The 72,089-nt window shown below is 41.5% G+C and overlaps 1 protein-coding gene across 3 annotated transcripts; it reads right to left on the reverse strand.

Moving 5' to 3' along the window:
• Positions 1-16,195: 16,195 nt before the first annotated feature.
• LOC148036966 (uncharacterized) lies at positions 16,196-57,546 on the reverse strand. 3 transcript variants are annotated; one of them, XR_015690542.1, is made up of 3 exons: positions 54,542-57,546; positions 53,793-54,059; positions 16,196-16,733 (listed from the first exon to the last, which is right to left on the reverse strand). XR_015690542.1 is itself a non-coding variant. In XM_087675919.1 (2 exons), exon 1 carries the CDS (start codon positions 56,984-56,986, stop codon positions 54,566-54,568), a length of 2,421 nt encoding a protein of 806 aa, XP_087532045.1. In that variant the 5' UTR covers positions 56,987-57,545; the 3' UTR covers positions 16,196-16,733; positions 54,542-54,565. The 3 variants fall into 3 exon arrangements, 1 of the variants encoding a protein (XP_087532045.1); XR_015690543.1 differs by having other exon boundaries at positions 53,698-54,059; XM_087675919.1 differs by lacking the exon at positions 53,793-54,059 and having other exon boundaries at positions 54,542-57,545.
• Positions 57,547-72,089: the final 14,543 nt, after the last annotated feature.

A 72,089-nucleotide genomic window follows, 5' to 3' on the forward strand; every position in this document is an offset into this window, starting at 1 on the left:
GACAAACGGATGGGCAAAAATAAATCTTTACATCAATAGGAGGGGAATACATTATTCAAGTAGTTAGAAAGCTTATATTATTCTTGGAAAGGGTTCTTCTGCCACAATCTAGGCATGGCATTATTGTGATACATCCATCGCAATAGTAATTAGGATTCTGAGAATAGATATCCAGAAATCTATATTTTAGGGGAAGATCAAGTAATCCATCTTTCTTATAGTTGCGTCAACTAGAGCATCCTACAACCATGACTCAATCAGCCAATATAACCCTTGTAACCTCCTCATAGATGTACTGATTTAATTTGACATGTCGCCCTCTAGTGAATATGTTTGAGTTTACTCTAGCCTCATAGAATAGATAAATATTGGCAATCTTAAGGTCTTCTATCCACCTTAACCTCTTTAAAGTATTCTGGAGGTAAGCAAGACGGTTTGTGTCAATATAACAATACCCTCTGATTAACATCCATAGTCTTTTGTAATACAACTGCAAAGGATTGTATATCTCATCTAATATTCGTATCATCTGGTTTCTCCAGCTGAAACTAGAGGAGTGCATTGCTGACATAAACATAACTTGGAAAATCAAGAATCGTTTCCAAGGTTCGTCTTTCTGCCAGAAATCAAGAACATATATTAACAAGAGAAGATTTTCACAACTTAAAGAAAATATATTTTATGTTGTAAGTATAACTATTTTTTATTTGCTTATGTCATATCTTATATTAACGTGTGCTCTGATACCAATTGTAATGTGTCCCCTCAAGTTTTTCTTGGCAGTATGTTCTTAGTAGCCCATCAAGAGATATCCTAAGAAGCCCCGTTCGGGATTTCTATGAAAACCCTCAGAGCTTGCTAACTAGGCTCACTCAGGTCTACCCCACAGTGGAAGTTCGGGTCATTCCAATTACTAAGGATTGATTAGTATTAGCAGCTTGAGATTCCATTCCCTATAGGAATTGCTAACTGAAATGGACTTACATTGTGCTGGGTTTAAAGTGAATGAGAGAAGACACTTTAAATCCCTTCTGCTCAGGGTTTTAAAGTGATGCAAGTCAAGTTTTCTGATTTCTAATGAACCATCATGTGCAGTTTTTATTCCTTCTTAGGAAAGCTCTCGGTTTAGCGATACCACCCAGCCATAGGTCTGGATCCATCACGGGTCCATCCTCCCGCTTCCCTCGAGAGAGTATTTTTAGTTACCTAATTACCTACCACTTTAGGTTCAACATATCAAAATAGCTTCTTTGAATTATCTCCTGATACAAATTCATTACATCCCTTTAATTCATGACACAAAAATAGAGTAAAGCAATTTCTTCTTAATAGTTCCTTTTAGAAAAATGGCTTTTACAATGTTTTCTATTCAAAGTATTATTCTCTCCAAGTTGTATTCCCCAACTAGTATTGGAACTTCCAGGACACTGTCTGGAAACCGAAGGACAGTTGGCAATTCATAAGAGCCTAAGGAGTTTATGACTAGAGCCCCCTAGTATCCTTACCCCCTCCTATCGACTAGAGTTCCCTTTAACAACAAGATCTTTCGCGTCATGATTGATCTATACTCACTAACGCAAAACAAAAAGTAAAACCCCTTGGAATAGGTTTTATTCATGCTAGCCTTGGGGAGGTCTAACACCATTAAGAACACTGCCTCAATCGGTGCTCTGTGCTCATTGGAATTCTACCGCAGTCGGTGATCTATACTCAGTCATCCATCTTTTAGCCTGATGATTTTAGAAAAGATCAGTACCTAGCTCGCAATCACAAACATCTTATTTCGAGTGCATTATACATAAACTTTTAACAAGTTTATTTGTAAGACAAATATTTTCTTTCCAAAAATTAATAGCATCAAGACAAATTAGCATAAGTGGCAAAATTAGCGTAAGTGGCAATACCTTCTAATAGTCTTCCTGGACTCCCCTTCCCTGGGGACTAGTTTGGACTAAATATGAACAAGAATTTCATACTTGAGAATAACTCCCTCTGAGTTTCATTGCCCACGATAAAAGAAATCTTGGTCAGTTTATAATGAAATGTATTTTCTTGACAATTTCATCACAAGGTCTTTTATATATATTGAAAAATTGTGTCCGTGATTATCCATCAGAGGTTTTGTTAGATCAATACAAATCAAAAATATTAAATCTTTTAGGGTCACAGTACCTTCCTTGTACTCGCTTATTCTAGATCAAAAAGCCTGAATTCACCTCAATCGCTCCCTCTTCTCAAGTCGACAAGAGGCTTGGATTGAAGCAAGATCATCCGAGAGCCACGTGAATCAATCATGGCATACCCTCCATAAAGAGCTCTTCTTCTTTTTAGCCACAACCCTTGTCCTTCAATTTAGCTAAAAATACAAGGCATGGGAAGCTGTTGGGGGCACTCCAAGCAAGGGAGGAGAGGCTCTTCTCAAAAGTATAGAGTGAGAGGAAGTGGGGCAAGAGAAACATGAGAATGGAAACCCTCGTCATGAAGATAAGAAGGATATTCCGCGCACTCTTGGAATCAAATTCTCCATCCCTTCTATCATATTTCTCTGTGGAATCAAGACTCTTCTCAATTTTTCTAAATTCTTGGTGATCGCCATCCCCCATCAATCGAAATTCCATCAGGCTAATTACCCCCAAGCTCCTTTGCCAAAAATCCCATTTTCAATCTTGCAATTAAAGACCATGGCCCTGAAGAAGAAAGCTACGAAGGTCACGAAGGCAAGAACTGCCAATAATGATGCGGACACAATCACTACAAATGAAATTACAAGTATTAGGGTTACAAACAAAGCTATGAATACCATCAACCAAGCACCCATCATGGATTCCCATGTACTATATTTTATAATTAAGGTAGCTAGTAGGTTACCATCCCATGAATGAGTAATAAAAGCTACATTCAAAAAATAAGGTTTGATTCAATTCCTGCATATAATCTTTTAAAAGAATTCTTAATTGCGAACTCCAAAGGGTAACTTGGATATGTACAAGATGAACCTAAGTGAGTACAAGCTATTGTGTCCCTAAAAGATTTAATATTTTTTATTTGTATTGATCGAATGAAACCTCTAATGGGTAATCACAAACGCTAATCCTTAGTATATAAGAGACCTTGAGATGAAATTGCCAAAGAATACTGTTCGTAATTAAACTAACCAAGAGTTTCTTTTATTGCGAGCAAGGACCCACAAAACTCCAAAGGGGTTATTCTCAAGAATAAAATTCTCTTTTAGATTAAGTCCAACTAGATCTCGAGGAAGGGAAAATCTGAGAAGACTATTGGAAGGTATTGCCACCTGCACTAATTTTTCCTTGATGTTATTATTTTTGGGAAGAAAAGACTTGTCTTGGAAATAAATTTGTTAAAAGTAATGCATTCAAAATAAGGTGTTTGTGATTGTAAGTTAGGTACTGATCTTTCCTAAAATCACCAGGCTAAAAGATGGGTGATTGAGTACAGATCATTGATTGAGGTAATATTTTGACAAGCACAGAACGCTGACAATAAAAATCCATTGACAAATGTGAAGGAGCCTAAGGGAAATGAAATGGCAACAAAAAAATGCTCCTTCCTTGAGCCTAAGGGGAAAGAAAAGGCAATAGAAGGAGAGAGTGAAAGGTATACCTAGGATGATGAGGCCAAAAAGACACAAGTTGATAGGGGAAAGGAGGAAGAGAATATGCTCAAAAACCTTTTAGACTTGGATAAAGAGAATTTAAAGAGACCAAACCTTATACCATGGTAAGTGGTTATTAATGTTGGAGTGCTAAACAATTGACAATACCTAACAATATCCCCAAAAGATAGAATGCTCCTTCCTAGGAAATATAAGGAGATCAATTGCACCACCATTCTAGTACTCCTAAGGTACTCTCAAGGGATCTATGTGGTTTAAATTGTATTTTGCACACATTTTGAGGATTATGCAGTTCCTTAGCTTTTAAAAAATATTTATGCACATCATTGCTAAATTTTATACTTAATAGCCAATACTTTTTTAAAATTTCATTTTCCTTTGTCCTCACAATTCCTTGATTACAAAGACCAATTGGACATAATGACATGAATAGTAGAAATCTATGTTTCTGTACCTGAATACTCTTTTGTATGCAAGAAATTTCATAAAAATATTCATTCTATGGAAAATATTTTGTATGAAAACTTCTTTTGTATGAAAGAAATTTTCCACTAATCATCTTCTTAATCAAATATGGTAATCTCCAAAAAAAAATTATGTATCTTTGTATTATATTTCTTTTTTTTAGGGGTCATACTGTAACGGTCTTGTATTTTCTTAGTTATACAAATCTTGTATTTGAATTAATGCAATGTAGCACATTGGTCCCTCACTCTTCCTCTCTCACTCTCATACCCTCTCCACACAAGCAAGAAGAGAAGCAAGAGGGAAGAAGAGAGCTCTCTCAAGAATGCACACTACAAGAATAAGCTTATCCATTCACTTTTTGGCTTTTATAGATAGGGGGATTAGGCACCCTACCCCTCTGTTTTTCCCAAAACTAGGCCTCCTTTGATTCATGCATGCTTTTTTTGTTTACTTGATCTTTCTTAGTCTAAATAGAACTAAAGCTCCATGGCTACAACACCTCATGTCCCATACAATTGACTATCCTAACTCAAAAAAAAATTACAATTTGCACAAGAAAGAGCATTACTCTCTTTAAATTATAATGTCCTCAAAAAATTTACATGTGCCCAAAAAACACAAAACTTGACCTAAAAATAATATTGGCACGAATCAAAATTTAATGTACTCTTGCTTCTAATGTTCGCAATTTTGTTTTCTCTAGACTTCCCGGATTTCTAAATTCTTATTTTTTTGGCTTCTTGAATTTTTAACCTATTCCCCACCTTCAAAAGAGAATGCATTGCCCCTCCAAGTTGAGAAGTTGAGTGACAGTCCCATGGCACTCTACAGCCTGGTTGGTAATGTTTGTGCTTAGGCCAAATCATAGAGGAGTATCAAGAGGAGTGGTAAAGGGAAGTGATGTTGCAGTTTGGCTTATCTTTGTTGGTAAGGGAACAAGGACTAGTCTTCATGGCATATATCATAGGCTGAGGGAAGGAAGGAAGTAGACTTGCAAGGGGCCATTGAATCTTCTTCTTATCTTCATTTCATGAACCTACAACCAAGAAATGTGCACTCCCTACTAGGGGATGTAATGACCTTATTGTGTTTTGAGGGTTTGTGCAAGTGTGAATGCAACCAAGAGATGGGTTGAACTCCAAGTAGACTTGGAGTATTGTGAGAGTGTTGTCCCACATGTGAGGACCTAATTGGTAAAAATGGAGATTGTGTGCCACGTAAGATGATAAATCTCTCAGGTGACTCTAGGGTGTCCTGCCTTGATGAGCTTAGAGACTTCGTTGTGCAGGAAAGGGAAACAAATCTTGTTGATCGAAGCCACAATGCACACCCAACATGAGGTCCTTAGGTAATCTCATTGTGGATGCATTTATTTTATATTAGAGTTCCTACTCTCCTTTCTTCTTTTTTCTTTTCTTTTCTTCTTCATTCTCCTTTTCTTGTTCAATTCTTCTTAGTTATTTTCCACTTTCTTATGTTGTTAGAGGGGGTGGCTTCAATGACTTTTCAATGCATGCTTTTCCATCATCTAACTTTTAAGGCTAGCCTTGTTGTAAGTGGCATTGTTAGAAGGAAGGGATGGCTGCAATTTTTGAACCTGCTAACATTCATGTCCTCCAGCAACTCAAGGTAGTCGACTAGTAGCATTGTTGCTCAAAGGAGTAGCCTTACCATACCATACCTATCAATGCATGCATTCACATCAAAAAAGAGCACATGCATGCTCTCTTTCTCTACTACTTTCCTTCGATTTAACAATGTGAGGAGCAGTCATTGCCCTCTTTCTCTACTACTTTCCTTTGGTTTAACAATGTGAGGTACAATTGTGAGTAGTTACATGTAGTGACAAAAGATGGATCGAGGAAATCTTCCATATTTTCCAAGGTTGTAATCAATCCCATGCCTCCTTGGGTAGGGTATATAGGTGGGATCTCCTTTTTCAAGGGGTATGGTGTTGTAAAATGCAACCCATGCCCATTTTGGTTGAGACTCATAGACTCATACTATCCTAGGCATTTCAAACCCTCTATTATATCAGTAAGTTATTAGCTCCTACTACCATAATCTAGGATCTAGGATCTTGGGCATACTGCTCCAACCACTTTTTTTCCTAGCCATATGTCCGTTTTGATTATTTCTTGCATGGTATCAAGAGGGAGTATCTTCTTGAGTCCCTTTGAAAAATAAAAGACAAATTAGATAGGTGAATCTTGGGACTCCCATTGTTCCAATGCAAAGACCTCACTAACTCAATTGATAAGGTTGGGTTTTTGCCTTTCTAGAAAAAGCACATCTCGCACTCATTAGAGTGAAACAACAAACTTTCTCTTAATTATTTTCACTCTTTCTTTTATTTCTTGCTTAGCTTTATCGAACATTTCAAGGAGTCTAGTTGATTAGTGTGTTCCAACTCTTTATCACATTAACTCATTTCCTAGCTATGTTTGAGTCCTCTCCTAATGAGTTTTAGCTTTCTTTTAAGACTCTCAACCACATCCTCTTTACTTTGTTCTAATATTTCAAGAAGGGTGTTGGAAAAACTTTTTGGCTAAGTTTGCATCATCTCTTCCACTACTCTAGCCCCTTTCTTTACCAAGTTTTGCTCACATTTTGATTGAGTCAATTTCGTGTCCAAGTTGACGAGCATGGGATTTGCATTCTTCTCTTCCTAGTGATCCATGTTTTCTTTTGCCTATTTTAATCCCTTGTTCTGCCACTTTGTTAGGACTTTGAAGATTGATCACTACTCCTTTCATGCTTGACTCAACTCTGCCCTTTTTCACATTTCATAAGTCATTTAATTTTAGAGTAGCTCATAGTTGTGTGATATCCTTGCTACTTCATAAGTCAATTTTACAAATTTTCTATTTCACTACTTCACATCATCTTTGACTTTCCTTGCTTCTTCTAGCTCCATATTTAGTTGCTCTTGCCAGCTATGTCAGTGCAATCAGCTCCCTTCTAGTTCGGCTTTATTCCTGATGGCATTTGCATGTTTTCTTTTTAACTACACTCTTAATTTCTCTCTTCCTTTTGCATTGTTCTTGTGGCTCCTCCTACTTTCCTCCTATGCCCTCTCTAGCCTTAATCACTGCCAATTCCTTCTTCAAGTTGAAAGTTCCTCTAATTTCTTTATGTTGGTATGTTGCATGGAATTCTTTTCCCCTCTCAAGTGCTACTAGTGTAGCTATTTGATATTAGAAGAGAAAAAATTGACCTTAGATACATCTGTGTCATAAAGCAAGAATATGTCAAAAAAACTGCTCTATTCTAATGCAAATAGAGATAGAGCCCATGGTGGTGGCCATTATGGGCAAAATTAGGGGCAATCTCATGACTTACAAACACAATCATATATAGGTGGTAGATGCCAATCTCGAGGTAGGGGAAGTCATAGAGTGATAAGTCTAGCACATAGAGTTGAATTGACCCTTAAGCCCAATCTATTTGTCTAGCCTCTACCTAATGTAGCTTGCCTACACATATCCCTAGATTGGGCTAAGATTGTACCTAACTACAAAGACAAAGACTAACACTAAAAGGACTTGACCAATGATTTTCCTGCTTTAGTGTTCGATTGAGCATCAACCCATGATTGAACATAAATGAGCCCATGGTTCCATGTAGTTCACCTAAAATGATTGTAACCCTCCATCAATTGCACCTATTGTAAACCTCAAACAACAAAAGTAGACTCTTAACCACTCAAAGACCCCAACAATAACAACCTACAAACACATTTAGTGTTTGCACAAGAAAATGACCAACTTCACATTGGCACTTGAAAGCTAAAATTTGGTTGGGCACAAGAAGCACCCTTTCACAATCACTCATTAGTCTTTCATTAAGCCTAAAAAGTTAGAACATTCATTATTGCTGCTTTGAGAAGTGGTAGAGTAAAAGACTATAAAACCTAAAAGTGCAAATAGAAATATCACAAGATATAGAAATCAAACCTCAAAGGACCTTGAGATTGAACCATAGCTTCAAATGGGATCAACTCAAACATAAGAAACTTAAGGAATCATAAATCCACAAAAAAGGACCAAACCTAGTGATTGATTAGGTTAACTAAGAGCCAAGAAAAACCAATGCATGTGATTGTGTAGTGGACTAGAAATTCCAATACATGTGATTGTATAGTGGACTAGAGATTTCAATCCCTAAAGGAAGAAAATGTCCTAGTCTTGGATATACCCTAGAAGAGATAAAAGTAAAAAACACTTGCATCCCCTTGTTGATAAGGAGGATCATCAAGCTTGTGAACCTAGAGATCAACCAATGAAAAACCAACATGATGGAGGCAAACATATATACAAGAAGTTTCGAGGGCTCAACATGAATCTCTATAAAAATTCCAAGCTACAATTTATTTTGACCTAAGAAAAATGAACAAAAATCCATAAAATAAAGGATGTAGACTTTTAAATATCAAGGAAAAAACACCCTCAAAAAGCTAGTGGAAATAGAGATATAGAGAGAAATTGATGACATCAAGAGGCTATTCTTATACTCCAGTTTTTCAAGGCCATCTAATGACTCATTATCAAACTTGGTACAAAGATGGTTGCTTGATACTCTAGCATGCTTTAGGTCATATCTTAAATGTTTAATACCCTACTAATGGGATAGGGCATACAATTGGGACTAAAGAGCAATCCAAAATCCCTCTAATCACCAAAGAAGTGGAAAACTATGGAGTAGAGGATGACTTCTACAACCTTATAGAGTAGTTCGAATAAGTGTGTGAGGCAAACAAACTCACAATAGAATCAAAGAAGAGCACAAGATTTTGGCCTATGCCTAGGTAAGAAGGGGTGGATATTGTTTACATGCCTAGAGGCCTCAAAGCAAACAATTATCTCAATTATTGAGACCTCTTTATCATGCACATTGTGGAGGTAAGATATGGGGACAACCTCATAGTAAGGTTAATGAATGTAGAATAGTAGGATGGAGAGAACATGAGAGACCCTATCTCTAAGTTAAGAATTATGCATGTAAAAGAATAGCAATTATAAAAAAAGCTTATGCTAAGGTGGTAACCAACACTTTCATCATGGATATCTAATATGAATGGATAAACAAGGCCATGGACAATGCAATCTTGGATAGATCTAATAATGGCATATTAGGTGAAACCATCAAGATAGACTATCTTCATAGGGAGAGGAGTAAAGATAAGAGGGGGGAAGACCTCAAGATCCCTAGCCCAACAAGAATGGTATAGAGCTCAACACAACTCAAGACATCTTGGTTTCCTTCAAACAACAAAAATAAGAGCTCTTCAAACTCATGGAAACTATGAACTAGCAAGGGATATACAGACACAACATCTAGAGTATACATTGTGGTGGAGATAATCTACCATTAGAGTGTCATGTATGTGCATGAGCTACTTTAGCCACTTTGGTCATAAGGCAACTTACTACAAAGCCCCAAGAAGACATCACTATCTTGATCCATATGGCAATGTTGGATTTCAGTAGTTGCCAAATAGAGGGTCTTACTATTAGTTACCTCAACAATTGGCCTTACCTAGTGTTGAACAAAGAGCAGTGATGCAAAGACAAAAAAACAATTCTTTAGGGATATCAAGACATCCAAACACAATCATAATTTTCCCTCCAAGCAATGCTCTAGTGCACTTCATGGAAGAACCAATGGAAGAGTATTCATACATGAATCCCTATCATATTCGATAAAGAGGTGAATGCAATCCTTATGGATTGTCACTCGATACTAGTGATGATGTTAGTTTATGGAAGAGGGTGAGGCATGATCCAAGCTCGCAAGATTGTCAAGTGCTAGAACTGTAGTCAACCGAGGTATATGTTGACAAAGTGTCCATAGAAACAAGAACCTCTCAAGGGCAATAGAGCTTATCAAAGACGTGTCAAGTGTGGCATAATCCACATGTACCAAGATTGCCTGAAGTGGAAATCAAGCACAAGTAAAGAGAGTCTCCCTTTAGTACCACCAAGTCTCTTTGGAATTGAGATGATAAATGACAAAGATACCATCTTGATCATAGTGAATTCTATTAGAAGAGCTTAGAGTAAGAAAAGAGGAGTCAATATACTTGGCCCGCCATCTATTGCTAAACTAGATTAGTGAATGGAAAAAATAGCTTTAAAAAGCACAGGAGCCTAGCAAGAGCCAAGAAATATATTCATCCCTCATAAAAAGAATGCAAAGGAGATCTTGAAAGCATTGGTATGCTCCATTGCAAGGAGATAATTACACCTATGGAGATGAATATGAAATTATCCATTCAAGGTGCCACACCACCAATAGACATCAAGAGCTACATGTGGCAATCTCATCTATTTGTGTAACATCATTCCAAAGATCAGTTTTGTTTGGAGGATATTCTCCATCAGAATGATCAAAAAGCTATGATGTAGATGTTCACATACTTGAAGGGAAGTCTTTACTATGCATTACTTATTGTTCATGCACTTCTTTGGTTTGACATCATGACTCAGATTGGGTAGGAAATAATCATTCCAAGGTATTAGCTTTTGGTTATTGTTTCTCTTTAGGTTTAGGAATGTTTCCTTGTTTAGCAAGAAGCAACGAATGGTGCATTGTCTACTATTGAGCTTGAATACAAAAAGTAGTAGCTTGTTTTGATGCATTTTCCATTGCAAAAAATCTAGCATTCCTTGTGCATATAGAGATTAAATATCGTTATGTGTATGACTTGGGATAGTGTAGCTAATTTATCATCCAATAGAAAAGAATGGAGTAGATGTATTTTCCAAGGTATTGATGAAGGATTTTCTTCAAGTCGATGCTTAGAGGCTTGCTATTAGGCAAAGAAGTAGTTCAGCTTTATAGCTTGACATTAATCACTTCACCTAGAATTTGTCTAGATTACCATCTAAGCTTCATTATGGAACCACACAAATGGACAAAGTGAGTATTGTAACACTTATTTGCAAATAAAGAGATCTCAATCCTTCTCTAATATGTTGCAAACTCTCTATTATTTGCGTAGATTCTATTTGTGCATAGTGTAATTTTACAAACCTAATAATTGCAAACTATGAATCTTGAACCTACACAATATTGCAAGTTGTTGCCCTCCAAACATGGTAAAAGTTATTCAACAACCATCATAGAATATTTCTGCATATTGAAAGAGAAAAAAAACTCAACACTTGAGAATATCGAGGACATTGTCAACACATTATAAATACACCATAGTTGAGCACTTAATGGGCACACAACAACTAGCTTGCATGGCTTCTCAATGCCTATGGCTAGTGCAATAAAAGAAGTTTCCTTCATTAATGCAATATTTTAGAAAAAAGAATTGTATTTCTTAATCAAAACAAACCTTGCATCACTTGAACCCAAAGACATTGACATTTTATTTCAAAAAGAAAATATAAAATATTCCTCTCTTACAAAAAGCTCCATGAAATTGTGCCCTACTTAATGTATGTACACATGAATGCAAATAAAATAGGAAAAACTAAAATAAGTGTGCATTTTTAAGGTGTGTGCATATTGCATGGCCAATACATTTCAATAGTTAAAAACAACCAAAAACATGATAAATCACTAAATCTTCATTTTCATGGGAGTGTGAATATATGTTATCTCATGACTTGCTAGGAGGTGGATGAATGGCATATATTCATAATAAAAAGAATGTTGTTAAGCTCACAAAAACAACAAGGGTGAGTTCCAACTTGCATAACCATACTACCAATGAAATATTGACCTACAAACTAACTATGTGCATCTAACATACCATTCTAACATTATGAATTCGAACATAGTATTTTAATCACGCTTGTAGAGCTATCATCAAAAAAGTGGATGAGTCTGTAGCTCATGCTCTGACCTACAAATTGAATACTTGTGCAAATGCATAGCTAACACAAACACATTAGAAAATTGAATAACCAGCACAAATGCATAGCTAGCTTAAAAATCATGATGTATTCATCATCTATTATGTGATTTATCCAAAGAACATATCATATTGATACTTACATAGATAGCCTTTAAGCATGCACAATCAATACAAATTCAAACAACACATAGTAATAATGTATACATAAGTATATTACAATTTGAATCATGGGCGAGAAGATCAAATATCCAACACATTTTAAAAGCTAGAAATTTTGCATCATGATTCAATGTGCAAATTGAATAGCTAACTTACATATTATGATACACAAGTACATATGACTAGATAAAAGTCCACTTTTAAAATGTGGGGAAGCTAGGATAGAAAATACTTTCACACAAATGACATTAGCTTAGGGTCCTTCACACCACTAGAAAAAAAACATTGCCATGTTCGTTGACTTGCCACGTGCCCTCATATAGTAGTAGAAAACTAGATGTCTTTCCTACTATTGACAACAAACATAATATGTTTGCCTATAGTTTCTCCAACTGGTCCGTCCTTATCAAAAGATAAGCAAAATAGCACATTGTCAATGCACTACAAGAACTTGCATCATTTAATTGATAAATATCACTAGTTGAAAAAAACATTTATATGTGGACACTAGAATCTTGCATCGTATGACACTTATTCAACTTTTTCTATTTGGAGAGATCAATGGCATTGACCCGTTTAACCCAACATCTATCATAAGTAACAACCTACAATATAAGAATCTATCAGCTTACAAAGATAATATTGCAATAAGAGAATAAAGATTTTGCATCTTCTCATCAATTCTAAACAAGATTAAAGTGGCTAAGCAATCTTTACCAAGTTTAGAAGATAGAGAGATGTATGTGCCCCACCATCAACTTCAAATATTGTTTACCTCTTCCACACAAATGCACAAATTGGCAAACAAATTTATGCATCATATAAACAATGCCAAGGGATCTAGACAACTGTCGTCATTGCTATTACCACAAAGACAACATTCCATACAAAAAAGGTCTACCTAATAACCCAAATCTCACTACAAGCTTACACCAAAAACTTTGACTAAAGAATACATATGAGCAATGGCTTATAATTAATATAGAGGGATACTTCAAATGTTCTAGAAGATTCACCTTAGTATGGATCAAGTTCCATTTTTAAGCCATTGGCACGAAAGCAAGGAACAACCATAAAATGTATTGTAGATCTCCCATAAAATATATCTTGTATTTTTCAAACCCAAATATACTTTTCATTACAGCTTGGTGTAGCACAAAGGACATATGAAGCACAAGGAACCACAATGAAAGCTATTGTATTTAGCCTAGAAAATATTAAAATGTATGATTTGGTATGCATTAATTGTTCTCAAGTAAGAATCCCCTCCCCCCCAAATCATGTTTTTCTTAGCCCTTGAATAATGTCAAATAAAGCTAGATTCTAAAGTGATATATGAACCAATATTGCTGCAAAAACAAGTAACTTGCCCACTTAACAACCATATTATGCCACTATCTTAAGAAAATATCATTTTAGTTTCCCTAAATATTTCAAGTTTGTGAGTATACAGAGAGGACCTTCTAGCAAATAACTCCTTGATACAAGCTCCAAGCATAGTACATAAGAAACTCTAACAACAAGCAATGCCCAAGGTCAACTACAAACTCACCTTCAAGCAACTTGAAACTTATAGTTGCAACACATCATATAAGTTCTTGATACCTTAAAACAGCCAAACTCATCATTTCTTATGCTAAGCAATATTTAAACAAAATAAGTTGCAACAACATCGTTACCACAATTATTAATGCACATGATGTGAAACCCAATGTACACATCCCACCATGACATTCATCTTGATTAGACCACATAAACATATAATCGAATGCACCACCACATAAACACCACATTGCCCTTGGTCAAATAACTCTATCTTGCCATTGTGATTAAAACACCTTATTAAGAGTTATGACAACAATGTGTGAATACAAAGAAGTAGATTTCACCACTTATTTAGTTTTATTCATAAGACGCAATATGTTTGCCTCCTTGGTAGCATAGGGAAGGCAATAACTTCATTTGCTTTGTATTTTGCCATACACTTTATTGTAAATATACAAATCTTATTTTCTTCCAAAAAGTACATTCAACCAACAACTTACACCTTTGGTGGGTTGTTGCATCCCAAAAAAGTAATATGTTTTATTGCAAGAACATTTGAGTAAAGAATAATCACAAAAGATGAGCAACCTAAAGTTGTGCAATGGCCTCTAATTAGGAACTAATATAGAGAGAGCTATTCCTCCACTAGTATCCAACTCCAACTCATGAATAAGCTTCAAGGATTGTGTTGGTTAGAGAGAAGTATTTTTGTTGCCATAATTGTCAATAATGTGTTCAAAATCTATTAACTCTACTTTTGATCATCCAAGCAAGGTGGTGTCTATCCAAGTGATTATATTCATGGAACCCCAATAATCTAGTAAAAATTTGATTGTGCATTTGTCTCTTATCATGGGATGTTTGCTAATGTCTCCTTATTGTTTGCTTGGAGGTGCATCAACCCAATTATGCTCTTCACACTTAAATGGTTTGCCTCCTATTAGGCTCATACCAATTGATAAAGACCAAATCATCAAAAGAAGAGAAGGCAAGCAATGAAGTGACTAGCAATGAGGAACAAGCATTCAAATTATATGGAACATTCAACAGTTAAAATAGCACATTCAAGCACCTCCTAGACTATGGCTTACTACACATTGCATAAGCCGACATTCCTTTTGATTTACAACTCATGCACAACAATGGTCCTAACTTTACCTATACATTATAATCAAATCTTTTGAGTTGATGGAATGACTATTCATGATTTGGTCAAGCTGGAGATACTTGAACACGAATGCGATTTAGCTAAAGTAAACAAATGCTTGATTGAATGACTAGTTGTGATTTGGTAAATACATTAATGAATATGAGAGAGAGAGAGAGAGAGAGAGAGTCATATTAACATTTTCTTAGACAACACAAAGGTGTATATGACAAAGAGACACAAATCAAATCCACTTCCAACAACCATTGGTATAAAAAGAAACTTATGCTTGTCATATTAACATCCATTTAGACGTCTCAAAGGCATATAGGACAAATAGACACAAATCAAAGTTCATAGTCACAATCCACTTCAAGGAACAATTGGTATATAAAAAGAAACCATGCTAAGGCATCGTTACCACAAAAAAGAAAACCAACTACTAAAACTATCAAAGTTACTGATACATAATGACCCAAAAGTAACTTAGTGCTTAGACTTTTTGAACTCCTCTACAATGACTTTGACACCCCAATAAACTACCCATTTGCCCTCCTTTCTAACTGCCTTCATGTTCACGATTTTATCTGGTCATGCTTTGAGTTGTGTTGGTGTAAGTTCACTATGATCCACAATTTGCTTCCCTTGAAAGTTTTTTTATTGCTTTACAAAGAGCTTAGCTCTTGCAATCATGTGCACAGATAGGCATGAGATCTTGAAAAGGAGATCTCTTGCAATCTGTGCTTTGCACAGACCCTATCAATTGCAATCATGTGCTTGGATAGGCATGAGTTCTTCAAAAGGAGATGGTCAAGATAGTTTTCTATGCCAAGGTAGAGGTAATGGTAGAGAGTAATACAAGACAACACTTCTAGGAATGTTGCTGAAACTGTTGACAACTCTCAACTCTTGCTGCACAAAGCAAGTGTCTCGTGAGCCCACTCCACTACCTTTATTTACTCTTTTCAACTTAAAACACTAGTCAAGTCTTTATATGCCATCTCCTAACTATTTGGTCAACTGGCTAGAAACTCTACCAATGCTGAGCATGCATCAAGCCTTTTCATTTGGGGGGCCTTACCATTGGGCTCTTGAAGCAAGGTGGGTACTAAGAGGTGAGCATTCAAATCCTCAACTCCAAATTCTGGCAACAAGTCTCTCAGCTCTGAAGCGTATACTCAGTCACACTCTACTTTGATAGAAGACAATTGACAAACAATTAATCAAAAGCCTGCAATTTCCAACTAGTAAATCATGTGCTTGACAACCCATTCAAAAAGACTGCAGAAAAGCACTGTTCTCTTCCAGGAGCAGATTTGCCAGTAGGTTAACTTCATATCTTTGATAGAATCAACAAATAAAAAGAATAGATCTCAATCAATCAGTTCTGATTGAAAGTGGCTGAAAATCACAAAGACTGTTTTGGTCGAAGTATACAAAAATGACATGAATACAAATCAAATAGACTTAAAACATTTGCCCTTCCATGACTATGTGAGATGATGTATCCAAAGCTGCTCAATTTTTGAGCTGCTCTTACAAACCAGGAAGCCGAATTCCAAATATGAAGTTAGAACTCATGTTTGATCCCAAGATACCAACTACGGAGCTAAATAATGGATTTCCAAATCCATCTTATGGACTTACGAATCCATATATATTTTCAGATCCATCAGTAATGAAACACTTGCAGAAGGAAGAGATTTCTGAAATTCCTGAAGACCTACAGTTCTCGTATTAACAGATGGAGAACACAAATTTTTCTCGGCATGCCGGCTATAGACAGCAGGAACGTACAACCACACACACTGTTCGTAACTTCTCCAAAGACTTCCATCGCTTCTTCAATTACATACCCTTTCTGAAGATCCATTCCATGCTCGATGCTGCTCAAGATGTTTGCTTACCTGCAAAAGACAGGTCAAGGTTATGATGTCTTATGCTGTGATGAAGTGTATAGCTTTTATTTTAAAAAAGCACTAGGAAATATGTAAAATATGGCATATGACTCCAAAAATAAACCCAGAGAAATAAGCATCCTCTGATGCCATATGAACACAAAAAGAATGCCTATAATACAAAGCCACAAACAACGAAGTCCAAGGGCACATAGCCCTTGCTGACACAGCATAGCACCATTGAAGATGACCACAAAGGCCCACTCAATAAGTATTTGATGCTTAAGGGAAGAATCATTGTCACTTCGTCTCTAATGCTTAAGTACAAGGAGTCACTGATTGCAAAAACAGCATTTGACAACATGTGACACATGATATGAATCGTGATTACTGCATGTAAAATCATGGGTGCCCAAAAAATGAAATTCGAATGCAAGTCCATTTTACTAGCCTCCAGCTGGCATGGCAGCACACAATGCAAGTGCTCTAGCTGGCCACTAAGCCTACTCACAGCAATTAGATGTATAATAACTTATAAGTGAGGGATTGTGCTCATTTACACATCATTTACACACTAATACACAACTGCAAACTGCAGAAGACAACTTGGCAAGACAAGACACACAACATATGATTTGTCAATTAAAAACACTGCTAGTGAACAGAGACAATAGAATAAGAACAGAAAATCAATACAAACAAGCTCCTAAGCATGCTTAAAGTACCAAGACAAGGCAAATGCATGCTTTACAGCAGTGGATGAACATCATATATCTCATGCTATGGTGCAAACACACTTCAGTAATTTGTAGTACAGTCCTCGCTTGCAATAGGTGTGGTCCCAACTGAAAGTGTATTCTTACCTTGTTGGGAACCGCATTAAAGACACAGTAAATCTGATCAAACAAAATGGTGACATCACGCACACTCTTTTATGGGAGATGAGTGGCGATGGCGGTTGCATGTGACAGTGCAAGCTTCAAGCTTCTTGTTGGGGAAGTTTGATCTGTGTGCACATGCATGTGTGTGTGTGTGATGCTAGGTGTGAGATTATATTGGCATCTATTAGACACCCAAAGTTACCTATGAGTCCAAAATGATGAATACAACTGATCCAGAGTATCTCCTATGTCCTAGAGAAAATGTAGTAGCCTGGTTCACGCTACTGTAACAATTGCCTTTACATATCCAGAAAGCAACAATATACTTTCTTTGTTTGCGCTGTTAGCACTCTGTGTATTTCATGGTGTCATCTCCTGGTTATGAGCTCCCTTAAGAGTCTGATAGAGAGGGCGGATCTCTAACATTGCTCGCATCTGCGCATTTTCATGCCCGGCATTCACAGTCACTTCCAGCTCTGTTTGTGGTCATTTTCTAAACAGGTTTTAGGTGCTTTTGCAGTTCTGCCATCTGGCAGCATGAACGGACCTTTTCAGCCATTTTTTGGCTACTGGTGAGACCAGCTCCAGGTAAGCCATGCTGGCAGCAAGATGGCCAGATTTTCTCCCTGCCCATTTAGAGGCAGCCACCATCAGTCACCATCATCATCACCAGCTAACAGACACTTCCATTCTCTTTCTCATCACCTGCATTCTCCCTCATCTCTGCCACATTCCAGCACCCACTAGCAGTGTGCAAGGGATGACTAGCAACCTTGTATTCGGCCTCAGATCAGTTCAGTTTTGTTCCTTCTTTCACTGTGTTGTCTTTGTTTCTCTCTTCCCTTCTCTCTTCGTGCTCATGATCTGCTGATGTTCGCTCTCACATGGAATCATCACCAAACGAGATGAACCAGAGATGTCCCATAGAGGAGACTTCAGCGAATTACTGTGGTTGACATCAGATTGCAGCACTTTCTGCCTTGTGTGGACACCCTACTGCTGGCCATCTCAAAACACAGCATTTGTGGTGATCATGTCACCTTCTCTGGCCCTGACGACCCTACTACAGCAGGCTGCATCTCTTTGCTCAGCCTTGCAGCAGGTGGCAGGCCCCTCAACCTCCCAGAGCCCCTCTACATCAAGACACAGCAATGTTTTGTGTTTTCTGCAGGTTTTTGAAGGACATCAATGGCAAACCAGTATGATTGGCGAGAGCTAGTGGAACATCAATATGACAAAGACTGTGAGGACCACAGAAGCAACTACCATGATCATGAGGATCAGTTACAACCACCCAAATCAAGAGAATTGACAAAAAGACTGACAATTGGGTACATCAAGGAGACTGCCGTGAAGACCAAAAAGATCGTGAAGTGGACCATGGTGCAGTACTGGCCTCCTTACCACCCACCAGTCCTCCATGTTTTGCTTCCCCCTTCTACCCTCTGCAGCACTGAGGGTCCTTGTCTTGCTACCATGGCGGCCTCCATACAGGAACTTGTTCTACTACAGCACCTTCCCAAGAAGGAGAAACTATGCCTTGCGGTCATGCAAGGTGGACTACGTCCTTGACACCTTTGACTTATAACCTTATTCACCTTTTGTGCGCTGACTGCTCTCAATGGCTGGTACAATATGCATTTTGCTGATCTGAACCCTACACACGTGTTTTCGTCTTTTCAGCTTTAGTGAGGGTCTCATGGGTAGCATGGAAACTATTATCCGGCATCGCTCTAAGGAGGCATCGCTCTGAGGAGGAGCTGGGGATCATCAACCTAGAGTACCAAAGTCGGGCCCTCCTAGGCAATGGTGATTCTGGGCTCACGCCAAGGGGCAGACATGGAAGGTCCTTCTAAAAGTGGGCCTTCAAGAGTGCACGCCACAGCTCAACAGAGTGTGGAGGCCATCCTTGAGACGGATCTTCACGTCAACACAAATCGCCCCACCCAAATCCTCCTCCTTGTTCAATCTACTACAAGTATGATAGGGCCTGTATAAGGCCCTAATTCAGAGACCTCCAGTTTGCTAGGAGGAGATAGACTGCCAACAGGTGGTTTGGAACCCCCAGGTTCACGGTTGTGACAAGATCCATATCAACCAGCACCCTCATGTCCAGTGGACCAAATGGCACACCTTGCCAGTACTGTCAGAGTATGGAGGGAGGTTTACAAGCTGGCTGACCAGGCAATCTCAGCAAGCATCTCGCTGCCAGCATGGAGTCGAGATCAAGAGGAGGGAGATTGAAGTAGCAATCCCTCAGGACTGGTTGGAACCCCCTCCCCCCCCCCCCGTTCGAGAGCTGATGCTGCCTGATGAGCTGTGGACAGCTAGGTTCTCACAAGTAGGCATCCCCTTACACGTTGCCACGTAGAATGGGCAGTGCCCAATACCAACAGAAGGCTAGCCCTTGAAAAGAGGTCAACAAGAGGAGGAGCTAGTAGCTATACCCTAGAGGAGGATCCATGTCATCAGACTCCAAGGGAAGACTGGGACGCTAGACCCTACATACCTTGAAGTGAGTTTGGGGAATGGCACCTATGATTTGGAAGAACCAGCCCATTGATGAAGTGGAGTGGAACTCCAAAGAGTAGCTTTGGCAAGCCACTGTGGTTGCCAAGAAGTCCCAGGGTTTCTTGGCCTACACAACATGGATTGGCAGGCATGTCTTGATGCAAGAGGTCATGGATGGCACACCCTCATGTAGTAGACATTGGGCAGAAAACAGCATTGCCGAGGCTATCCAATGAACCTTTTGGTGGTGCTTGTGGGATAGCTATAGGCCGCAGAGGATATCTTATTTCCTATGGCTACCAGGACATGGAGGCTTGGCAATTGGGAGTTGGCTGGTTCAGATGCAGTAAGATGGAGCTTGCAAAGTGCTGTCCACTGCAGCACTAGAAACCCCAAAGCATTGCCTTTGGTCTTGCGAGGCAACACAACTGGTGTGGAGAGGAGCATGCCACATTCTTCATCATATGGTGCCTAGCTTGGGTTTTGTTTCCTGGGGGGGGCCATCTCCTAGCAAGCTGTTAGCCAAGGCTGCCACCTATGTATCATGCAAAGATGCATGATACCATTCTTCTTATCGAGGCAGGTGTCTATGTTGTGGTTGGTTTGGAGGCACTACCCATCCGGCAGGTACTAGCAACGACAGTTGAGCGGTCAAAGGTATGGGAAATTATTGGGAGCCTCACATTCGGCAAGTCTGAAAGGCATGCTAACATGTCTACATATGAGATTTTGGTAGAGCTCTAGACCTCAATCTCCACTCCCTCCATAGCCAATAAAATTAGGTGCACAATGACTGGAGCTCGTGAGGAGCTTTGACACCACTTCTTACGTACCTAGGGTGGTCATGATCTGTTCTTCACAATGCAAGCAGGCAACCCCAAGTAACGTTATTATCCTCCTTCATGGCTTCTATCCTCCATTCTCCCTAGACGACCTTGAGAGGCTTGTATATATGATCCTAGCATGAACTTGTATCAGCTCCAGCTAGGCTATTGAGCACAAGTGCTTCCTTGTAAAGTCTTTTGAGTGATATAACTAGCCACTTTTGTGTTGGAAAAAAAGTGAGAGTCTCATGTGTCAACGGTTTTGAGTCTTCACTACAATCACTTCATTGTTGCCCTCTTTGTTTTCTTCTCATTGCTTGTGTGATGAGTTGTTAAACTCTTGTTTGATTGGGCTATTTGACCACAAAGTACCTCGAGTATCTCTCTCTAACTCCCATCTCCATTCACTCTCATGGCACCTCTATATTCTCCTAATAATGATAAGCTTAAAGGGCCTAACTACTCTACTTGGAGCGCCATTATGAATTGCTTAATTTGTGCAAAAACAGTTTGGTATGTCATCTCAGGATCAATCATCTCCACTTCCATTTAGTTGGAATGAGGATGACTATAAGGCGGCAATTCTTGATTGGGACTCTGATGATGCCATCAATGTATCTCCCAAAAGTTCTATTGCTGGTTGCCTCCTATTGGACTTCTCTGGAGGTGTGCCCAAAGCTTTGCCAGATGGACGAGGCTCCATCCATGCAGGCTATCACTCTCTACAAACATCTTCTAATCCTCAAGTTTGAGCTGATAGACTTTATCCGATCATTTATTCTTGGAGCTGTACCCAAAATAGACAAATCATATTATGACTAGTAAAAGTACACAACCCACTAACAAGCTTACATAAATTGTCAATATCCACTAACACCCTCTATCAAATCATGGGTGATTTGGTACAATACAATATACGATGATAATGACTCGTCGTAGTACATACAACAATGACCATCAAAATGGACCATGGATACCCAAGTAGTGGGTTATCAAGCCACCCCATGGTGCCTTAGAGAATGTGATGTCAAAGTCAATAATACCAACTCCTGCACACAGAAAGGCGTGATAATAACTCTCTATGCTTGTCAACAATGCTTCTACAATAGCATACATGACCATGGATACTCCACCTTCGGCCAAACTACCAAAGTGTCTCCTCAAGTGAGCTCAAAGTAGGAGCAAAGCCTGTGAAATCGGACACAACGAAAGAAGTAAGAAGGGAAATGATCGAAAGTGTAAGGGCGGCCCCAAAAGGTAAGTCAAAGGTAGAAGCACATTCTTAAATGCAAGGCGCCCCTAAAACTTTTTGTAAAAGAGCACCAGGCTCCCTCCTCTATAACTTGTAAAGGTAGATAGGCGGTAGAAAGGAAGCTAAGAAGATAGGAGGACAATGGGAAAGAGGGCTTAGGCCACGGCTAGCCATGTAAAAAAGGGGATAAGGGGATGACTGCCCAAAAGGGATTTAGGGTTATATATAAAAGCCAAAAAATGAATGGAGAAGCTCATTCTTTGGTGTGTGGCAAAAGTGGACTCATCTTCTCTCCTTTTCTTCTCCTTGCTTGCTTGTGTGCTTGAGGGAGGGAGTGTGAATGAGTGAGGGAGTGAGTGTGTGAGGGTGAGGAATCTTGGAGGTGAAGCTCTCAATCATCTCCTCTCTTCTTCTTCTCTTCCCTTCTTTTCTCTCGTCTCACGTCTGGCTATGGAGGATGGAGCTTGAAGGAGAAGGCTTGAGGATGCTTGAGCTCGCATCACGAATCATGGAGCTGCCGGAGTGCTTGAGGGAGGAGGCAACTCATTTGGGCATCAAGGTAAGCTGACTACACCCCGGTAGGATCGAAGGCGCGTCGGCTAGGTGAGAGATAGCCATAGGTGCTCACTTGAAATGCTTGAAGGAAAAAGCGATCCGTGGGTCTTGGCGATCGCTCTACACCCTAGTTACATCTTACATGTGCAACATTTACTTAACCATGTGATTAAAAATTAATGCACATGTAAAGTGAGGTTTCAAAAATACATGTCCTCATGACAGCAGGTAAATACTTAACCATCGAATTTAGAACTTTTGTTTTAAACTTTAAAGTTTATATTTTACAATTTAGACTTCAGTATTTACAATCTTATGTGCATTGTGTAGGTGAATGTTGATATGTTTAAGTTGATGGGTGACACTCTTCCAAGTGTACATAAGGAGATGGATGAGGAGGAGGAGATGATCTTTGGGGAGCTCTATAGAGAGCTTATAGCAACAAGTACTTGTGACACTCACAATCAACATGCTTGTGGGTGAGAAGTTCGAGTAGGTGGTAGCAGAGGTATGGCTATTCTGCACCCTCTGACATCAAGGAGGGGTGGTTTGAGTGGCTTGCATACATATGTAAGGCGGGACTCTAGTAACTTTCATCTCATGCCTCATGATGACATTCCCCCTCGCCTACACAGTCGACGCGTAAGGAGTCATCATTTTGATACCTCATCAATGAGGATGAGTATGAGAATATCTCATCATTTGATACTGAGGATTTATCTTCAGACTCTCTTGATGAGCACTCAGATGGTTCTAATGATGATGATGATGATGGTTATGCCTCATCATAGATTCATAGGCCTCTCTCTTTTTTGTATCCGCTATCATTGTATCCACATGCAACTATGATCCATATCCATGTATGTACTAGACTTTAGTTCTATCGCATGTTGCACGCAACGCATATAAGCATGAGGGCTACCCTCATGTATTCATCGTATTTTGTAATGAAATGGCTATTTTCACTTTAAGCATGTGTTCTATTATTTAATGATTTATGTCTTTTTAAAAAATCAAGTTGATTTTTATCGTACTAATATCATATCGTACCTTATAAAATGATAAGGTACCATTTAGTACCATATTTTATCATACTGTACCATATTACACCTTTCATATCTGACAACTATGGGAAAGATCTAGCAACATTGTGGAAGAGGGTGAAGAAGAAGTAGGATATGAACTCTTTGGATGAGTTGGCATCTTCATCCTCATCTAACTCCAATTCAAACCCTTTGGCAAGGTGAAGACCAAGGCACAGAAGGGCTGATCTTTTGCAGTCAAGGGGAAGGCCATTGCGGCCCCCTTTGCTACCTTCTAGTTTTAGTGATGCAGTCATCCCTTACGACTCTCTAGTGCCAAAGAGGAAGTGTGAGAGGATGGTAGTGGTGGAGCAATTGACCCCCATGCATATGTTCATGCGGGTGCAAAGGACCCAGAGAAGAGTTTCTCTTTCTCATCGATGAAGTTTAGCAAGTTTTAAAATCTTAAAGCTCAAAATGATATTCAAGTTCATGATGGGATGTTTCTTGACAAAGAGGCCCCGACTTGCGCTTTTCCACTTTTTCACTTTCTTCTTGTGCTGAGGTTAACATTACCCCCCCTCCTAGTTTAGTGCCAGTCCCATGGCACTGATGGGTAGTAGTTGAAAGGTGGGATGGGTATAGCCAGATGGCTATTTTGAGTTTGTATACAAGCCCTTAAGAGGGATAGTGTTGGATGGAACAGCCCTTGAAATTGAAGATGTAGTTGGGACAGGTCCCTCCCTGAAGTTGACCTTGAGTGGATTTGTCCCTTGAAATTGAATATCGTGTTGGACGAATCATTCTTGGGAAATAGCAGGTGGGCTAGATGGACGTATCCATCCTTGAAATTGAATATGGTGTTGGACGGATCCTTCCTACCCTTCTAGGTGTAGCTTTTTCAGATTCCCTTCAAGCTGCTTGATTCCTTCACTTATGTCCGTTTAGACTTTACCACTTGCACAAGAGGAAACCTACCACTCTTATAAAATGAATAACATTGCGCCTCGCGCTTTCCTTGCGAGAGTTCTCAAAAGTTCTCCCTCATCCTTGAGAGAGCCTTACTAGAATATCCGGTGCTTTCCCACATTCTTTCTGAGCACCTTGCTAGAATATCTAGTGCTCTCCGTCATTTCTTCTGAGCTTGCTTTCTCTTCCACTTTCCTGCCTAGGCAAAATGAGCTTCTTCATTCACTTTTTGACAGGGACTTCCTTGGTTTTCCTCGACGTCATGTGGGCTCCATGGTGATATATCATGGAACATTATCCCCCTCCTAGACAATTGCAAGTTTCGTGACACTGGCAGTTTTGAGTTGATGAAGATTCGGTGATTGAAAAGGAGAGTCGTGCAAGTCGATGATGATAGGGTCTCGTGGGGATTGGTTTTAGGAGAAGGTTGATTAACCGATTGAAATGGTGGGGGTCAAGAATGTATTGCATGGATGATGGGGCCTCCGAAGTTGATGGGTTGCAACTTTTGTTTATACCTGAAAAGAAAATAAGGTGCACTCCCTGGGGGCGTGTCTACCTTACCGTGTGGTGCATTGTGCTCACACTAGTGGAACTAGGAGTTGGGTCAAACCAAGCCAGTTGTCCCACACTTGAGGACCAAGTTTGCGCAAGGGGAGGTGCAGTGAGTGCGGCTTAGGAAGACAGGTCTAACCATAGGCAAGTGTGACCTCCCTAGATATGTCCTTTCTTTAATGTGCCCTAAGCGTGTGAGTGGGGGATCAAAAGGAGCTAGGGGGTTAGGGACGGAGCCGGCCGACTAAAGCCACCAAACGCACCTAACTTAAGAACCCCTAGATGTAGTGCTTGTAGTCTATGTGAAGTGAGGTGGTACAATTGCTTGTTTGTGATGTGCTTTTTTTTTTGCCTTTGACCTTCGAGGAATAGTACAAAATAGAGGATCTATTCCTCGAGCTCTTGAGTGTGAGATGGGGAGGTAGGGGGCTTCAATGATTTACTAAGGAAACTCCTACTTAGCATGTACCTTTTTTGGCCTATCCTAACATGGAGAGGGGGGGTGGGACAAAAATGGATGGCTACAATTGGTAAAATGGCTGTCATTCATGTCCTCAAGGAGGGCCATGTAAAATGGTTGTCGTTCGTGTCCTCAAGGAGGGCCATGCAAAATGATGGGAGCAGAGCAGTACACAGCATTAGCTCCGAGTCATGGTGTAGCTATCTATTCTCCTATTAATGTCAAAAAAGAGCAGCGGGAGATGGCACTCTACTAGTGCAGGGGGTTGCCTGAGGAGTGTCCTAAGTAATCTAATATAGTTACATGTTACAAAGGCGAGGTCTGGGCAGGAGAAGAATTCTATCAAGAAGTGAGCCATGGAGTCCCATAGATCCTGTTCTGAGAAAGCGAATGCTTCCTGCTTTGTGGCATTGATGTTGTAGATCTTCGGAAAGTCGTATCGACCATGGATATCAGGGTCAAAATATACTCCTACCCTTGGAGGATATGGTAGATAGGTCAGATCATTTCGCTCAAAGAGCAAGGAGCTACAAAAGGACATCCATGCATCCACATTGCCATTTCACACTCTTCTCCATTTAGGTTGGGATTCATAGCCTTTCACCGTGTGGGGTATCTCCTCTCTAGAGATTCCATCTCCCAAGCCATTGGATTCTTTTCCCTTTCAGCGAGCCATCAGTCACCAAGCCTTCTCCCCATGGCGATTACTTCCGTTACCGCTTCGGTGAATAGCACTTTGCTCAAGGCCGTGAGTATCGCAAGGTGAAATCAAAGTCTTGGCAGCGATTCTCCCACTACTCCCAAACTAATAGCTCTGTGTTCCAATTCGTGGGTGAGCAATCTTTCTTTGGTGGGATGGGAGGCTCGAGAATTGCAGTCGGTTGCACTTTTGCCCTTTTGCATGCTTGGTCAAGCATTCTATCCCTCTTCTTTTTAGCCTCTGATTTCCTTTTTGTTGTGGCATCTTACTCTTGAGGGGATTCTGGCTATGGTGAGGGAGATGGTGGAACCCACTCCTCATCTCATTGTGCCCCGTCATGACTTGATCCTACCACTGCTTCCTGTAGGTGTTCTTCTTGGAGTCCCAATGCGTCAACCTCCTGCGGCGTCAAGCCCGCTCTCAACAAAGTTTCTCGCTAATCATACCAAGTCACATTGGGGCTTGTGTCTTGGACTTGGAAGTACAGCCCTTGTTTTATCGCCTTGAGAGCTATTTCCAGTTTTCTTTTAAGCGCATCAACTGCCTCCTTCTCTTCAATGAAAGGTGAGAAGGATCGAAGCTTGCACGCGAGCTATGGCGGGAGAGCAAGAGCAAGAAAGAGAGAGACAAGAAATGGGAACTCCAACAGTCACAATGTGTGACCGGGCCTTCCTTTATTCAAACTGTCACTAAAAGAATAAAGAATAAAGTGACGTGACGGGCGCCCGCCACCTGCAATGTGCAGTGGCGGGTACTGTCAGTGTAGTAATACACGGGGCGGCACGGCGGAGGCGCCTTTACCCCCAACAACCTCCCACTTAAAGGCGAATCTGCCCTAGTGAAAGAGAAAAGAAAAAAAGAAAAGACAGTACAAATGTACATAGGTACAAGGGATGAGGAAAGGCGACATCTCATCCAACGCCCATCAACCTCCTGAGGAAGGCAAAGCGCTCAGTAGTGAGGCTCTTCGTGAGCAAATCTGCAGGATTCTCGTCAATGGAGATCTTGACAAGGTCAACAGACCTGTCCTCCACGACACCACGTATGAAGTGATACCTCACCTCAATGTGTTTCGTCTTCGCATGGAAGACCGGATTCTTAGCCAACTGAATGGCACTCATAGAATCCGAATGCAGTGTAGGTGTAGCATCAATCCCAAGGTCAGCACCTAGACGGCCTAACCATATGGCCTCCTTGCAAGCCTCAGTGGCTGCAACATACTCGGCCTCAGTGGTAGACAAAGCCGTACACTTCTGAACCCTGGACATCCAAGAGATAGCCCCTCCAGCATAGGTGAATACATAGCCAGAAGTGGACTTCCTACTATCTGCATGTCCTGCATAATCGGAGTCAGTGTACCCCACGACCCCTGTATCCTGGCTGCCATAGCAAATACACATATCTGCTGTGCCCTTCAGGTACCTCATGATACCCTTCACGGCATCCCAATGTCTGCTACCAGGTGTAGCCATATAGCGTGCCACAACACCAACTGCATGTGCAATATCTGGACGAGTGGCTATCATGGCATACATCAAACTGCCCACGGCTGATGCATAAGGGATCTTGGCCATCTCGGCCCTCTGCTCATCTGTCTGCGGACAATCGGCCTGTGATACCTTCACATAAGAAGGTAATGGACAGCCAATAGGCTTTACGTCCTGCATGCGGAAGCGCTCAAGGACTTTATGAATGTACTCCCGCTGTGAGAGATACAAAAGTCCCTGATGCCTATCGCGCTTAATGCGCATCCCAAGTATATGTGAGGCATGTCCCAAATCCTTCATCTCAAAGCTCTTCTTTAGCTGAGATTTAAGAGCATCTAGCTCATCATGAGCTTTCCCTACTATCAGCATATCATCAACATAGAGTACCAAGATAAGCAAACTGCCATCACGGGCTTTCTTCGTGTAAAGACACGGATCCATAGCACTCCTGCTGTAGCCCTGTGACTGCATAAAGGCATCAAACTTATGATACCATTCCCTAGGTGCCTGCTTCAAGCCATACAAGCTCTTCTTCAACTTGCACACTAGGTGCTCCCTGCCAGGTTCTGCAAAGCCCTTAGGCTGATCCATATAGATCTCATCATGCAAGTCCCCATGTAGAAAAGCCGTCTTGACATCCATCTGATATAGATCTAAGTCAAGCTGTGCAACCAAAGCCAAGACTAAGCGCAGGGTGGTCATCTTAACCACAGGAGAGAAGACCTCATCAAAGTCCACACCATGTTACTGCTTAAAACCTTTTGCTACCAATCTAGCCTTGTATGCCGGCTTGGGGTGTCCAGGGGTACTTTTCAGCTTGTACACCCACTTGCATGGCAAAGCCTTCTTGCCCTTAGGCAAGGCAACCAAATCCCAAGTCTCATTCTTATGCAGGGAGTCTATCTCAGACTGCATAGCCCTCTCCCAGGAGTGACTGTCACCCCTGCGCATAGCCTCATCATAAGTGAAAGGCTCTCCTGCATCTGTAACCAAAACATAATGCATAGAGGGCTGAAATTTGTCAGGTGGACGTCTGTCTCTAGCAGACCGTCTCACCGCAGGCTCTGCTGCCTGTCTAACTGCCTGTCCAACATCCTGGCCCTGTGGAGGAACTGCTGCAGGCTGTACTACTGGCTGTGCTGGAGCTTTAGGCTCCTCCTGAAAGATCACTCTGCGGATCTCAACCACCTTCTCAGGCTGCCTGTGCATCTTGTCTTCATGGAAGACGACATCATGGCTGCGTACTATTTTCCGCGCCTGCGGATCCCATAGGCGATAGCCCATCTCTCCTGACTCACCATAGCCAAGGAATATGCATTTAATGCTCTTTGGATCCAATTTACTCCTCTTGTCCTTGGGCACATGGCAGAATGCCTCACATCCAAAGACACGGAGATGCACATAAGAGGGTGGCTTACCAGCCCAAACTTCCTCTGCAACCTAGAAATCCAATCCACTGGAAGGCGATCGGTTTATGACATGCACTGCCGTACTAACTGCCTCAGCCCAAAAACTCTGTGGTAGGCCTGCATGGCTAAGCATAGAGCGGACACGCTCCTGAATAGTTCTGTTCATGCGCTCAGCCAAACCATTCTGGGCGGGGGTGTAAGGGGTGGTCAACTGACGCTTAATACCCCTGTCATCACAAAACTGCTCAAAAGCACGTGAGACATATTCTCCCCCATTGTCAGTCCTAAGGCATTTCAGCCTATACCCAGTCTGGTTCTCAACAAGAGCAAGCCAACGCTGAAAGACTGCCAAGACATCGGACTTTTGCTTTATGGGATAAGCCCACACTTTCCTAGAAAAATCATCAATGAAGGTAACAAAGTACTTCGCGCCACCCATAGACATGCAAGGCATAGGCCCACAAACATCGGAATGCACCAATGCTAAGGGCTCACTCATGCGTGGCCTACCCGATTTCTTATGCGTAGACCTATTCTGCTTACCATAAAGACAATGATCACACGAGTCAAAATGTGCATAGTCCAAAGGCGGAAGATACTGCAAACCAAATAACATTTTCATTCCCTTCAAAGACATATGCCCCAAACGGGCATGCCAAAGTGATACATGTGGGATAGAACCCACTGCCAAAACATGGTCAACTGAGGACCCAGATACAACAAGAGGATAGAGGCTGCCAGACTTGGCGCCTCTAGCAAGCACAAGTCTGCCACGAGTAATTTTCCAGGCAGAATCCCCAAAACATACATGAAATCCTGCATCATCCAACTGTCCTGCAGACATAAGACTGCGCGTAAGCGCAGGTACATGACGTACATCCCTAAGCAAAAATGAACTGCCAGTGGAAAACTGCAACTGAATATCACCCATGCCCACAATGTCAAGAGACCTGTCGTCTCCAAGTCTGACTGAACCAGATATAGTGCGGTAAGAGTGGAACCACTCACGATAAGGCGTCACATGGAAGGACGCACCTGAATCCAATAACCAGCACTGTGCATACATACTAGGTGTCTCAGTCAAGTGTGAAGCATCAGAAGAACTAGCTGCAAGTATAAACTCATCACCACCATCGGACTCTTCAGTCTGCGTGACATTAATTTCCTCAATCTTGACGTTGGACTTCGCAGGTACTATGCTGCGATCAGAGGACTTCTCCTGCACTTTATCTTTCCCCTTATCCTTGCGCTTCTCATTGCGCAACTCATGACACTGTGGTCTAATATGGCCCTTTTTCCCACAATGATGACAAGTGACATTTGCATTGCGTCCACGCGACTTACTACGCGACTTGCCACCACGAGATTTAGACCGACCCTTCTGCGAGTCACGGCCTCGGCCATTACCACGGTCATACCTATCATTCCTGCCTCTAACTGTCAAAGCATGACTACCACGAGAGGCATCCAAGTTTTTGCGATTCACCTCTTCCTGAAGAAGAGCACTCTCAACATCTGCCAATTTTAGAGTAGCACTAGAGGCACAAAGAACAGTGCGGAATACATCCCATGTCTCATTCAGAGTTCCAAGCAAGAAAAGAGGAGTTACTTCCTCTCCAAAGGTGATATCCTGCGAAGTCAGGTTCTTCAGTATAGCATGGAACTGGCTCAAGTGAGCAGACATAGTCGCATTATCCTTCATGCGCAGATCCATAAGCTGCTTCAACCAGTACATCTGACTCGCCGGACTTTTCTTATCATAAAGATTCTTGATCTTATTCCATAGATCCCATGCACTCTGTGCTTCCTCAAATACATTATAATGTACCTGTTCAGTGAGAGACAATACAATCGTGGACTTGCATAGCTCATCAAGTTCAAGCCAGTCGTCATTGTCCATAGTTTCAGGCTGCTCCCCACTCAACCGAAGTGGCTTAATCTGAGATTTCTGCACCAAAACCTGCCATATTTGACTCTTCCAGTAAGAGTAGTTGGTACCATCCAACTTTGTAATGTTAAAGATGGCACTATCATGCGAAGATGACGCCATTATGCAGGCTGGAAATGCCCAAACAGTCCAAAACTGCTTGTTGTTTTACTGCAGAAACTGCCCAAAAATGACCAAAACGGGGTCCAAAGGGCGAGCAAAGTGTGCCAAAAGTGACTGCCCACTTAGTACTAGGTGCGGTACACCAAATCAGGATATTTCAGCATGAAAAGTACACCTCAGTCCACCAATAACTACTTGCTGTAATAAATTGCAGGTATGCAGTCTAGAGAGCAAACTGTCCCAAAATAGGATCCAATGTCAAGCAAACAATGCTAGGTCCAAAGCCGGCATGAAACGGACATAAGCAAGGCCAATGACAGTGAAAAGAACATGAGCTCAACACCAAGCATGTCAAAATAACATCTGCCAGTGAAAGGCACACCCCCAGACACTCTAGGCAAAGTGTTCCTGTAACTGCCAAAACCTGACACAAATAGGTATCTGCTCAAAGAGAAAGATCCAAATATGAGACTCAGCTCATAAGCATCCTGTGAACCAAGAGTACATCAATGCATATCCATAAAGATCGGAGTATGATCCCAAAGTCTCAATGTGTATGTAGCTGCTCAAGACATAAACTGCTTCAAATACATGTAAGTGCTCCAATAGCATGCAACTGTCAAAGGTCAAGAAAGCATGTAAAATGCTCCCACTAGCACAAAAGGCGTACAAAGCGAGCTCAGAAGCTCAAACAACCCAAGAGAAAGCACCAGTGATAAGTGACCCTGTCAATGCATCAAGCGCATCCGAGAGAGCATGACATACATGAAGCACCGGTCGTATTAACCATGAAGCAATACATAAGCCCAAATAAGCTCTCGGTCAACTCAATGACATCCAAATAGCAACCAAGATCAGTGATCAAGTAAGCCGGGAATGCTCAAATACATCCAAATCCAAGCTCCAAATGTCGGTATGGCATACACGAACCAAATAGCATATGTCACGAACCAAAGCATGTAATGCAAAAGCCTAACTATCAAGCAGAGACATGAGGCATAGGCGGTCCACGAGCATGCCAAGTCGGTCCAAATGCCAGTGAAGACGGAGCTAATGCGAAGCTCAAAAGCATCCCATAATCTCATACATATGCTCCAAGTCGTCCCCAAATGTCAGAGATATCATGCCAAAGCTCAAAGCATACATCCGGTATCGGTAGGTAAGTGCCAAAGCATGTAAAGTACCTTCAGCCCACTGTTATTCCAGCATGTATTTACTGTTCTAAACAGTAGATTTCAGCCCCAAATTCAAGCCAAAATCATGGTCAAACCAAATGCATACATCCCCAATACATCCGGGTAGGAAGTAGACCGCATACGGGCATCAAACAAGGTAACCGGAGTAGAGTATAAGCATTAAATGCCAATGCCAAGTGTGGCTGCCCTGTTTCCAGCACTGTATAACAGTAAATAACAGTCCCAAATCAGCCAATATTTCAAGCCAAAATCATGGCATAATCATGTGCATACATTCCCAAGGCACTAGGCATCATGTAGACCGCATACGGGCATCAAATAGCACAACCGGAATGGAGTATAAGCAACAAATGCTAATGCCAATGGTGCTGCCCTGTTTTCAGCCTGTTATGACAGTTTATGACAGTCCCAAATCTAAAGAAATCAGCCCCGAAAGATCAAGACCAATGCCCAAAGCTTGAATGACATCAAACATGAAGTCTATAGCCCTCTTGATCAAGGTAGAGAGCAAGAAGCAATGGCCAAGTGTGGAGCTGAAGTAGATGAGTGCTCACAGCCTGGAAAAAATGATGCAATCTGCCCTGTTGGTGCTGAACTTGCTGCTGCTCCACATGGGCTGAAAAAGGGGGTAATGGGGGGCTCAATGATGGCCCAAGGTAGGCACATACCAAGCCATGAAGGCCCAATGCAAAGGGGAGGGAAGATATCAGCTATGGAGCTCAAGAAGAGTGGCTGCCCTTTGTTCCTGCCCTGTTTCAATCTGAGAATACACTCAAATGCCTGCAAATGCTGAAGCAATACCTCAAGGGCAAGGCCCTGATGAAGCTCAAGAAGGCCGGGATGGAGCTCGGGAAGCCGGGGAGAGTCGGGAGCTCAAGAGGTCGGCTATGGCTGCCGGGATGGAGACCCAATGCGTGAAGCGAGTCGATGCGAAGGTCGGGAAGCACCGAGTCGAGCTCAAGCAAGAGAATGCCAAGCTCTGATACCAGTTGAAAGGTGAGAAGGATCGAAGCTTGCACGCGAGCTATGGAGGGAGAGCAAGAGCAAGAAAGAGAGAGACAAGAAATGGGAACTCCAACAGTCACAATGTGTGACCGGGCCTTCCTTTATTCAAACTGTCACTAAAAGAATAAAGAATAAAGTGACGTGACGGGCGCCCGCCACCTGCAATGTGCAGTGGCGGGTACTGTCAGTGTAGTAATACACGGGGCGGCACGGCGGAGGCGCCTTTACCCCCAACATTCAAAGAGTGTGACGTCTAAGATTATGCTGAGGAAGGCATGTTGTTGGGCCTCTAGACTGGCCTGAGCGGCGTTTGCCCTACTTTCTGCTAGTATTCTACTTCCTTCTGCAAGGGCCAAACAACTCACTAGGTCCTTCACTTTCTTCTCGCTCTTGGCCTCCCATTCCTCTACCTTCTTTTTCATTTCTTCCAAGCCCTCTCTTTGCCTTTGTGGCAGGGCTACTATCGTCGGCTCCTGCCCCTTCCATTTCTGAGCAATTTCTTCTTTTTCCTGTGTTAGGCACTCAATCTCTCTTTCCAATCTTGCTTGTTCCTCTTTTTCCCTTTGCACTCTATACTCCACTTCTTCCCTCTCTCTTTATCATTCCTCTTGTTCTTGCGCTTTCTCTGTCTCTAGTGCAGCGAGCTCTTCCATGTCCAAGAGTTTTCTCATCTCATTTCGAGCTCCGCCTACTATAGAACCAGGAGCTTGTACTCCCTTTGCATTCCAACCAGCTCTTGGTTCTCTTCTTCTAGTCTTTTTCGCCACTGTTCCTCCTCGTCTTCCTTGGCCCTTAGTTCCGCTTTAAGCGCCTAGATTTCTTTTTGTTGCATGGCCACTTGGCGTTTTTTTTCTGGTTGAAAGGCAGATGACATTTCTCTTTCAATTTCTAGTTTTGTCATTGCGGCTCTCTTCTCCTCTTTTCCTCTTTCCAATTGAGCATAAAGCTCCTTGACATACTCGTCCTGATCAGTGAGCTATGGCCCCGTGGTAGTGGTGGCCTTGATCCTTTGTCACTTGGGCCCCCGTTGAGATTCGACATCCGCAGCTGCAGGTCTTTTCATTCCTATCATTGGAGTCCCTGCACTAGAGTCGAGCGTTGGGGCATGTACTATGTGCTTTATCGATCGAGAACTGCACCCATGCCATGAGGTTACTGGCGTCAACCATGGTTGGGGTGTCTGGTGCTGCTGCAATGGTTGGGGTGGCCGGCGAGATGGTGGGTGGGATGGAGTGGAGTGTGGCCTTGCCTTTTCCCTCTGGAACAGCCGGGGGCAGGCCTTCTGGTGCTTGGGCACTGGCTATCCTGCCTTGGCAACCTCATCGCTGCCAACTCCTCGTACCTGTATTGCTGCTCAATGGACATGTACACAACTTGTGCCAAGTCCTCTTCTTCTTTTTTTCTCAACTCTTCATCTTCTTCTTCTGCCTTTCCTCCTCTGCCCTCTTTGATTCTTCTATTATTTTCTGCAATTCAGCCTTCTCTTTGTTTCTTCTCTCTTCTTTCCTCTTCCTTCTTCCTTGGCCTTCTTAGAATCCCTGCGAGCCTTTTGTAAGTCTGCTTTTTCTTTTTTCCTTCTCTCCTCTTCTTACTTTTCCTGTGCAGTTTTCTTCTTTGTCTTCTTAGCCTCTCCACGGCTAGACTGCTCTTCTTGTTCTCTTTCCTCTTCATCCTCACTTATCGTCCTTTCACTGAATTGTGCCTCTTGTTCATGGTGAGATGGCAACCTGCTCGGTGTTTCATCAACTCCTCCTCCTTCTCCCTACACTTGCCCCAAGGCTTCTCTGATGATGATGGTAAGGACCCCACTGAATCCAACGGTTGAGGCCTTTGAAGATGAAGCTTTTCTTTTAGCCTTGGTGGCACGGGACTCTCCCCCTGCGGGCTATCCTCCTGTTGCCAGAGCCTTTGCCGAGGTCTTGATGGTCTTTCTCACGAAGCCATTGAGGTTCACCTCATCCAATGATCGTGCTGCAATGCTCTCTAGCAAGGGGACATTAATGCTGCTCGTGATTGTGTTATACCTCTGACTAGATAACAATGCATGCACCATCTTGGCCTAAAGTTGGATTTCAAGATCTCGAATATCAGCCAAGCTAATACCATCCTTGGTGTGGACGTTCACCTTGTCCATCCCCAGCATGGGATATACATCTCTCTTCGGTTTTCTCTCCACTTTGTTTACCAGGCCCAATGCTCTTTCTACCAACTCTGGGGTCAATTCAATCTGCACCTGACGAGTTTCTTCTCCCTCCCGCACTGTCCGATGCCACGGTTCCTATTAAAAGTTCATAAGAACTCTGCGCAATGGCTATAATCTACCCCTTGGCCCATTGCTTCCATGTATTTTTGCATATTGCACTGCTCAACAATTTGCCTCACGGCCCATTCTTCAATGGCTACATCTTCTAGGTTGAAGACATGCTGAAATTTAAACTTGTTGAAAGCCCTCGTCTCCACCCAGAGGTCGTATTTCGCCTATTCTTTTCCTGAGAAAGGCAACTTGCCAATCTTTTCTTGGCTTGCCATGATGGCTGCCTATCATGAAGCCATATTCACCATTAGTGCTTTTCAAAAAAATTACTCGCAAAAGCAAAGACTACATGCTTGCTGACTTGAAATGCTTAAGCACAATAGTAGGCTTTCCTTCAAGCAGTCCATTCATTCCAAAATTTTACGACATTTTTTCTCAATTCACAATTTAATTTTTCATCTATTTTGGACATTGATTGAAGCTTTTTAGTTTTCCTTGCGCATTTCATTCACATTACCTGTTTGATTTCACCTTACCCCCTTCCCCCTTGAGAATGAGAAGGATCCTTCCTAGAATTAGAAACTAAAGGGTTAAGGGCATTCAACGCCTGTGCGCGGTGCTTCACGTCCGCATGAGCCAAGCATAGAAGTTTGGACTGTATCCATTTTAGCATAGTGGTCCATGTCAATAGATCAAATGCCTACGTGAGTGATGTAGGTAAGGACATCCATTAGGAAGTCACCAGAATCGATTCAGCTACTAGCAATGTGTAACTCCTCTTCAGTTAGAATACAATCTAAATATGGATCGGTTAGGAGGTGCTCTTCTAGGGGTCTGTTATGAATCAAAACCCTATAGGAGGTTGGAGCTACATACGTAGGGTCATACTTCAAGGTTTTGATAGCACATCTCTATTCAGCATTAGTCATGATTAGACAGCCCTCAAATCCCCATTGAAATCGGAGAGCGTATCATTTCCTCAAGAAAGAAGAGTCGTTGTCAACAAGCTGCTTCAACTCTTCGATTTCTTGGTTAGTGGCATAGACAATGCGCTTGTCATATGATGTGATGCGGCATCATTTCTGTGCTTGCTCACAGGAAATCTCGATGGCGATTAACTCCTCAGCTGCTTCGACAACCTTAACGAATACAAATTCGGATTCTTCCCATGAGCAAGGTAGCGTACGCATCTCTGTTACTAAAAGCTCTTCCAAAATGTCTAAGTCCAAGCGGTCATAGCTTTTAGCAAGCAATAGAAAGGTGGCATCTAAGCATCTAAGGCAAGCAACCAAGTCATCCCCCGTATTCTTAGTGAAGTCCAAGTCCACTTGTTCAATAGGCTGGGCTGCAGCTGCTAATAGTGCTTCTGAGGCTTGAGGGGCACTAGTAGACCTAGGTTAAGACGGTTTGTTAGTAGCGGGCTGCAGTTTGAACCAGCTTTTGCATCTTTTCTTCTCGCATATTAGCACGTGGGTGGCTAGAAGTCCAATTTTCGATAGGCATTCTAGCTCAACTAGACACTCTGTCCAAGCCTCCTTTCCATCCCATCTCTCTTGATAAGAGATTCTTAGGCTAGGAACAAAGAACTCTACAGGTAGAATTGCTTCAATTCCGTAGGTCAACCTGAAGGGGGTCTATCCCACAACCATTTTATAAGCTGTACAATAGGCCCATAAGGCTGTCATGAGTTTGATATCCCAATCGCGGACATTAGCCTGAGGAGTTATTCGTTAAGGTTGTCAAAGCAGCTAAGGAGTTAAGACTACCTTGGTTGAGTCTACGAATAAAATTCTAGTAAATGTCGTGACCAATGAGTTTGCTATCCCAGTCGCGGACATTAGCTGCTTTGACTACCTTGGTCAGAACATTTACTAGAATTTTATTTGTAGACTCAACCTGGCCATTAGCCTAAGGATAGTACAGTGAGGATTTCCAATGGATGATTAGAAAGGTGGATAGGAGATGAGCGATCACTTCATTGATAAAAAGTGTGCCTTGGTCGCTAATGAGTTCGATGGGGCAACCAAATGTTGCGGGACTGATTGGCCCGATGAAGTTGATTCCCCATTTCTCGAATGGTTGCCTTGCAATGATTGGACTCAACTCCATTTTGTCCTCGCAAACTCGTACCTTGGTCCTTTGGCACTCATCACAGTGCTTTACAAATCGTGCTGCATCTCAGAAAAGAGTAAGCCACCATAGCTGAGACTGTAGCACCTTGTGGGCTGTTGTGTCTCCGCTGAAATGCCCTCTTGCTATTTCGTCATGTGCCTCTGCAAGTACGTCGTGCATTTCATGCTTGCACACACGTCTACGTAACAATCCATCTTGCCCTAGCCGATAGAGTTGGCCTGCTATCAATTGATAAGGTTGGATTTTGAAAATGAGTCGCCTAAGTCAGGCTTTTCTATTGGTCATTCAAGGAGTTCATGCTTAAGTACTTGGACTATGTCATTGTCCCAATAAGGCATCAAATCAACTCTAAACAAATCTCTTTCGCTATATAGGTTGAATAGATGGGCATCAGGTAATTTGTCTGCAATGCCTTGTCCAATAGCTTCTCCCGTGGGGATGCAAGACATATGGTCAGCCATATAATACTACTTTCTTTTACGTACAACCATGGAGAAATCGAATTTTCAAAGCACAAGTAACCATCAAGCTATGCGTCCTGTAACACACGGTTTGTTAACAAGGTAAAGCAAGGCTTGATGGTCAGCAAAGAAGGTTAAGAACATAGCCAAAAGATAATGCCGAAACTTTTTTTATTTTAGCTTCTCAATTGCTGAAATTTACACTACTGTCCACTTAAAAGGCACACTCTTCTTTTGTAAATCATGCAATGGAGATCTCATATTGGCAAGGCTGTGCACATGTTTCCTGTGATAGAAACATAGACCCAAGAAACTACGATTCTCGTGCATTCTTCAAAGGTGGCCATAAGTGTATTGCCTCAACCTTTGGAGGATTCATATGAATGCCATCAATCAACACAATGTGCCCCAAAAAGTGGATCTATACAAGAAAAACTCACTTTTCTTGTCATTTATAGCCAACTTGTGCTTATGTAACTCATTGAACACAATGTCCAAATATTGTCTATACTTGGTCTCATTCTTTGAATAGATAATCGTGTCATCAAGAAAAATGCCCATAAATCCCCTATCTGGCCTAAAGATGTGATCCATCATCCAATTAAATGTGGTAGAAGCATTCATGAATCCACAAGGCATGGCAAAAAACTCATACAACCCAAAAGATGTCCTGAAAGGTATCTTAAAAACATCCTCTTACCTAATGTGAATCTGATGATACCCACTTTTTAAATCAATACAACAAAATATTGCTACCCCCTTCAATCTTTCCATAACATCATCAATCCAAGATTCAAAAACTGTCATTGTCGTGCTTTTATTCAAAGCACGATAGTCAATGCACATATGCCATGATCCATCCTTTTTTTAAAACCAAAAGCACCGAAGAACAAAAGAGAGATAAGTTGGGTTCAATCAACCCTTTTTCCAACAGCTCATACATCCACTTCACTCATTATCTCCGCTTGTTGGGCTGAACTTACCCTATAGAGTGGCTTATTAGAAGGGCTACCTCCAAGGATAAGTTCTATGCCATGATCTTCCGGCCTTTCAAGTGATAGCTGCCTGAGTATTGACTAAGGAAAGCAATTAGAATACATTTTCAAAAATGATATGCATTCCTTTTCCAACTTAGGCATGTTCCCGACATTTTCACTATCAATCTTATCCCTAGTGAAATCCAAGTACATTGAAAGGTGTTTTTTCATTACTTTAGAAATGGCAACAACCAATACAATATGTACAAATTCCCCTTTCAATTTTACATCCATAGTATAGGCCTTGCCCTTATGCTGAATAGTAATCACTTTAGCTATGAATCAATAGTTGCATGCACACAATGGCACCAACGCATACCAAGCAAGATACTATGACCCTCAAGCAGTAAAATGAAAAACTCTTCAGTATATATATATACCTGAATGTCCAAACGAAACTTCCTAATGAGTGGTATGACGAGCTCTACGTAGCCCTTGAATGCCATAGCAATTTCTCCCATCAATCCTATCTAATCCTCTCTCATGTCTAGATAGGCTACCATGTCCATGGAGATAAAGTTGGCTTATGTCCTATTATTAAAGAATATTAACGCATACTAATCTCTGATTTTGCCACATGCTTTGCATAACTTAGTAGCATCATCACTGAGCTGATTACTAGTAACATTAGGCACCAAGCCAATAAATGTTGTGGGCTTCTTTTCCTTGGGATCTCCCTGATTTTCTAACTTTCCAGATTGGTGTCTATTGGGACAGTCCTTAGCCATGTGGCCATCCTATTCACAAACAAAGCACTTATTTGCAACCCTTGATTTCCTGCTTTATGCAAGTGTTTTTCAACCCTTTCCTTTTTGCTTTGGGCTTTCGTTTATTAAAAAGAATGTGGGGGTTATTTTCCTTTTACAATTAGCATTTTTTCCACCCTCCTTGCGTACCCAATCACCTCCTCCATCTTTTCATAACTTTTTTCATTTCATAAAACAAGGTTGCTAAAATGAAAAATGTTTTTTTAAAGAGATTCTTTTATTAAAAGAACGTGAGAGCTGTTTTTCTATTACAACCCATAGTTTTTCTTTGTCCTTGTCCTTGCACACCTTATCACCACCTCCTCCTTTTTGTGCATCTCCTCCTCCTCCTCCACCTCTTCCAACACCATCTCATCCATGATCCTCCTCATCTCCACCTCATCTCTTCGTCCTCCACCTCTTCCACGCACTCCTTCACCTTTCCCTCTACCTTGGGTCTCTCACTTCAAGTGAAAATGCCTCCTCACAATGTTTTCACTCATGAACACCAATTTCTACTTTCGCTTTACATTATGTTTATATGAATGTTGTAGCCTATACATTTTGATTTGTGAGTTATGAATGCTAATTTCTAAATTAGTAGGTATGGATATGTTTTCTTCCTCTAATAATACTATATATGGATCTATTTTTCTTTCTCTAATATTAATAATACGTAATTTTAATTATTATAAATAATATTTTTTTAAACCTTGAAACCTCAAGGTAGCTAACAACAAAACCTTGAAACATGAAGCAAGACGAAACACTTCTAGTGACTATGATCCAACCCCACTCATACATATTGCTTTTACTCATCACCAATCTTTGGTCCATCTTTAAGCTACACTAGTTGTCCTTTGGGAGCTTCTTGCTATCCAAATGCCTTTGAAGATGATATATTTTTCTTCCCCTTGTTGTCCTTTCTAAAAATATTCAAAAATCTTCTTTGGCCAAGTGAGCAAAGATGTTAGCTACTGCTTTCAACCAAGCCTTAAATTGGTCATCATATTCTTCATCTCCTTTGTTCGCCATTAGCATCATGTACCCTAAAAGGACTTGCTTCTTCGTCAACAACCACATTTTCTCATTGTTGTCCATGTTGTAAGCCTGTTCCAAGATTAGGCATTACATTTTTCCCTTCGTTATGTGCATCTTCAGAATGAAATGCATCATTACTAGTTGATTCCATCAAGATCCAATCTCACTGTAAGAAGAAATTCTTGCTATAAATGCTCAACTGAACACAATTTCAACACTAGAGCAAAGCTTCTGACCTTCAATCAGGTGTCTCGTGCCCACCAAGTTAAGAGAATTGATGGCATCCCAACAAAGATCCATGAAACCAACCTTTCTCCTTGGAGAGGGTAGTAATAACCTAATTAATAAATAATTACAGCAAGCAAATAAAGCACATCAACTGAAATACACACTTTACTACTTAATCTTGGACAATGGACAGCCCAACCTGTAGGCCCAAAATCAAGTGTCCCTTCCATTATTTCTTTATCTTTTATTGCAAATGGATGGAGTACATCGAAATCCTTTGATCTCCTCCGCTAATCCAAATGTCTCTTGCTATCATAAATGACCAGCAAGCCTTCAAACTAATTTGACCCTTGGTTTGCTGGAGGATCAGCTTTCAACTATGCTCCTTGAGTGACAAATTCAGTCCCAAATATTTGGTGGCTAAATGGCCACTTGGATCTCCTGCAATTGCCTCAAATTCAATGATTGAAATTCAATCTAGGCCTTCAATTTCTAAGCACGCTTCTTGAGGTGGCTGTCGAACCCTAACTTCTACTGTCAATTAGGGTTTACAGCAGAGATTCACCAAAATCTCCACCTCCAATAACTGAATCTGCTAGAATCCGCTAAGGGAGGATAAGAAATGGCTGGAGGATGAGAGAGAATGCTTAGGAAAGAGAAATTTTAGAGTTTCATCATGAGAAAAGGCTGAAATCTGCTGCTGCCCAGCTATGTGTGGTTGGTCCATTGCAGCCAGTCCTAACATGGACTCCAAAATGTTGTCGCCTATCCCAAGGAGTGCCAAAACTACTAGCATCTAATCCCTATTGCTATCATCAACCCCTAGGGACTTCTCTTCAGCCCTTGCTAGCAGCAAATACCCTCTCCAATCATTGTAGCAGCTCCCGTAGGAATCACCTACAATCAGATAATCTTCCTCTCCCTTTCTTCAACCTCTCTCAAGCTGGAATAGCCCTCTCTGAACCTCCAACAGCCTTCTCCCCACTTGCATGGGCAAGTTTTGCCAAGTGGTAGCCTTCCAAATCCAATTTCCCTCATCTCTCTCTAGTGTAGCCTTTGTGTCCGGTACCTTGGTCTTTGTGCTTGACCTACTACTTTGATCTCCTTAGCTCTTTGGACTATCATCCCTCTCTTTGTCAGTACTCTATGTGTGTGGTCACCGTCTGGAAAAAGTAATTTGTGTGACTACCTACCTCCCCTATGTGTCGTACTATCGTGTAATAGTGATGTACAAAACCTCTAGATCTCGATCAAGAACTCGCCTAGTTGGCACTAATCTAGTGACTCTTGCGAGAATGCACAACATAAGGACACAAACATAGAGAGAAAGGAAGAGAGAGATGGTAAGAAGAAGGAAGAAATCTACACAGAATGAAGATAAATGCTGAATACAATAATGTGGACTGATCAATCCCTGCACACAATGGCATCAGTGAGAGCACCAAATCAGGCTGAGAATAATGATGACAACAGCAACACCAAAGACGGAGTATGCCGGAGACAAAGTGTGAAAATCCACACCCTGCAAGAGAGTGATCTGCCAAGTGTGGAGACACCGCTATAAATAGTTAAAGACCCATAAATCTAGTCAACTGCTGTCTAGGGCCAAAAATATGGCCAACCTGGCAATAAAATCTTGCTAACTATAGTCAATGCAATCTAAGAGCACTAGCAAACTGCAAAAATGATAACGAGGCAGCACGGATGCTGACGTGGCAATTGCAATGTGACAAGGGGCAGCAAAATAACTGAAAAACCTAGAAAGCACACAAGAAAAGAACACTAAACTATCAGAGCTCCTATGTCTCCGTTAGACTCTAACAGGAGCTCTCAACCAAGAGATGACAAACTAACAGACCCTAAAATAGGCAAGCTAACATCCCCTCTCAAAATATTGGGAGTGTCTGAAGACCCAACAATCTCATGTGATGAATCACAGAAGCCTTGGGCAAAGGCTTCGTGAAGAGATACAACGCGTCGTCCTCCATGGGATAGTAGGCCACCAATAACTCGAAATCCACAATCTGCTCCCAAACATAATGGTACTAACCCTCAATGTGCTTCGTGTGAGCATGAAACACAGGATTCTTAACAAGAGCTAGGGCACTCTAACTATCCACATGTAGTTGAGTGGGTCCTATCTGGGAAAAGCCAATCTCCGCCAACATATGACAGAGCCATACTGCCTCCATAGCAATTGAACAAAGAGCGCAATACTCTGTCTCTATAAAAGAAGGCGTCACAATAGGCTGCTTCTTACTATTCCACGAGATAGCTCTTGAACCAACGGAGAAAGCAAAACCTATACCTATAGTGGACCATCTCAAATCCACATCACATGCCCGATCAAAGTCACTCCATCCAAAAAAAGCAACCACCTCTCCATACAAGATCGTGTAGGATCAAATCTCCGATAAACAGCAAAGAATGCGCAAAGCAGATCTCCAGTGAGTTTAAGTAGGAGTCATGAAGGAAGACAAAAGCCACCACAAAAGATACATTCGACCAAGTGTGAATCAGCCAAATCACAGAGCCAACAAGGCACTTGTAGCGAGTAGCATCTGGAAGGGGATCACCTACTACCAATAACTTGGACTCCAAGTCCATGGGGCAAGAAATAGGCCAACAATTGGCCATACCAAACTCCGCCAGTTGATGCTTGGAAATAAAGATGCCTTGTGCCATTTAATAAATCTCCAAACCAAGGAAGAAGTGGAGGATCCCAAGAACTATCATGTTTAACTCTTGTCACAATATCTCCGGAGTCTGATCAATCTCCTATGAGTCACTCGCTGTGATAATGAGGTCACCAACATACAAGATGACCAACACACACTTGTCACCCTCAACCTATAAATCCTCTCGTATCAAGCTTGAGGAGCTTGCTTGAGGCCAAAAAGGGCCTTCCGGAACTTGTAAATATGGTCCTCCTTCCCTTGCACAAGAAAACTCGACCCAAAGAAAGCTTGATAGGGAGTCATATCCTGCAATGCCAAAGTAGGAAACTTGTTATGGACATGTGCTGCAATAGCCATTGCCTCACCCCATAAGGAATGGGAAAGACTCCTATGCTCCAACATTGATCACACCATTTCAAGCATGGTCTGATTGGTGCACTCCACCACACCATTCTCTGATGATGTGTTCAAATGGAAGTACTCCACCTAAAAAACCATAAACCCCGCAAAACTGAGAATATAGGTTATAACAAAACTCATTGCATGGTCTACTCGTATACTATGAACTTTGAAAGAGGTTTGTATCTCTGCAAACACCTTCCACTCACAGAAGTGGAAGTACACCTCGCTTTTTACTCCAAGAAGTAGGGCCACATATAATGTAAAGTCCTCAACAATTAGTGTGAGATACTTGGCCTTCCCAAGGATGGCCATGTCCATAGGTCCACAAAGGTTGGTGTGAGCTAACTCAAGCAGTGTCAAAGCCCTCCGAGTAGCAATCTATGGAGAGGAGACCAATGCTACTTGCCCCTCAAGCAACTAGGGCATAGAGTATGAACAGGAGGGAAATACAGAAGTCCCTTCACCATCTTCTTCCAAGAAGCCCGCCGAATAGTATCAAGATTTAGATGCCCATAATGAGCATGCAAAAGCAATCCAAGCTTGTGGAAAGACCACACAACAAGGGCTATGAGTGTGTAAAGTCCACCCTCCTATGTACCTCTCCAAAGAGTAGCTCCTGCACATGCATCCTCCATTGTGACTGCATCTTGGGTGAAAGTGACTCGGGTACGTAGTTGTGTAAGAGCATAAACAAACAAGAGGTTAAAGCCCAAATCAGATACATATAGGACTTTGGCCAAAGAAGTACAATAGGCCCCACTCCTCACACAGGGACAAAAGAGTTGTTGCCATTAGTGACAGATCCCCCTCTAGATCTCATGTCCTAAAGCCAAACTTGGCAGTAAGTCATATGTGAAGAGGCCCCACTATCCACAAGCCAAGGCTTCTCCTCAAAAGAATAAGAAAGTGTTTATCCTCCACCTCAAATAAATGTATGAAGACAGATTCAATGGAGTGGGTGTAGCCTTTGAATCCTTGGACGACTCCTTAGGCTTTAAATGGGGGTACTTCTACTAGCACGTCTCCTCCAGATGAGTGCCTTTACTATAATGGAGGGCACTTAGGCCTCTTCTTGAAATCCTTTGAGTCATCCTTTCTATCCTCCTATTTCTTACCCTAGGGCTTCCCCTTCTTCTTCCCTCCTCCCAAACATGCAGTAAAAGCCTTCACAAAGCCAAATCCACTGGTACCTATATCTCTGAGCCACTCATCATGCTCCAAGACTAGCAGCGCAAAGTCCTCCCAAAGACATGCATCTCAGGTCCGCCACATCAAAAGACTAGTATAGAACATATCAAACTTTGAAAGCTAAGTCAAAAGAAACATGGCCATATCCTCGAAAGATATAGTTCATCCGAGAGATGCAAGCGCATCTCTCATGTCCTCCAATTTGTTGATGTGATTTGTGAAAGGAGAATCATCGATGCTGAGCATCTGAAGCTTCTTCTCAAGAGATATGTGGTGAGCAAATGTCTTCTAATGGTAGAGAGACACTAGCTTGCGGTAGTCTTCAATCTACAAACATGTACTAGGATAGAATCTATCAAGCTCATAAAAAGAAAATATCTAGCTCAAGAGTTCAGCCCATCCCATAAGGCGGCGCGATCCCACTGTGGAATCCTCCATGGGACGGGGTAGAGGATGAGAAACAAACTCCCAAAGGTTGAAGATGTCAAGAATACACTCCACCTTACGTGACCACAATGAACTGTTGGAACCATCCAAGCGGTCCTCCTTGAGCAAAGAAGGTACATGCACTTGCACTAAGGATGCCATAGGAAGCATCTTAAGACCAAGGTGTCCGATCTTTTGAGAAACATGGAGGGAGGGGGGAGGAGAAGACTGCTAGACAAACACACTAAGTGACTAGCATTTTTCATGGCCTACACTAGAATGATTGCAATAATCTCGCCCCCTTTCAAAGGAATGATGAGAACACTCATCCTCTTAATCATCAAAGCCTACTAACTGGTGGTACAACATCTTCAATGACTTGCAAGATACCCAAAAAGCTTGTGTTTGCTATAGACAGCCCCTCACACAGTCAAATCAGTACAAGTTCACAAGAGAAACGATGTAGAGGATTTGTTTAGAGGGGAGAAACTGTTGCTTGTGCCAAAAAGGACCGTGTGTGGAAAAAACATTGATGGAGACTGTCGAGAGCCACCAAAAATGGCTGCATTTTCAGCAAAATGCAAAGTTCCAGCAACTAGAGGGCTACATTTCAGTAACATATGGATGGGGAGGGCAGCGTCAGCAATCTGGGAAGAGCCCTCAACGCTAGTCACCTATGTCCTCTCGTTTAGTGATGATACCATGTAAGAGTGCACAACGGAAGGACATGAACACAGAGAGAAAGGAAGAGAGAGATAGCAAGAAGAAGAAGGAAGAAACCTGTACTAATTGAAGATGAATGCTGAATAAAATAGTGTGGACTGATGAGTCCCTCCATGTAGCCTGAGGTGTCAATGAGGGCACCGGATCAAGCTAAGAATGATGATGGCAGCAACAGCACTCAAGACATTGTTTTGCATAAAATTGGTTCTCTCTCTCTCTCTCTCTCTCTCTCTCTCTCTCTCTCAATAGTACATCATATCCTCACTACAATACTTAATAATAACTCACAATAACCCTTCTTTGGTCGTGAATACCCCTCCCAAGAGGTATGTCTAATTTGAAATGTCACCAGAGCCACTATAGTGACTCTTCATAGCTCATCATTGTCACTTCACTCTAGTCCACTTGAGTCTTCAGCAGCTACTTCTTCCACTTCTTTGAGCTCTTTTGAACTTACATTCATCTCTTTCCAAGACTAGAAAACTTTTCCAAACCACACCCCTCATCCAACATAACACATAAATCTGGCCAACTGTTGTCTAGAGCCAAAAATCCACTTGTCTTGTTCCATGTTTGCTGGTTTGATTCCCTTTGTTTTGATGGGCTTTATATGTTTCTTCTACACCAAGACATTATAGCATTGTTTTTGCCAAATTGCAAAATTATGTGCACCCTCAAGCTTCCTAATGTGCAAAAGATTACTACTATCACTATTTCCAGCCATAATTTGCAGTCCCAAATTGACTAACTAGTCACCAAAGGCAAGCCCAAATGTGACACAAGTGACCATAGGACACAAGAGTACCAACCAGCAATGAAAATCTCAAGATTGCAAAAATTTCAGATCTGCAAATAGATTTTCAGAATTTTAAGAAAATGTTGTTTGCTGCACTCCTCAAGCAATTTCTAACACATTTAGAGACCAAGCCACCAATTACATGTGAAATCCCCAAAATTTCACTGCAATTTCTGCTCCAAAGGCATTCCCAAGCACAAATTTGACAATTTGGATCAAAAGCCCCAAAATTTTAGAGGATAATCCGTTCAGATTGCATCAATTCAAGTACCCAAGTGCATATATCGGGCAATTCTTGCACAAATTGATGAAATTCTGCAAAAGCCCTAAATTTCGCGGGTCTAGTGTACACAAATTTCACTGAAATTGAAGAAATTTCACTGAAATGTGAAAAAGCCCCAAATTTTCATGAGCAAATGTGCACCGATTTTGCAATTTCTGAGTCAAATTGTCCACTTTTGCATTAAAGTCCCCAAATCCAAGAAAAGCCCAAATTTTCCAAGAGCAGATGTGCACAGGTTTGTATTCTGTGCTTGTACATGCAAATATCCAATAGAGAAGGGAGAGGAAACTGAAAAAAAAAAAAATCAGATTTTAAAAAAAAGTGTTGACTGCCCGTTCCATGTCAGCCGCCCAATGTGACTGTCGGCCTGTCTAGTCGTTGTGTCCTGGCGGTCACGTTTGCAGCCTGTCTCCATGTCTGCCCACTAAACCCAGTTGCATGTCACTTGGGCCTGGTCGCCTGCAACGTGTCTCCTACAGCCTGTGACCTGCCCATTGCTACCCGTCAAGCCTGTCTGCAGCTCCTGCGACACCTGCAACACTTGAAGCTCCTACTCCCCTGTCTTAGGGCCTGACGCCCGTCGTTGGCTTCGGGAAGCGTGCACAACCTGTGCTTTGATACCAGTTTGATGTAAGGATTTCGAAGTTAAGAGTAAAGGTGCACAGAGTTGAGAGCAGTAGAGTGAGAGAGTGAGCACAACACTTGATGTTTGGTATAAACTACATGGTCTCACACATGGTAGATGATGCCACTCTATACTCATCTTTCATAGAAGATTGGACCACAATCAATTACTTCTTGCTACCCCAAAAGGTAGCACCTACACCAAATAAGAAGTCATAACTAGTAGTCGGTCTCCAAAGATCAACATCACCAACTAGATCAAAATGTATCTATCCACATAACACCAAGGTAGTGTCTGTTGAACTTGAGGGATGGAATATGTCAAGGTCGGGGTATACATGAGGACTCAAAGAATCCTCATAGCAACATGCCAATGATTTTCTTGGGCTCACTCATAAACCTTGCTAGCTGACCTACAAGAAAACAAAGATTAATTAAAGTGTTAGTTAGCCAAACCAAAGATCCAATTAGCTACCGACAGCTGGAAGCATCAACAGCCGATGAATTTGCATATGCTGAAATCTTCCAATTAGAATCCATGGCACTAAAGATGGGACAAAATGCAACCATCTCAAAAGGTGGTCAAAAGCTAATGAACATAGGGTTGTTGAGAGAGAAATATCCCCCTCTTGGTTTGCCATATCTCATGACATAGTAAGAAATGTGGAAGATTGATGTCGGTCATCTCAAACTTCTAGTTCCAAGCATCTTTCATCCAATGCACCATCAATATGTAGTCCCATATAAGTATGAGGTCATCCACATATAGCATAAACACCGCAAGCATACCCCATTGAGGTGTGGCCATGCAAATTTGGATCAAAGTTCAACCTCCGATACCCCAACCTCTCCTAGAAAGAGGTGTATGTCTTTTCGTTCCATGCTCGAAGGGCCTCCTTAAGGCCATAGAGAGTCTTCTTCAACCTGTACACCTTACCATTAGAGCTATGAGGCCCAAAATGCTACTCCACATAGGTCTTCTCCTTAAGTCCCTATTCAGGAACATCGACTTTACGTCCAACTCGTAGACCAATCATCTCCTATGACTAGCAATGGCAAGCACCATGCATGTGGTGGCAATATGGACAAGGGGAGCAAAAAGTGTCATCAAAGACAATGCCCAGCTTTGAGCAAATCCTTTGCTCACCAAGCTAGCCTTGTGTTTGTTTAAAGTGTGATCACTATGACATTTAGTCTTAAAGACCCATTTTACTCCAATCACCTTGCAGTGAATGGACCTAGGCACTAACTCTCAAGTGTCTTTCCATTCTATAGCCTTCAATTCTAAGTTCCCTAGCCCAACACCAATAGTCATGCTATAATATTTTTCCAATGGATATGGGTTCCCTATCTACGGTGGTAGAGGTCATCGACCCATAATTGGTGTGTAAGACCTCCCTTGGATTTTCCTAATGACAATGAGAATGACATGGCCCTTCCTACTACACCCACTCCTCGAGGATAACATCAATGCTTGCAAACATCACACAGGGTCTGACAAACCCATTGAGAAGGAGGTTGGTACTCCTCTCGCTCCTTAATCTTGACTCATCTCTAGATCAGCCACAGGCTGGAAATCCAACAGCATGGCAATCTCCTCCTCAACAGCCTCAAACTCTACCGGCTCCACTTGTACTAATTATGGTGTCCACATGTCATCTAGATCTCCAAGGAAGAGTGCTTATCACCCTCCTTTGTTTTTGCTAGAAGCTCTACAAACTCCATGTCTCCATTGGCATAGACACTCTAGGGACTTAGGATCGTAAATGCAAAATCCCACTGATTGGGAGTTGTAGCCCATAACACTGTCTAGTTGGACTTCGAATCCATCTCATCATGCTCCTTCCTTAGAATGTGGACATACACATCACATCCAAAGATACAAAACATAAGACACAACCACCTTTGCACCAACGTATGCCTCAAATAGAGGCATGCTTGGAACCCCTAACATGGGTGATCTATCAAGGATATGAACAATTGTGCCTACATCTGCCAAAGAACCTAAGGCCCCTTTCAATGATCCAACATAGTCTGTGTCATTTTCACCATGGTCCCATTCTTTTGTTCCAAGACACCGTTCTCATTCAAAGTATTGGTGTTTGCAAACTTTTGATGAATCCCTTGCTCCACACAAAAGCAAGTCATTTCATTGGAGGTGATTTCTCCTCCTTTATCAACTCTGATTGTGTTTAGCTTCCTCCTCAAATTGATTTTCTTCAAAGATGAGCCAATCTTGAAAGTACAAGAAGACTTGTGGCTTCAGCTACAAGAAATACACCTAGGTCATTCTACAATAATCATCCACAATAAACATGATATACTTGCTCCTCTTAAGGAACTCCTAATGCATCAGTCCACATAAGTCAGCAAAGACAAGCTCCAAGGGGACATTGGCCCATTGAGAAGACTGTCCAAGATCACATCGCATTGTTATTTGCCTTTGATACAAGAAATGTAAAACCAGCCTTTCTTCTCTGAAAGGTGGTGAATGACCTAATTATACAATTATAATAAGCAATAAATTCACATCAACTCAAATAGAAATGTTACCAATCAACCTTGGGCAGTAGACTCCCCACTGGCCCCAAAGATCGGTGCCCCTTGTGGTATTTCTTTAATCTCTATTGCAATTGGAAGAAATGTAGTAAGATTGCTCCAATCTCCTTCAAAATCCAATGCCTCTTGCTACCATAAATGACCAACAACCCTTCCTTCAATTGACCTTTGACCAGTTAAATCTAGCTCCGAACTCAATTGGGATGTGGTGACCTCTTGGAATCTCTTCAAATGCCCAACTTTCAACCGTTGATTTCAAGTGCTAGGCCTTCAATTCTTGAGCACAGAACACGAGGTGGCTGGTAGACCCTAAATTCTGCTGTAAATTAGAGTTTATAGCAGCAAAAGCACATCTGCTTTTCATCAGGACCTGAGAATGGCTGAGAATTTTTAAGAATTTTCGAGCATTGGTTGGAGATGGAAGAGAATGCAGGAGAGAGAGAGAGAGAGAGAGAGAGAGAGAGGGATTTACGAAAAAAAAAAGAGAGAGAGAGGGAATTCAGATATCTGCTGCCACAAATTGGCTGAAATGACAGCCAGCACTCAGGATAGAGCCAAAAATGGCTGTCACCTGCTTCCAAGGACCATCAAACTATTGTCACCTCCTCCAATTGCCCTCCCCGCCTTTCCAGGCTGTCGCCTACTGCCAAAGAGGTCCCAAGGATGGTCATCTGCTGTAGATGGGTGCATTCTGTCTCTTTCTCCCTTTACTTTCTTGAGTCCACCATACTTTCAACTCACTGTCTATTCAAGAGATGACACTCTTGCAAAACGTGTTCTGACTCTTGAGTCTGCCATACTTTCAACTCAAGGATCCTATTCAAGTCACAACTCTATTTCTTGACATTTTTATGTCAACTAACGAAGCCCAAAAGACAACTTGCATTTCCACTATACCACATATTGGGTAAAGATGGCTATCGAAACAATTTCAACTCATGAAAATTACAAAGCTCAGAATTTTTAGGCTACCTTCCTCAAAGGGGTCCATTAAAACCTCATGCTAGCAGTTACCTAGCACAAAGAATTGTTAAGATCATTATCTAAAGATAAGACCTTAAGTGTCATAAATAATGTAACAAAAAATCAAAAATAGTGGTTGAAGATAAAACTGAAGTGAACTACTTTGTTGAACATGAACCTTAAATTGCTGTTTCTCCATGGGAGCCAACTGAGGCAGACTACTCATATGAAAACTGTTTGAGCTGCTGCTCAAGCAACTTCTGTCTGCTGATCCTTTGAATCAGTAAGAGACGATTTGTGATGCACATGGTCTCGCTGATCAGGAAAACACATCCAGAACCGTGTTGGTTGCCTTATCATTCAGGTGAAAACATTGAGCTTTGAAATCTTAATAGGGAGTGTAACCGTGGATTGTATCAAACACATGCCAGATCATGCAGCAGAACAACAGAATGCTATGAAAGAGGACAAGGAACTGGATGAGGCACGTGTAATTACAAGTGTGAAAATTTTGCTAGAGAAATTTGAACCATACGGACCAAAGTCTGGCTTGGAGTAGAGTCAATGAAGATCAGTTTAAACTATACCGAGCAGCAAAACTAAGAGGTGTTTACAGTGCAGATTTTGGACATGTTGAATTTGATATACTGCAATAGGTGTTTACAGTGCAGATATTGGGCATGTTGAGTTTAATATACTGCACATGGTGAAAATCTTTCATTTGAGTCATCATTTTAAGTTTTAGTACATTTGGAGCTTTTGCATTATTCTTGAACGCATTGCATTTCACAATGCACTTCTAAATCTTCATCCCGGAATTAGGATTAAGGGGCCTCCTCGTATTGTATCATTAATCTAAATATTCACTCCAGCAAGCTTTTCTTATGCTTCGAGCAAGCCTCCAGGAATAGAAAAAATCTAAGCTTTTCAAAAAAGATTAAGCTGTCACAGTTATCTGAACATATCCCAGGGAAAGGTTACAATCGAGGGCCATTTTTGCGACAGTAGAAGAGAGTAAGAAAACTGCAATGCACACTATTGAAATCATACAGCTCTATTCCATTGGTGAATCACGCCTGTCATATAACTAGCTTCCATCTGCAAGAGATTAATGCACCAGGTCTGCTTCACCATTGGGGACCATCATTTTATCGTTACTAGTAGAAAATGGGGACTAGAATACCTCACTGCAGAAATTCCAAAAATTACAAATCCAGTAAAGCTTTATGAAGGGCACGAGAGAGAGAGAGAGAGAGAGAGAGAGAGAGAGAAACCTTTTATGAAAAGAGAGAGAGAGAGAGAGAGAAGGAAAACAAGAACAAAGAAATGAAAAGAATTTTAAAGAATACACAAACACCGAAGAAGGAAGAACAGAGAAGATTCAATGGTGAAAAGGTGGCAGAAAGCATTGTCCTTGGCCACTGCCATAAGTTCAAGCTAAGGCAGACATGAGGAGCTGAAAATGCTCACTAGCAGATTCACCGTCATTCAGTAGGTGACTAGCGAAAAACAATCTATGACAAGCTTTGAATGACTGTTTTGGAAAATGCCGCACCATTGACTGTGCTTGTAAAACATGTTGTCTTCTGTACAACGTATCTTTCATACTGGGCTAACTTGACTTCAATGCTGTATGAAGAAATTGCATACATTTGTTACTTGAAATACTGGGCCAACTAGACTCCAAAAATTTGGTGGCTTCAGCTTTCATACTGGGCTAACTTGACTTCAATGCCGTGTGAAGAAATTGCATACTTTTGTTACTTGAAATACTGGGCTAACTTGACTCCAAAATTTTGGTGGCCTCAGACTACCCCTTTCCTCAGGATTCCAGTTTTAAAAGAATAGATCAGTTGCTTGTCCACTCAAGTTGCATACCCCTTGCTTTGATCTCAAAGTTCCAGCTCCTTGCATTTCCTGTTCAATTCAGGGAGTCATTTTCACCATTGAATTAAACGTTCAGCTACTGCAACAAGGAAGACTAGAATTCCCAGCTCCAGTGATGCCCTTGGCTAAGAACGAGGTATCAGATCAGATGCAATATTGCAAGCACATTGCCAATAGCAGATCAAAACCGTGCACTTGTCACCACAGCCAGCTAATTTAGTTCAGAACACACTTTAATAATATTCAACGATCTCTATAGTTCAGTGAATTCCACAAAAACAAAGACTTGCATAACCTATTTGACTTTTACAATATGACAAATCTTTAACCCCTCATCATTTGAGAGCTTGGCATCATCAATCTATACCAGAACTCATGATAATGCCTCTGGTGGTAGAATGGTGATCAGATTTGTACTTTAATCAAGCATGTGTGCAACTATACTCTACAGGTTATTTTGGTCATAGAATGTCACAGCCCAAAACTTTATGCTAAATGGAGGAACTAGTTACCTCCGTATGTATATCATCGTCAAGCTAAGACCGAATATCTGTCGGAACGTCACTTAGGTCTCTATACGACTGCCACAACCTCAACTCTTGGGCTGCCTCCTGAAGCATCTCCACTCCACCACTTTCTTTTCTCAGCGACAGAATGGTTTGTTTTATTGAGTCACTATCAGCCTCAAGTACTTGTAGCCTGGACATCAGCCTTGCAACATCATCTTTCAAGACCTTCCTAGAGTTATCTCTCATGACCATTGATGCACTTCGCCAATCACAAGATGACACCTTCGGGGATAAAAATGGCGGACTATCCATTATTCCAACAAGATCTGGACTTCTCATCTCATCAGAATCCACCTCTAACAGTGAACTTTCAAAACTTTTGGATAAATTTCTTGGTGTGGAGCAAGGGCCCATGCAACTCAATGGATGCCTCATATCCACTATATCACTCCCAAGTTCTACCCTTTCGTTTGCATTATCAAAAGCCCAACTTTCTAAACTCTTATCTGGTTTTCCTTCCATGTCTTTAACTTTTTCCAACATTCCATCATGTCCCTTGAGATGTGATTCTCTAAACTCCACATCTTCAGCTTCTGCAAACTTTCCCACAACTTTTACCATATTACTGCCCACTTCAACCCCTGTGCATCCTTGACTGGTAAGACCTGGTGGGAAAACCCTCACATGTTTGGTTTGGCTACTTTTCAAAAGATCAATCTGCTCCTCTAGATGCCATATGCGCTCGAAAACATGTTGCCATTTTGTTGTTGTTATTGATTGATCAGTATAGGCACATGAAACATGGAGAAAGTCTCCCTGCTCACTGTTATCAGCATGCACCCCAATAGTCTCACCTTGACACTTTTGATATGCACCAGAATCATTGAGCTCTGATATTTCACCTTCAATGACCTTATCATTCAATAAGGAAAGAGATGTTTTATCACCAGAGAACCAGCTTCCACTTTGGTTGGCAACTGCCTCGACAGGACTTTTTGTGCTAACAGCATCCACTGTATCAACTGACTCTAGTAAATGCTTATCAGCCTCATCTGGTTCAAAGTTTTTGTAAGCCACATCTGTCTCCCCTCCTCTAAGTCCTGAAATTTCTATCACCTTATCATTACCATCATTTGCCAAGTGATCTATTACCTTCCTCTTTTCTGCATCTTTCAGTCTTTCCTTCAGAACTTTAATCCTGTACACTTCAATCTCTTTCTCCAGCGCAAGCATTTCTGCTTCCCGCTTAACAAGGACATCCCTCAGACCTGCGAGAGCTTCTTCATCAAACATCTCTTTCTCTTCTGCAAACCGCTGATACTGCATAGCTTCCATTTGTAATGCTGCTTTATCCTTTTGAAGCTTTCTTATTGTGGCCATTGCTTCACCAGCAGACAATGCAGACGCTGTTCTCTCCTTTTCCAACTCCACATAGGTCCTATGAAGAATGTCTCGTTGCAAAGATAACCTTTCTTTGATTTTCTCAATATCATTGTCACTTTCACTTGTCCATGAATGATAACTGACTGCTGAAACCTTACTCAAGGTGGCAACTTCCAGTGGATTGGAGCAAGGATCTGAATTTGGAAGGAAAGTAGCAGGACTTTCAATCACCTTGCTTGCTTCAGTTTCATTTATCAAGTGGGAACTTTCCATACCTTCTATGCCGTCAGAAGCCTCTATTACACCTCCTGGCTCACTACGAAAGTAATGACGGTTTCCAAATACTTGTGGTTCCCCCCTGACTGATGAATTGTGACTGCCACTTTGCAAGCTCTCTGGTCTTTGCTTGCTTTCATGTGCATTATCCAAAGCATGGCCATTGAACAGCTCTTCAGGAAACACTTTGAAGCTGTGTTCCCTTTCAAGCTGATGGTCCTTAGCATCCACAATGCTGTCATCAGACACCCTGCCTGAGCTTGTAAGTTCATGTAAGGACAGACTATCAAGCTTCCTCTTCACAAATCGACAATGTGATTGTCTTTGAATCAAAGATCTGCAGTCAAAGCAGATACGATGGAAGGGCAAAACACCAGGGTAAAGCTGTGGTACATGATCCAAAGCTAATCCAGGCAAGCATCTCCTGCCAGGTAAATTGAAATCGTGTCTTGAACCTTTTAAACAACTCCAAGAATCTGATTCTGAGCACGATGTCTGGTAGCTTAACTGACAAGAACCTGTTGCCTTTTGCATGCACAAATCATTTGAAGAGCAATCACTGTATCGATAAGTTTGCAACCCAGTCTTGCTTTTGTTAGCCCAAATCCCCCCATGGTTGAAACAAGGAGGGTGCAGGTCAAAAATTGTGATAAGCTTAGAAGTGAGATACGAGATTGTAGCACCCATTAGGAAGATAAAAGCAATCGTTATGTCCATGAAAGCACAGATGATCGATGTGGCGAGGGACTGGTCTTCTCCTGACAATCTGCTGCACTGTGGCAGAGCCATTAGGATAGTAGTGTGGTGACTAATTTCCTTGTCGGCAACACTAAGATTCGTACATGCCACCTGAACTTGTGTGTTTTGGATTGAATTCAGTGTCCTTAGCTAAGCACTGACATCAAATGGTGCACACATTTAAAGAGTTCCAATCAAATGGTGCACGCATTCAAAATGGCGAAGAAAACCAATCAGTGGATTACCGTGGTGCGTGATGACGGACAAGTTGATCATCTTTTCTTAAACCGGTGATAAGTGACAAAATGAAGAGCATCCTCTCATCAAGAGGCAGCCACATGTATAGGATCCAGGTGCTGAACAGGGGGTATTGGCTTTCTGAAGAGCCTATGAATTTGATCGGGGGGAGATAACAGGCTTAAAGATAATCAAATGGAGTAGCTAGAGTGGCAAGATAATCAATACAAATGGCAATAAAGAGAATGTTTGATGAAGGGAGAGAGACCGGCGAGAGAGCAAAACTTCAGGGTGCCTGGGTACATTCTAAAACCAGCGAAATGCCTCTCTCTCTCTCTCTCTCTCTCTTTCTCTCTCTCTAGAGAGAAAAAAAGAGAGATGCCGTGGCTTGAAAAAGCAGAAAAACAGAGTATGAAATCAAAAAGGAAGGGACCTACCTCGCCACAAGGCCAGTGTGCACTTGTACGCTTCTGCCCTAGAAAAGCATGCAAGCTGTTCCATCTGCAGAAATCCTTATCAGGCTCAGGAGTCAGTCCCCAAATGTGGCTGGAGACATTGGAGACAAGAGAACATCTTTGTTGGAATTCAAAATCTCACAACAGCCACATTCCAGATTTAGTTAAGCACACATGATTCCACTTCCCACTTGCACACCATCAAGATTAGGTCCAACCTTTAGTCTTCAAAGTTCATGTCCATGCATGCGGTAAACGTCTAGAGCCGAGACACGCGCGAGTAAGCACTGCACCACGCATTAGAGTTGGGTGGTACATAGACCTACCAAACTTTTTAGATGTCAAATAAGTTGAGTTTGAGCATGCGACGTGGCCTTTTTTTTTCTACTTCCCGAAATTATAGTCACCTTCACTTGGAAAGTCAAGTATAGACTCCATGTGTGTCGTGACTCTAAGTCCCTTAACTTGCATGTGTAGAATATATCAGCCACGTGCAAGATGATTAGATCTAGACCCCACCTATGCCAACCAAGGGAGAGAGACTCTTTTGAGGAGAAACAATGTCATTTAGGGGGGGCGAGAGATAAAGACAGAGAGAGCTGAGCTAACTTGTGGCATAAAACGTCTATAGAGAGAGAAAAGGGACTGGAGGAGAGAGAGCACAACCAGTAGCAATAGATGATTGCCAAGTCATGTGAACTTCATCAAGTTCATGGAGTACCCTTATTTTTAGAAGGTACTCCATGAACTCCCAAAAGTTCAGACACATAGGTTAAGAGTGGTTAAATAAATTATCCACACATCATAAAACTTGACCATACAGACTTATGATATTTACCTACACGTATTTCACTCTAAAATCAACTTCTACAAATCGACATGGTTGTCATGATTGTCATACACACAAATTTCACAAACTTTCAACTTTGTGCTTTGTAATTTGAGATTGAGTGGTATGATTATTAATATGGATTGCATGAGGGATTCTATGGCTATTTTGCCAAGCAACATCACCAAAATTTCTACCTTGAAGAAACAAGGAAGCCACAAAAATGGATGAAACTAGGTCTAGTCACATAAGGTGGTGGTATAACCACATGAGCTTGCATGAGTGTCACACATAAGGGGGCACAGTCTGGTCACATAAGATCGTGGATAGGTTTGTGTTCACAGCCACATAGTTGTGGCATCAACCCACCATAAAGCGTTGGGTCAAAGGTGCCATTCCTATTGCACTTGGGAATGTCCTTGTTTATTTGTTATTCGCACTATGTTTAACATGGCTTTTCCACACACACACTTTGTAGACTATCACCACAATCCTTGTTAGACTTACAAGAGTCAATACCACATAGGCCCTTTGATGATAATCCTCCCAAGGTGATGAACTTTTTATATCCCAGCAATGGAGTTATCATCAATCACATCTTCTTTTGTGTCAACAGCCTACCGATATTGCAATATTTCCTTAGCTTGTGTAGAGTTAGATGGGGTTAGCATGCAATACCTCAACCTAATTTTCTCAAATTGTCACATGTTCAAAGGGCATATCTACATAAGCTTGTTTCTTACTGTTTTGAATAAAGCACAAATGACTCTTCAAAAAAAAACCTACAAAACTTCTCATGAAAAAGCCCCTTGAACTCTTACACATATAATGCACTTTTGACTTGACTTATGGTTTGCTCATTTTTAATTTTTGTTGCACACAAATAATGCCTCCTAATGCATATTTCCATGGCATGCTTAGAATTTGTAATTGTGCAAAGTTTCAGGGGCTTCATGTCTAGGGATTTGTATTGCACCTATACAAGGGTGAACACATTGAGGTCTTCAATAACACCTCTATATTGACTTGTGACTATTTTTCACAACAAAGGGTAAGCTTTATGTACTTTTATTTGTTGGATATAATTTTAAAGCATAAAGGCTTCGTAAAATGGTTTGGAAACAAAACCTTCACCCACAAACCCCATCAATTATTCTCCTCAAATTACCAATTTTTTACAAAAAGAACTATGCAATGATGATCGCTCAATGGTGGAGAGCTCCCAATTGAAAAGATCTAAAGTGGCTCCAACTATATTTCTACTCATTGAGGTGGTCGATTCTTCCATGAGTACAATGGAATTTAGCTAGGATAGGATCATATTTGATGTCTAGACCACATAGCTCTTGAGATTTTATGCACACCACCTCCTTTCAAGCTTGCTTGACATACCTAACTTTAAAGGCCATAACTCCTAAGTGTGAAATCAAAGAAAAAGTAATTTTGCATGCTTGCAAGGCTCAAAGTTTAGAATAGCTAGAGCATGCCTTCCCTTATGCATGATTTGTTTGCAAAAATGGACTCCTGAAGGATGCATGGACTCAATGGCTTCTTTACCTATCTCATGTGCATGGTTTGTGATGATGCATATACTAATGTTCTAAATGCATGAACTAGGTAGGCATAAAACATTGGAGATCCATATAAGAAACTAGAATTCAACATTGTTTAAAGGCAATGATGGAAAAATATGCCTCCATTTTTTATTTTTTATTTTTTGCATGTGCTAAAATCCTCTCAAAGTAATATTTGAAAATAAATTCATGAGGTGTGTTTTGGAAGGCAACAAGACCACTAACTCATGGTAGCCCATCACTAGTTTATCCTAGTTAAGCCAATACGAGGTGTTGGGACTTTGTGAGATTTGATTTGTAAGTTCATATTATGCAATTAAAGGGTTAGATTTTGAAGTGTTGTCCACACATCATCTTGATGGTTTTCATAGTGGAGTGCTTGTGGGATGGGCGTTTCACCTCAATGAAGAGGCGGTCCAAAAGTACATGTGCCCAAGTGATAGGAGTATTAGGAGGAGAGAAAAAAAGTGCTGCTATATTTTTGGAGACATTGAACACCTTGGCCTAGAGGTAGAGGGACTCGAGCAAGAATCTAAGGGTGTTGAGTTTGCTCTTGTGGTCACTCATCAACCAAGTTAGTCGGTCTGTACTCCTTGTTGTAAATGGGGTCGAAGATTGCTTCCATGGTGGTGGTGGTGGGGAGGGATGGTGGGTCTTGTTTACCATGGGCGGGCAAGCAAAGCATCCTCTACACTCTCTTTATTAGAGAGCTTATACGTTGGAGCCATTGAATAGCTCTATGAATGGAAATTAAGTTGACAAGTGATGGTATTATTGAAGACTAAATGTTGTGGTACAATGTTTAAATGTGGCTTTGATAAAGTGTCTCCTCTATACTATGAGGATCAACTATTGCTTGTTGGTTCTCACCTCTTTGAGCCCTTATGCTCTTCTCCCTTGAAAACCTCTTCTCTTCAAATCACTAAAGACTTGTTTGAGTTGTAAGTCTTTTATAATCTAATTACTTTTATAGTTCCCTTGCCTATGTGGCTATTTTTGTGTAAGGGGTTCTCACCTTTAAGCACACAACTTGTTTAATGTAAGATTTCTTTCATTGAAGGAAAACCACACGAGGGCCCCATCCATTCCACCAAGCATATTTTAAAACTTTGCATTCCTTTGAGGCCTAATTTCAATCAAATGCAATATCAAAAAATACCATTGCATGTAAGAGGAACCCATCATATGGCCTTGAATCTTAAGCTACCAAGTAAGAGCTATACATTGCTCAATAAGACAATGTGTCAATGCAATTTATCTTAGGTTCCACATAAGGATAATATAATCGTTGGCAGCTTTATTCCCACTCAATCCTTAAACTTGCAATATTTTTGAAGCCAAATTATTGGGTAACTCACTACTCTCCCTACAAATGAATGATTGAAAGCTCTCACAAACTGCATAAAAGAAAAACATTCCCAAAGCCATACCATTAAAAGGAGGTGATAGCATGTCCCTGGTCATTTGACATTGTAATCCTAAATTTTACAATGGCAATTAAGATACTCATTGTTTATTAAAAACAATGTTGTCAAAATAATGTAATGGATTTGGAAAGTTCATGGATGATCTTAGTAGATATCATTGGGAGAGGCTATGAGCCTACAACATATTTTGACGGCACACATTACAACATAAATTTGTCTTTTGGAAAAGTATTCTCATAAGTGAAAGAACACAATAGGGTGTGTCTTTTGTACAACTAAAATTAGACATCGTTTTCTTAATGTTAAGTGCATGTATAACAATAGCGTAAATGAGTTTATTAGGCTGGAACATATTGATATTTTGTCAATATTAACTAGATGGCTAACACTGCTTACTCTACCATCCCTTATTTACTCACATTATCTTAATTCCAAAGCTTGAAGCTTATGTACACTTGTAAAATCGAATGACACATGCAAAGTAATTTGAGGACCATTCCATTGATTCTTTGAATGAGTAAATTGACACATGACCATCTAAGAAAAGACTAGCTTAAGGTTTTGATGTGAGGCATCGTTGTTTATGCATTAATTCTAGTTAAGGTTTCCTTTGAGGCCATATTTCTTTTTCATTAATTAGTAACTTCACTTGAAATATTTCAATGAAATATTTTACAACTCGTGGAAGGAAAAGTATGTTGCATAAACACAAGAGACATATGTGATTAGATGTACATATGACGATTTGCTCATGCAACTTATTTCAATCAACCATCATGGACAAACAACTTTTCGAATGAATAAGGTACATACATATGGACTTCATACCAAAAACACCTTCACTTATTTTTATCTATAGTGTGCAAGTGGAAGAAATAAAACTACAAATTTTAATTGAAACATAGTGGAAAGGTCCACTATGTGTGAGCAAGAGAAAGTACAATGTTTACAAGGAACTCAATGTCATGGACTTGTTATGTGCACATCATAATTCCAAAAGAGACTTTGTAAAAAAATGAAGGCCACCTAACCTAACCATGCTACCTATTGCAAAATTGATTGTCTTCATATGTGATAACTCACAACCTTTGAGATCCAACATGAGTATGATTGAAAATGGTTCATAGTCATTATACATAATCACAAACATTCCTTTTGCACCCTAGTTTAAACATACTCATCACTCTCAAAGGTCGAAGACATATGTGGTGGAAACCATCATCTTCTTGAAAGGTGCTTTTGTAGAGATGCATGCATCTTTTTTGTATGCTTTTAAACCAAAAGTATTACCATTGAAGATCCTAAAGCTTATTTGATTTTGAACTTAAAGCCATATTACAACTCTCCTCTTTCTCACAATATAATGATTTAGTGATAAAGAGTAGGACCCATCTAACTTGCAAATTCAACAACCGAGGTATTTCAGATGTAGGAGCTTTAATAAGAAATACTTGCTTTTTTGCACATCTTTGAAAGCAAATACATCTTTATAACTTAAGGTAAGTTCTCTTTGTAGAATTAAGAATACGTGGCCATGCAATTTTGTGGATGTATGCTTAACACACATATGCATGCATGCACCCAAAAACATGACAAGGTGAGTTTCAAAGCTAGTCATCTTAGGGTGTCTTGCATGCATGGAATAAGCAAGGATGCATATAGCCTCTTTTTCCTATAAAAGAGTCCATGGATACATCCTTGGCTAGAGGCTTAAGGTTAGTTCTCTATATAGAATCAAGAATATGTGGCCATGCAATTTTGTGGATGTGTGCTTAACATATGTATGTCTACATGTACTAAAAAGATCATTTTGAGCACATGATAAGGTGATTTGCAAAGCTAGTCATCTTAGGGTGAGTTGCATGTGTGGGATAAGAAAAATATGCTCATAGCCTCTTTTTTATATTAAAGGGTCCATGAGTATATCCTTAGCCATCGTTTTTTTGGATCCACCATAGCCAATGGGGAAGCTAGTAGTCTAAGGTTGTGTTTGCATGTGTGGGTTTAGCAAAGATTGTACATAGACTCGTAAAAAGATAAGAGAATCCTTAAACACACCCTTGACCACCATCGTTTTGCATTCACTAGGGCCAATCAAGAAGATAGCCATTCGTGAACTATGGAATATACAATTGTCCTTTATGATCAAACCATTTCAAGTGACTAGCTACTGATAAGATAAGAGCACACATTGTGTGTTGAAGCATTGCCTTATGATGGTTTTTTTTTTTTTGCACTAATTTTAATGGTTAATAAGGGAAAGAATCAAGCCCTTAAAAGGCACAAGAAAATAAAAACTACAAAGTGCTTGTTAATTAGGGGTAATTTTCTCTCATGAGAAGACTAGATTCCCCTAACCATTATTAAAGCATGCCAATAAGAAAAGTTAGTTAAGTTATTGCTTTGAAATCACTAGTCAAATGATGATTTTTTTAATTTAATAATAGGTGATTGATTTACTAGAAGACCAACACATTAGTATAGGGATTTACTTTGAAACCACCATTCAATTATTGATGTGATAAACAATATGTAGACTTGGTGAGTTTGTGATTCAAAAATATCTCAAACAAATGCTAAGACTAGCCTCAAACAAATATAAAAGCTATTTTCTTAGTCATTTGTTCTTGATATTTTAGAATACAACAAATTGTGTAAAAGTACACAATGTAGGAAACAAAATCTAAGTAAAGATGGGATCAACACAATGTATTAGAGAATATACGATATTCACTTATTTGCAAAAAAAAAGGGTACAATAATAACTCTATCCACCTGGATACTATTAGAGTGAAGCTTAGATAGCAAGCCAAACAATTTTGGATGAAGAGCTTAATGTTGGGTTCAATGAAGAGCTTAATGTTTCCTAGATGAACTTTGACTAGGAAAATGGATGGATCATGGTTCTGAAGGAAGGGTCTCCTTTTATAGATTGTGAAGTTGGTTGGTAGACATGAGTGAAATAGGATAATTAAGCATTTCTAGTCAACTAAAGAATGTTCCTTTTATTGTTGCATCAATGGTACTAGCCCATGGCATTAGCTCCAAACTTTTGCCAAGATAATGTTGTAACCTTAGGACTCCCAAACTAGGTGTCACCTCCAAAACCTTTGGGAACCAAAACAAGGCTCCTTGATAACTCCACATCCTGCAACAACTCAATGCAGTGTGCCTCATGTTGCTACCAACCTAATGCTCCTTTATAGATTACACCTACATAGGTCAGTTTTTTTCCCATTCTTTCACATGACCACATCTAACAGGTAGGTCAAGAACTAGCCCGTGTGTGGGCTCACACATGGCTTCTCCTCATAATGGGACACTTACAACTTTGAGCACCATGGATTATTGGTGACACCTAACAACCCCTTCTCAAATTCCACCCACAAGTGAACTACTTTCTTGGGCCAACGTTGAATCTTTGAATATGAACTAGAAGTAGATCCTTCATAAGTGCTTTGTTGAAGGTACTCGATCCATTTTTCTTTGTTGGATAGTAGACCATCTTCACCATCTCATACTCAATCAAACCACACACATAGTGATACTTGATCTCTGTGTGTTTGGTGCACATACAGAACATTGGACTTTTGGTAATGGAAAAATTAGCTCTTAAACTTCTATGTAATGTACGATCCTTATTAACCACACTACTTCACATGCTTGAAGTTCCCATTCAAGTGTGAGAGTGCACAACTGAAAGAGGAAAGTGAACACGGAGAGGGAGGCAAAGAGAATGTAGGAGAGAGAAGGAACAATGTGACTGCAATGGCTAAAGGTACAAGGCTACAATAGTCAGCCCCAACATGCAACTCTACATGTCAGTGTGGGCACTAGATGGTAGTAGGGGGATGAGAGAATGAGGAGGGCTAGCTGATCACAAAGGATCAATGATGGATAATGGATAATGAAAGTGGAAGGGCTACCTATGTATAGGTGAAAAAGAGAAAAAAACCCTAAATGTGGTCAAACCCTAAAAAATAACCAAAAGTGCACAAAAAGAAATGCACTAATGTGCTCTCCATCTAAAGTGTCTAAACCATATAAAATGACAGACAAATACAATGTCAGCGCTCCCAATGTCCTAATTTGACTTAGACTGAGGTTCACATGCAAGAAATGACCACACAAGACATGCATGGTTGCTAACACCCCCTCTCAAATTCTAGATATGGTGGAAGGACGAAGGAGATGCAAATCCAAGGGTGGAAGGAAAAGCGTGTCTCCATATAAACAACCAATCAAATGGAAGGCCACCAAAGGGAAATGGAAATGGAGAAGCCTCAAATGGATTACTCCAGAGAACTCAAGTCTGGGATGGGTGAGCCAACCCTCTAACCCAACTATGAGATGATAGTGAGGAACTATCAAATGTGCCATATGCTGTATAGAAACACCGGGGACCAAGGGCCAAGTAGTAGGAAATGTGGCTCGATAATGAAGAAAAGGGATAGCCACGTAAAAAAAAAAGGCCCAAAGTAGATTAGAAACCCTGAAGAAACTTTTCATGATCCTGGGAAGCCCCCTTTGAAACATAAAGGACCAAGAAATCCACAATTGCATCACTAATATCGTCCCCTTTGAAAGGGATGGGAGGTATAAGGGAATCACTAGAGGAGATGGTGGGGGATGGGATGGAACCTGTGGGATAACTAGTGCACAATTAGAAACAAGTGCAGCATTAGAAAGCTGCATCATATGGCCAAGCGCAATGGAAGGGGAATGGATCATAAATAGTCCCCCCCTCTTGAGATTTGTCACAAAAGTGGCTTCTGAAGAAGAATCCTCAACAAAGATGGCCAACTCAATGGAGACAACGCGGGTCCCAAGTCTAGGAAAGCCATGAACTAAGAGGAGAGTGAAGCACGAGTTGGGAACATATAGAGGGCCTTAGAAATGGAGCTCGATGGATGGTTAGAAAATAGAGGCAAGGTGCCAACACTACTAATAGGCACCAAAGAAATGTCACGACTAACAATACCCTCTGACAGATGGAGAACATGCATCAAATTACCTTTGGAACTCATAGGACTCGATGCACCATTGTTAATGAGCCAAGGCTACTCAGAAGAAGAGACAGTGAAAGAAGGCTCATTCACTTGATAAATGTGTAGAAACATTGATTCACTGGAAATAGTGAGTAATGGAGTAGAGGTAGATGAATGCTCTGATGTAGATCGACCCTTCGCTCCTAGATGAATGTGAATATATATCCTCCACCACTTCTCCTCAAGGTGCAAGGTCTTCCCACAATGAGGACACATGGGATATCCTCTATGCTTCCCCACAAAAGTGGTAGCAAAGTTGGAAGATGATTCCAACTTCTTCCTCTTCCCTTTCTTCTTCTTGGCTTGTCTTGTACCTGTAGATAAAATTGCATAAGCACGCAATGTGAATGGCTCCACAAGAATCTAGCTCATTGTGATGCACATCCTGCTTAAGTATCAATGCGACTAGCTCCTCCCAAGTAAGAGTCTCCCAGCTATGAGAAGTGAGAAGATTGGTATAGAACACATCATTATGTCGGTGAGACGGAAGATTGTTGGGGGTAAAGGCGCCTCCGCCGTGCCGCCCCGTGTATTACTACACTGACAGTCCCCGCCACTGCACACTGTAGGTGGCGAGCGCCCGTCACGTCACTTTATTCTTTATTCTTTTAGTGACAGTTTGAATAAAGGAAGGCCCGGTCACACATTGTGACTGTTGGAGTTCCCATTTCTGTCTCTCTCTTTTCTTGCTCTTGCTCTCCCACCATAGCTCGCGTGTAAGCTTCGATCCTTCTCACCTTTCAATTGGTATCAGAGCTTGGCATTCTCTTGCTCGAGCTCGACTCGGTGCTTCCCGACCTACGCATCGACTCGCTTCACGCATTGGGTCTCCATCCCGGCAGCCATATCCGATCTCCCCGAACTCCCGTCACTCCCCGGCTTCCCGAGCACCTTCCCAGCCTATTGGGGCACCTTCAAGGCATTGATACTGAGGTATTTGATCATTCTTTCAGGGTTTTATTTCAATCTACAGGTTGCAAACAGCAAGGGCAGCCATGGCTTCAAACCCTTGAAGCTTATTCCCCTCATATTGTGCCTTACACCTATCAAGGTTCAAAGAGGCTTGTCATAGGCCTTTGATAGGCCCTTCTTGAGCCCCCCATTACCCCCTTTTCAGCCCATGTGGAGCAGCAGCAAGTTCAGCACCAACAGGGCAGATTGCATAATTTTTTTCCAGGCTGTGAGCACTCATCTACTTCAGTTCCACACTTGGCCATTGCTTCTTGCTCTCTACCTTGATCAAGAGGGCTATAGACTTCATGTTTGATGTCATTCAAGCTTTGGGCATTGGTCTTGATCATTCGGGGCTGATCTCTTCAGATTTGGGACTGTCATAAACTGTCATAACAGGCTGAAAACAGGGCAGCACCATTGGCATTAGCATTTGTTGCTTATACTCCATTCCGGTTGTGCTATTTGATGCCCCGTATGCGGTCTACATGATGGCTAGTGCCTTGGGAATGTATGCACATGATTATGCCATGATTTTGGCCTGAAATATTGGCTGATTTGGGACTATTATTTACTATTATACAGTGCTGGAAACAGGGCAGCCACACTTGGCATTGGCATTTGATGCTTATACTCTACTCCGGTTACCTTATTTGATGCCCGTATGCGGTCTACTTCCTACCCGGATGTATTGGGGATGTATGCATTTGGTTTGACCATGATTTTGGCTTGAATTTGGGGCTGAAATCTACTGTTTAGAATAGTAAATACATGCTGGAATAATAGTGGGATGAAGGTACTTTACAGGCTTTGGCACTTACCTACCGATACCGGATGTATGCTTTGAGCTTTGGCATGATGTCTCTGACATTTGGGGACGGCTTGGAGCATATGTATGAGATTATGGGATGCTTTTGAGCTTCGCATTAGCTCCGTCTTCACTAGCATTTGGACCGACTTGGCATGCTCATGGACCGCCTATGCCTCATGTCTCTGCTTGACAGTTAGGCTTTTGCATTACATGCTTTGTTTCGTGACATATGCTATTTGGTTCGTGTATGCCATACCGACATTTGGAGCTTGGATTTGGATGTATTTGAGCATTCCCGGCTTACTTGATCACTGATCTTGGTTGCTATTTGGATGTCATTGAGTTGATCGAGAGCTTATTTGGCCTTATGTATTGCTTCATGGTTAATACGACCGGTGCTTCATGTATGTCATGCTCTCTTGGATGCGTTTGATGCATTGACAGGGTCACTTATCACTGGTGCTTTCTCTTGGGTTATTCGAGCTTCTGAGCTCGCTTTGTACGCCTTTTGTGCCAGTGGGAGCATTTTACATGCTTGCTTGACCTTTGACAGTTGCATGCTATTGGAGCACTAACATGTATTTGGAGCAGTTTATGTCTTGAGCAACTACATACGCATTGAGACTTTGGGATCATACTCCGATCTTTATGGATATGCATTGATGTACTCTTGGTTCACAAGATGCTTATGAGCCGAGTCTCATATTTGGATCTTTCTCTTTGAGCAGACACCTATTTGTGTCAGGTTTTGACAGTTACAGGAACACTTTGCCTAGAGTGTCTAGGGGTGTGCCTTTCACTGGCAGATGTTATTTTGACATGCTTCGGTGTTGAGCTCATGTTCTTTTCACTGTCATTGGCCTTGCTTATGTCCGTTTCATGCCGGCTTTGGACCTAGCATTGTTTGCTTGACATTGGATCCTATTTTGGGACAGTTTGCTCTCTAGACTGCATACCTGCAATTTATTACAGCAAGCAGTTGTTGGTGGACTGAGGTGTACTTTTCATGCTGAAATATCCTGATTTGGTGTACCGCACCTAGTACTAAGTGGGCAGCAACTTTTGGCACACTTTGCTCGCCCTTTGGACCCTGTTTTGGTTATTTTTGGGCAGTTTCTACAGTAAAATAGCAAGCAGTTTTGGACTGTTTGGGCATTTCCAGCCTGCATAATGGCGTCATCTTCGCATGATAGTGCCATCTTTAACATTACAAAGTTGGATGGTACCAACTACTCTTATTGGAAGAGTCAAATTTGGCAGGTCTTGGTGCAGAAATCTCAGATTAAGCCACTTCAGTTGAGTGGGGAGCAGCCTGAAACTATGGACAATGACGACTGGCTTGAACTTGATGAGCTATACAAGTCCACGATTGTATTGTCTCTCACTGAACATGTACATTATAATGTATTTGAGGAAGCACAGAGTGCATGGGATCTATGGAATAAGATCAAGAATCTTTATGATAAGAAAAGTCTGGCGAGTTAGATGTACTGGTTGAAGCAGCTTATGGATCTGCGCATGAAGGATAATGCGACTATGTCTGCTCACTTGAGCCAGTTCCATGCTATACTGAAGAACCTGACTTCGTAGGATATCACCTTTGGAGAGGAAGTAACTCCTCTTTTCTTGCTTGGGACTCTGAATGAGTCATGGGATGTTTTCCGTACTGCTCTTTGTGCCTCTAGTGCTACTCTAAAATTGGCAGATGTTGAGAGTGCTCTTCTTCAGGAAGAGGTGAATCGCAAAAACTTGGATGCATCTCGTGGTAGTCATGCTTTGATAGTTAGAGGCAGGAATGACAGGAATGATCGTGGTAATAACCGTGGTCGTGACTCGCAGAAGGGTCGGTCTAAATCTCGTGGCAAGTCGCGTAGTAAGTCGCGTGGGCGCAATGCAAATGTCACTTGTCCTCATTGTGGAAAAAAGGGCCATATTAGACCACAGTGTCATGAGTTGCGCAATGAGAAGCGCAAGGATAAGGGGAAAGATAAAGTGCAAGAGAAGTCCTCTAATCGCAGCATAGTACCTGCGAAGTCCAGCGTCAAGATTGAGGAAATTAATGTCACGCAGACTGAGGAGTCCGATGGTGGTGATGAGTTTATACTTGTAGCTTTTTCTTCTGATGCTTCACACTTGACTGAGACATCTAGTATGTATGCACAGTGCTGGTTATTGGATTCCGGAGCATCCTTCCATGTGACGCCTTACCGTGAGTGGTTCCACTCTTACCGCACTATATCTGGTTCAGTCAGACTTGGAGACGACAGGTCTCTTGACATTGTGGGCATGGGTGATATTCAGTTGCAGTTTGCCACTGGTAGTTCATTTTTGCTTAGGGATGTACGTCATGTACCTGCGCTTACGCGCAGTCTTATGTCTACAGGACAGCTGGATGATGCAGGATTTCATGTATGTTTTGGGGATTCTACCTGGAAGATTACTCGTGGCAGACTTGTGCTTGCTAGAGGCACCAAGTCTGGCAGCCTCTATCCTCTTGTTGTATCTGGGTCCTCAATTGACCATGTTTTGGCACTGGGTTCTATCCCACATGTATCACTTTGGCATGCTCATTTAGGGCACATGTCTTTGAAGGGAATGAAAATGTTATCTAGTTTGCAGTATCTTCCGCCTTTGGATTATGCATGTTTTGACTCGTGTGATCATTGTCTTTATGGTAAGCATAATAGGTCTACGCATAAGAAATCGGGTAGGCCGCGCATGAGTGAGCCCTTGGCATTGGTGCATTCCGATGTTTGTGGGCCTATGCCTTGCATGTCTATGGGTGGCGCGAAGTACTTCGTTACCTTCATTGATGATTTTTCTAGGAAAGTGTGGGCTTATCCCATAAAGCAGAAGTCCGATGTCTTGGCAGTTTTTCAGAGATGGCTTGCTCTTGTTGAGAACCAGACTGGGTATAGGCTGAAATGCCATAGGACTGACAATGGGGGAGAATATGTCTCACGTGCTTTTGAGCAGTTTTGTGATGACAGGGGTATTAAGCGTCAGTTGACCGCCCCTTACACCCCACCCCAAAATGGTTTGGTTGAGCGCATGAACAGGACTATTCAGGAGCGTGTGCGCTCTATGCTTAGCCATGCAGGCCTACCCCAGAGTTTTTGGGCTGAGGCAGTTAATACGGCAGTGCATGTCATAAACCGATCGCCTTCCAGTGGATTGGATTTCCAAGTTGCAGAGGAAGTTTGGGTTGGTAAGCCACCCTCTTATGCGCATCTTCGTGTCTTTGGATGTGAGGCATTCTGCCATGTGCCCAAGGACAAGAGGAGTAAATTGGATCCAAAGAGCATTAAATGCATATTCCTTGGCTATGGTGAGTCAAGAGAGATGGGCTATCGCCTATGGGATCCGCAGGCGCTGAAAATAGTACGCAGCCATGATGTCGTCTTCCATGAAGACAAGATGCATAGGCAGCCTGAGAAGGTGGTTGAGATACGCAGAGTGATCTTTCAGGAGGAGCCTAGAGCTCCAGCACAGCCAGTAGTACAACCTGCAGCAGTTCCTCCACAGGGCCAAGGTGTTGGACAGGCAGTTAGACAAGTAGTAGAGCCTGCGATGAGACGGTCTGCTAGAGACAGACGCCCACCTGACAGATTTCAGCCCTCTATGCATTATGTTTTGGTTACCGATGCAGGAGAGCCTTTCACTTATGATGAGGCCATGCGCAGGGGTGACAGTCACTCCTGGGAGAGGGCTATGCAGTCTGAGATAGACTCCCTGCATAAGAATGAGACTTGGGATTTGGTTGCCTTGCCTAAGGGCAAGAAGGCTTTGCCATGCAAGTGGGTGTACAAGCTGAAAAGTACA

This window comes from Lygodium microphyllum, chromosome 4 (genome assembly GCF_053477565.2).
Source record: "Lygodium microphyllum isolate KBCC chromosome 4, Lygodium_microphyllum_v1.1.10, whole genome shotgun sequence".
Lineage (NCBI taxonomy): Eukaryota > Viridiplantae > Streptophyta > Polypodiopsida > Schizaeales > Lygodiaceae > Lygodium > Lygodium microphyllum.

What these genes read in the sequence shown, in the direction of transcription:
- LOC148036966 (XM_087675919.1), bottom strand. Translation starts at nt 56,986, where the DNA reads ATGGCTCTGCCACAGTGCAGCAGATTGTCAGGAGAAGACCAGTCCCTC.